Source organism: Heterodontus francisci, unplaced genomic scaffold (assembly GCF_036365525.1).
Source record: "Heterodontus francisci isolate sHetFra1 unplaced genomic scaffold, sHetFra1.hap1 HAP1_SCAFFOLD_267, whole genome shotgun sequence".
NCBI lineage: Eukaryota > Metazoa > Chordata > Chondrichthyes > Heterodontiformes > Heterodontidae > Heterodontus > Heterodontus francisci.
This window is the reverse complement of record NW_027140560.1, coordinates 962,782-1,034,870: the sequence shown is the minus strand read 5'-3', so window position 1 is coordinate 1,034,870 and position 72,089 is coordinate 962,782.

The window sequence follows — 72,089 nt, the reverse complement described above, 5'->3', positions numbered from 1 at the left end:
TTGCACACAAACACCCCAGAACAAGGAACAAAAAACAGGACAGCATAGGAACAGGCAATTAGGCCCTCCAAACCTTCACCGATCTTGACACCTGCCTAAACTAAAACCTTCTGCACTTCCGAGGACTGTATCCCTCTATTAACATCCTATTAATGTATTTGTCAAGATGCCTCTGAAACGTCACTATCGTATCTGCTTCCACCACCTCCCCCGGCAGCAATATCAAGGCACTCACCACCCTCTGTGTAAATAACACGCCTCGCACATCCCCTCTAAACCTTGCTCCCAGCCCCCTCACCTGAAACCAATGTACCCGAGTAACTGACTCTTCCACGCTGGGAAAAAGCTGCTGCCTATCCACTCTGTCCATGCCATTTATAAATTTGTAAAGCTCTATCATGTCGCCCCTCCACCTCCGTCATCCCAGTGAAAACAATCCGAGATTGTCCAACCTCTCCTCATAGATAATGCCCTCCAGACCAGGCAAAATCCGGGTAGACCTCTTCTGTACCCTCGCCAAAGCCTCCACGTCCTTCTGGTACAGTGGCGACCAGAATTGCACGCAATATTCTATGTATGGCCTAACTAAAGTTCTGTACAGCTGCAGCATGACTTCCCAATTTTTATACTCTATGCTCCGACCAATGAAGGCAAGCATGCCGTATGCCTTCTTGACTACCTTATCCACCTGCGTTGTCACTTTCAGTGAACTGTGGACCTGTACGCCCAGCTCTTTCTGCCTGTCAATACTCCGAAGGGTTCTGCCATTTGCTGGATACTTCCCACCTTCATTAGACCTTCTAAAATGCATTACCTCACATTTGTCCGGATTAAAATCCATCTGCCATTTCACCACCCAAATCGCCAACCGATATATATCCTGCTGTATCCTCTGACAATCCTCATCACAATCCACAGCTCCACCAACCTTTGTGTCATCCACAAACTTACTAATCAGACCAGCTACATTTTCCTCCAAATCATTTATATATACTACAAACAGCAAAGATCCCAGCACTGATCCTTTCGGCACACCACTAGTTGCATCCCTCCATTCAGAAAAGCACCCTTCCACTGCTATCGTCTGTCTTCTGTGACTCAGCCAGTTGTGTATCCATCTTGCCAGCTCACCTCTGATCCCGTGTGACTTCACCTTTTGTACCAGTCTGCCATGCGGGACCTTGTCAAAGGCTTTACTGAAGTCCACATAGATAACATCCACTGCCCTTTCTTCATCAATCAACTTCGTCACTTCCTCAAAGTCCTCAATCAAGTTCGTGAGACACGACCTCCCCTTCACAGAACCATGCTGCCTCTCGCTAAAATGATAGTTTGTTTCCAAATGGGAGTAAATCCTGTCCCGAATAATCCTCTCCAATAATTTCCCTGCCACTGAGGTAAGGCTCACCGGCCTATAATTTCCTGGATTATCCTTGCTACACTTCTTAAACAAAGGAACAACATTGTCTATTCTCAAGACCACTGCGACCTCACCTGTAGCCAATGAGGATGCAAAGATTTCTGTCAAGTCCCCAGAAATTTCTTCCCTTGCCTCCCTCAGTATTCTGGGGTAGATCCCATCAGCTCCTGGGGTCTTATTTACCTTAATGCTTTTAAGGACACCCAACATCTCCTCTTTTTTGATAATGAGATGACTGAGACTATTTACACTCCCTTCCCTAGGCTCGTCATCCACCAAGTCCTTCTCTTTGGTGAATACTGATGCAAAGTACTCATTTAGTACCTCGCCCATTTCATCTGGCTCCACACATAGATTCCCTTCTCTGTCCTTGAGTGGGCCAACCCTTTCCCTAGTTACCCTCTTGCTCTTTATATACGTATAAAAATGTCTTGGGATTTTCCTTAATGCTGTTTGCCAATGACTTTTGATGACCCCTTTTAGCCCTCCTGACTCCTTGCTTAAGTTCCTTCCAACTGTCTTTATATTCCTCAAGGGATTCATCTGTTCCTAGCCTTCTAGCCTTTATGAATGCTTCCTTTTTCTTTTTGACTGGGCTCACAATATCCCTCATTATGCAAGCTTCCCGAAACTTGCCAAACTCATTCTTCTTCCTCACAGGAACATGCTGGTCCTGGATTCTAATCAACTGACGTTTGAAAGACTCCCACATGTCAGATGTTGATTTACCCTCAAACAGCCACCCCCAATCTAAATTCTTCAGTTCCTGCCTAATATTGTTATAATTAGCCTTCCCCAATCTAGCACCTTCACCTGAGGACTACTCTTATCCTTATCCAAAAGTACCTTTAAACGTATGGAATTATGGTCACTGTTCCAGAAATGCTCCCCTACTGAAACGTCGACCACCTGGCCGGGCTCATTCCCCAATACCAGGTCCAGTACGGCCCCATCCCTCGTTGAACTATCTACATATTGTTTCAAGAGGCCCTCCTGGATGCTCCTTACAAATTCTGCCGCATCCAAGCCCCTCGCATTAACTGAGTCCCAATCAATATAGGGGAAGTTAAAATCACCCACCACTGCAACCCTGTTACCTTTTACATCTTTCCAAAATATGTCTACAAATCAGCTCCTCTATCTCCCGCTGGCTGTTGGGTGGCCTGTAGAAAACCCTCAACATCATGACTGCACCCTTCCTATTCCTGAGCTGCACCCATATTGCCTCGTTGTCCGACCCCTCCAGGTCTCTCTGTTATTCTCACCACCTTTAAAGTTATGCCATTGAGCTTGTATTATCTCTCCTAATTCATCTACCTGCAGCTCACTATCACCTTCTCAAGGGCAATTAGCGGTGGGCAATATCTGCTGGCCCAGCCAGCGACACCCACAACCCATGAGTAAATGATATCATCAAATCCTCCCACAATGTATCACCTCACACATCTGCCAGGCCAATTAAATATTAGGGAGACTAAAGCCAGTGTTTTCAAACCCCACATCAAACATTTCCTAGCTGCAGACTCCATCCCTCTCCTTGGCAACTGTCTGAGACTAAACCAAAGTGTTCACAACCTGGTGTCATAGTTGTCGCTGCGATGAGCTTCCTACCAAATATTCACGCTATCAGTAAAACTGCCTATTTCCACCCCCTTAAGATAGGACGACTTCATCCCTGTCTCAGCTCCTCTGCTGATGAAACCCTCCCCCTTGCCTGTGTTACCTGTAGACTTGACTATTCCAACACACTCCTGGCTGGCCTCCCACATTCTAACCTCCATAAACTTGAGGTGATCTGAAACACTGCTGCCCATGTCCTAACTCAAACCAATTCCTGCTCACCCATCACTCCCTGTACACACTGACTGACATTGGATCCTGGTCAGCAACAGCTCAATTTTAAAACTCTCAGCCTTCTTTTAAATGCCTCAATAGAGTAACTTTCTAGGCCCTTACAGAGGGCAGTTAAGAGTCAATGACATTGCTGTGAGTCTGGAGTCACACGTAGGTCAGACCAGGAAAGGATGGCAGATTTCTTTCCCGAAAGGACGTTAGTGAATCAGATGGTTTTTAACAAAAAACGATGATAGTTTAATGGCTCCATGACTGAGACTAGCTTTCTGTTCAAGATTTAAAAACACTCTTGGCCTGTCTCACACATTCTACTCTCTGTAAACTTGAGGTCATCCAAACTCTGCTGCTCTTCTGTAAACTCACAGCAAGTCCCGTTCCCCGATCACTGACATACATCGGCTGCCAGTTAAGCAATGTCTTGTTTTTAAAATTCTCAACCGTGTTTCCAACTCCCTCGATGTCCTCACCCCTCCTTATCTATGTAATCTTCACCAGCCCCACAACTCTCCAAAATATCTTCACTCCGCTAATCCTGGTCTCTTGTGTATGCTTGATTTTCACCATTGCACTACTGCCAGCCATGTCTTCAGCTGCCTGGGCCCAAAGCTCTGGAATTCCCTCCCTACACCTCTTTGTTTTATTCGTGTGTGGGATATGGGCATCGCTGGCAAGGCCTGCATTTGTTCCCATCTCAAATTGCCCTCGACAAATGAGTGACTTGCTAGAACATTTCACAGGGCAGTTAAGAGTCAACAACATTGTTGAGGGTCTGGAGTCACATGTAGGCCAGATCAGGTAATGACAGCTGATTTCCTTCCCGAAAGGACATTAGTAGATCAGATCGTTTTTTTCGCCAACAATCGATGATAGATTCATGGCAACATTACTTAGACTAACTTTCATTTCCAGATTTTTATTAATAAATTGAAATTATTAATTGATTGAATTTTAATCCCTACCAGCTGCTATGTGGGAAATGAACGCAGGGCATTAGTCTGGACCTCTGGATTACTAGTTCAGTGACACTGCCACTATACCACTGTCACTGCCTCGATGCCTCACGTTTCTCCCTTAAGAGCCTACTTAAGACCTTCTGCTTTGACCAAGAAATACAAGTTGTTGCTGTTGAGCTTTGCCAGATATGATTTGTCATTACCATATCACTGCTGCCGTCCATTTTTTGTCCCATGTTCTTTTTTCAAGCAACGAATGCTTTCGTCCTGGGTTGTGAACTCTAGAAATTTCCCACCAGCGACTTTAGACTGACTGGTCAGTAATTATAGGGTTTGCTCCATTTCTCCTTTTTTAAACAAGGTGTAACATTTACAACCCTCCCATATCTGGAATCACGCCCATATCCAAGGAGGATTGGAATATTCTGTCCAGTGCCTCCTCTATTTCCAACATTCCTTCCCGCAGCATGCCTCGCAAATCCTATTCAGTCAGGGTAAATGGTCTCCTTTATTGTGGCACATAAAGAGTTGGATTGAAAGGGATTAACTGAACCTGTTTGTTCGGTGACTGCAATTAATGTCAGTCACCATATCCCCTAATTGTGTCGCTGGAGGCTTTCCCTCTTCCATTAATACAGGACTCCTTTCAATGTGTTATCCCATAGTGTCAACAGCAGCATTAACCCGGCGCTATCAAGGATCAACAGCCCCAGCGAGAGAGAGGATAGATCAGCATCTGAGAACAATAGATTGGATTGGCTTGGCCATGTGAGCCGCATGGAAGATGGCAGGATCCCCAAAGACACATTGTACAGCGAGCTCGCCACTGGTATCAGACCCACCGGCCGTCCATGTCTCCGTTATAAAGACGTCTGCAAACGCGACATGAAATCGTGTGACATTGATCACAAGTCGTGGGAGTCAGTTGCCAGCATTCGCCAGAGCTGGCGGGCAGCCATAAAGACAGGGCTAAATTGTGGCGAGTCGAAGAGACTTAGTAGTTGGCGGGAAAAAAGACAGAGGCGCAAGGGGAGAGCCAACTGTGCAACAGCCCCAACAAACAAATTTCTCTGCAGCACCTGTGGAAGAGCCTGTCACTCCAGAATTGGCCTTTATAGCCACTCCAGGCGCTGCTTCACAAACCACTGACCACCTCCAGGCGCGTATCCATTGTCTCTCGAGATAAGGAGGCCCAAAAGAAAAAAAAAGAATTGGATTGTTACAATAATGGGTCAGAATCTGAGAACAATAGATTGGAATGTTACAATAATGGGTCAGAAATTGAGAACATTTGTTTGGAATGTTACAGCAAGGGGTCAGAATCTGAGAACAATAGATTGGAATGTTGCAACCATGGGAAGCAGGAGTTTCTCCTCTTGGTTTGGCCGAGTTACTGCAGATTATTTTTGGCGAACATTAGATGATCGGATCTATTATGCACTGAAGATGATTCAAACGATTTATTATCCCATCCCCGCTATTATTGGTGTCCCTGGTGAGTCTCTGTATCTTAATTTTAGAACTATAAACCATATTTTACTGATTTAATGTTGTTGTCATGTTAATCGTGGGAAGACGGAAGCTATTTTCTTCAGTCACTGTCACAAACTCCATTCCCTATCCACTCTTTTCATTCCCCTCGCTAGCCGATGTCTGGGGCTGAAATATACTGTTTGCAACCTCTGGCATCCTGTTGACACTGAGCGGAGTTCATCTCCATGTTCTGTCCATCACCAACCCTGCCTACTGCCACCTCTGTAATATCTCCCGTCTCCACCACTGCCTCAGTCCATAAACCCTCACCTGTGCCTTTGTTAAATCCACACTTGACTATTCAAATTCTATTCTGGTCGCCCTCCCAGTTATAAACCTCCAGAAACCACAGCCCATCAAGAAATCTGCTGCCTGTATCCTAACTCGCACCAAATCCCGATCACCCATCACCCCTGTGCTCACTGATCTAGGTTGTCTCCCGGTCTGGCAAAAGCTTAATTTTAATATTCTCATTATTTATGTTTGAATCTCTCCATGGCCTCATCACTCCAATTAGTCCCATTCCACTCTCGATTTCACATATTCTTGTAAATCTTATGCCTTTGAGTCTTTTTTCAATTCCCTTTTTAAAGTGAGTTGCTTTCCCCTCCCTGTCTCCTCCGTCTCCTCCGTCTGTGATTTTTACTCTAAGGTGCCATTGGTGCCAATGATACAGAAATATGGATCTATAAAATGATGTGCATAGAACAGCCGGCCACTTCTATTGTGGCCAGCACAGTCCCCCATGCTGTGTAGGGATCTAGCCTGGTGTACTGAGCATTTGCTGTTAGTCTGAGGAGGGGCTTGAAGTAATGTTAATGTCCCTTTCCAGCAGTTAATATGCACGTCTTTGAAACTTGGTCCACTGATCGCGTGTGTTAGTCACTCACAACTGAGCATTCATTCAGCACCACGAGGAATCCTCTCCAGTATTTTTAAAAGAACCAGGCATCCTGATCCTGAATATTGAGTAGTATTTGACATTCAAGAAGAGTAGCAAGCGATGTAAATATGGCGGGGTAGCACTGTTAATCAAGGGTGGCATTGGTGCAATAGTTCGAGATGACCTTGGTTCAGGAGATCAGAATGTAGAATCGATTTGGGCGGAGATGAGGAATACCAGGAGAAAGAAATCCCCAGCAGGAGTGGTCAACAGACCTCCTCACAGTAATCACAATGTAGGACTTAGTATACAAGAAGAAATATTGTTTACTTGTGATAGAGGTACGGCAATAATTATGGGTGATTTTAATCTACATATAAACTGGAAAAATCAGATAGGGAACAGTAGCCTGGATGAAGAGTTCATAGAATGTTTTCGAGATAGTTTCTTAGAGCATCACGTTCCGGAAACAACCACCGATAAGGTTATATTTGACTTCATATAATGTAACGTGACAGGATTAATTAATAACCTCAGCGTAAAGGCACCTCCAGGTAGCAGCGACCACATTATGACTGAATTTTACATCCAGTTTGAAAGAGAAAACAGTGGATCTAAGAATAGTATTTTAAACTTGAATAAGGGCAACTATTTGGACATGAAAGCTGAGCTCGCTGTTGTGAACCAAGTTACAAGTCTTGGAGATAGATCAATAGAGAAGAAGTGGCATACATTTAAGGGAATATTTCAGAATACTCGATGATAAGTATATTCCGACTATAAAGGGGGAGGCCCCACCAGCATTTACTAAAGACATTAAGGAAAGCATTACACTTAAGGAAACGGCAGATAATTGTGCAAAGATAAGCGGCGGTTCAGATGATTGGTCAGAATACAAAGAACAGCAGAAAATGACGAAAGGGCTGATCATGAGAAAGACATCAGAGTATGAGAGGAAGCTAGCCAGAAATGTAAAAATGGATAGCAAGAGTTTCTGCAGGTATTTATAAAGGAAAAGAGTAAGTGAAGAGAGCGTTGGTCCTCTGGACAGTGAGAATGCGGAGTTAATAGTAGATAATAAGCAAACAGCGGATGCAATGAACAAATATTTTGTTTCTGTCTTCACTATAGAGGATACAAGAAACATTCCAGTAATAGCTGGAAATCAGGAGGTGGAAGAAAGAGAGGAACTTGGTGAAAATACAATCATCAGGGGAAGCTTTACTGCGCAAACTTATGGAGTTGCGGGCTGACAAGTCCCCGGGTCCTGTTGGGCTTCATTCTAGAGTCTTAAAGTAGGTGGCTAATAAGGTAGTAGATGCGTTGGTGCGTAATTTTTCAAAGATCACTAATTTTAGAAACGTTCCATCAGACTGGAAAGTAATAAATATAACCCCTCTATTCAAGAAGAGGGCGATGCAGAAAACAGGTAACTATAGGCCAGTTAGCTTGACATCTCTCGTGGGGAAGATGTTTGAATCGATCATTAAGGAGGCTTTCGCTGGGCACTTAGAAAAACTCAAGGGAATCGCGAATAGACAGCATTGTTTTGTGAAAGGGAAGTCACCTTTAACCAACTTATTGGAGTTCTTTGAAGGAGTAACATGCGATATGGGTAAAGGGGAGCCCTTTGACAGACTGCGCTTGGATTTCCAGAATGCATCAGACAAGGTGCCACATAAAAGGTTATTGTGCACAGTAGGAGCTCATGGTGTTGTGGGTAACATAGTAGCATAGATCAAAGATTTATTGGCCGGTTGCCGAAAAGAGAGTGTATGCATGAATGTGTCCTTTTCAGATTGGGATGATGTGACAAGTGGAGTTCATCATGGGTCTGTGCTGGGGCCTCAACTTTTTACAATTTATATGAAAGAGTCAGATGAGGGGAGCGATGGCATGTTAGCTAAACTTGCAGATGACTCAAAGATAGGTGGGAAAGTATGTTGTGAAGAGGACACAAGGAGGTTGTAGGCCAATATAGATAGGTTGAGTGAGTGGGCAAAAATCTGACAGATGGAGTATAATGTGGGAAAATGTGAAGTTCTTCAATTTGGCTGGAGGACTGCAACATTCCGAGTTGCTGAGGGATCTAGGTTTTCTAGTGCACGAGTCACAAATAGTTAATAGGTAGGTATAGCAAGTAACAAAGAAGGCTAATGGAATGCTATCCTTTATTACAAGTGGAATTGAAAATAAAAGTCAGCAAGTGATGCTTCAGTTATACAAAGCATTGGTGAGACCACATCTCGAAGACTGCCTGTAGTTTTGGTCTCCTTATTTAATGCAGGATGTGACTGCTTTGGAGGCGGTTCAAATGTGGTTTACTAGATTGATACTTGGAATGAGCAGGTTGTCTTCTGAGTAAAGGTTGGACGGACCGGCTTGTTTTCACTGGAATTTAGAAGAGTGAGGGGAGACTTGAGTGAAGTTTATAAGAACCTGAAAGGTCTTGACATGGTGAATGAGGAAAGGATGTTTCCTCTTGTGGGTGAGTCCAGTACTAGGGGACACTGTTTTGAAATTAGGGGTCGCCGCTTTCGGACAGAGAGGAGGAGAACATTTTTCTCTCAGAGGGTTGTGTGACTTTGGAAGTCTCTGCCACTGAAGGTGGTGGAGACGGGGTCATTGAATATTTTTAAGGTGGAGATAGATAGATTCTTGTCAGGCCAGGGAATGAAAGGTTATTAAGGTTAGATGGGAGTGTGGATTTCGAAACACAAGGAGATCAGCTATGATCTTATTGAATGGCGGTGCAGACTCGCGGGGCCGAATGGCCAACTTCTGCTAATAGTTCATATGCGTGTATTTTTGTACTCAGCGTACATGTCAGGTGCTTTTGACTTCCATCTGTTATTGTAAAGTTAGTGGAGGTGCTGTGGATGGTTTTCTGAAGGTTGTGTTGTGAGCTTCTGCAAACATTCTTGAAGGACAGAGGATTTGGTGACCCAACTCTGGACGATGTATGGGGTCTGTAGTTACAGTGTCTTTGGGTCAAGAACATGACCTACAAATGGAGAAGAGGCTAGAGAGGGGAAACTCTGCAAAGTGGGAGGAGGAGGGGGCTCTGCTCCACATCGAGTCCGAACAACAACCTTTCATCACTTCTCTCTGTTTACTGATCCTGAGCCAAAGAACAAAGAACAAAGAACAAAGCAAATTACAGCACAGGAACAGGCCCTTCGGCCCTCCAAGCCTACGCCACTCCAAATCCTCTATCTAAACCTGTCGCCTATTTTCGAAGAGTCTGTATCTCTTTACTTCCTGCCCATTCATGTATCTGTCTAGATACATCTTAAAAGACGCTATCGTGCCCGCGTCTACCACCTACGCTGGCAATGCGTTCCATGCACCCACCACCCTCTGCGTAAAGAACTTTCCACGCATATCCCCCCTAAACATTTCCCCTTTCACTTTGAACTTGTGTCCCCTTGTAATTGAATTCCCCACTCTGGGAAAAAGCTTCTTGCTGTCCACCCTGTCTATACCTCTCATGATATTGTACACCTCAATCAGGTCCCCCCTCAACCTCCGTCTTTCGAATGAAAATAATCCTAATCTACTCAACCTCTCTTCATAGCTAGCGCCCTGCAAACCAGGCAACATCCTGGTGAACCTCCTCTGCACCCTCTCCAAAGCATCCACATCCTTTTGGTAATGTGGCGACCAGAACTGCACGCAGTATTCCAAATGTGGCCGAACCAAAGTCCTATACAACTGCAACATGACCTGCCAACCCTTGTACTCAATACCCCGTCCGATGAAGGAAAGCATGCCGTCTGCCTTCTTGACCACTCTATTGACCTGCGTTGCCACCTTCAGGGAACAATGGACCTGAACACCCAAATCTCTCTGTAAATCAATTGTCCCCAGGACATTTCCATTTACTGTATAGTTCACTCTTGAATTGGATCTTCCAAAATGCATCACCTCGCATTTGCCCTGATTGAACTCCATCTGCCATTTCTCTGCACAACTCTCCAGTCTATCGATATTCTGCTGTATTCTCTGACAGTCCCCTTCACTATCTGCGACTCCACCAATCTTTGTGTCGTCTGCAAACTTGCTAATCAGACCACCTATACTTTCCTCCTAATCATTTATGTATATCACAAACAACAGTGGTCCCAGCACGGATCCCTGTGGAACACCACTGGTCACACGTCTCCATTTTGAGAAACTCCCTTCCACTGCTACTCTCTGTCTCCTGTTGCCCAGCCAGTTCTTTATCCATCTAGCTAGTACACCTTGGACCCCATGCGCCTTCACTTTCTCCATCAGCCTACCATGGGGAATCTTATCAAACCCCTTACTGAAGTCCATGTATACGACATCTACAGCCCTTCCCTCATCAATCAACTTTGTCACTTCCTCAAAGAATTCTATTAAGTTGGTAAGACATGACCTTCCCTGCACAAAACCATGTTGCCTATCACTGATAAGCCCATTTTCTTCCAGATGGGAATAGATCCTATCCCTCAGTATCTTCTCCAGCAGCTTCCCTACCACTGACGTCAAGCTCACCGGTCTATAATTACCTGGATTATCCCTGCTACCCTTCTTAAACAAGGTGACAACATTAGCAATTCTCCAGTCCTCCGTCACCTCACCCGTGTTTAAGGATGTTGCAAAGATATCTGTTAAGGCCCCAACTATTTCCCCTCTCGCTTCCCACAGTAACCTGGGATAGATCCCATCCGGACCTGGGGACTTGTCCACCTTAATGCCTTTTAGAATACCCAACAGTTCCTCCCTCCTTATGCCGACTTGACCTAGAGTAATCAAACATCTGTCCCTAACCTCAACATCCGTCATGTCCCTCTCCTCGGTGAATACCGATGCAAAGAACTCATTTAGAATCTCACCCATTTTCTCTGACTCCACGCATAAATTTCCTCCTTTGTCCTTGAGTGGGCCAATCCTTTCTCTAGTTACCCTCTTGCTCCTTATATATGAATAAAAGGCTTTGGGATTTTCCTTAACCCTGTATGCTAATGATATTTCATGACCCCTTTTTGCCCTCTTAATTCCTCGTTTCAGATTGCGCCTACAATCCCGATATTCTTTCAAAGCATCGTCTTTCTTCAGTCACCTAGACCTTATGTATGCTTCCTTTTTCCTCTTAGCTAGTTTCAAAATTTCACCTGTCATCCATGGTTCCCTAATTTTGCCATTTCTACCCCTCATTTTCACAGGAACATGTTTCTCCTGCACGCTAATCAACCTCTCTTTAAAAGCCTCCCACATATCAAAGGTGTATTTCCCTTCAAACAGCTGCTCCCAATCTATATTCCCCTGCTCCTGCCGAATTTTTGTATAGTTGGCCTTCCCCCAATTTAGCACTCTTCCTTTAGGAGCACCTTCGTCTTTGTCCATGATAATTCTAAAATTTACGGAATTGTGATCACTATTCCCAAAGTAGTCCCCTACTGAAACGTCAACCACCTGGCCGGGCTCATTCCCCAGCGCCAGGTCCAGTATGGTCCCTTCCCGAGTTGGACTATTTACATACTGCATTGGAAAACCCTCCTGGATGCTCCCTACAAATTCTGCTCCATCTAGACCTCTAACACTAAGTGAATCCCAGTCAATGTTGGGAAAATTAAAATCTCCTATCACCACCACCCTGTTGCTCCTACAGCTTTCCTTAATCTGTTTACATATTTGTACCTCTATCTCACGCTCGCTGTTGGGAGGCCTGTAGTACAGCCCCAACATTGTTACCGCACCCTTCTTATTTCTGAGTTCTGCCCATATTGCCTCACTGCTCGAGTCCTCCATAGTGCCTTCCTTCAGCACAGCTGTGATATCCTCTTTGACCAGTAATGCAACTCCTTCACCCCTTTTACCTCCCTCTCTATCCCACCTGAAGCATCGGTATCCTGGGATATTTAGTTGCCAATCATGCCCTTCCCTTAACCAAGTCTCAGTAATAGCAATGACATCATACTCCCAGGTACTAATCCAAGCCCTAAGTTCATCTGCCTTACCTATTATACTTCTAGCATTAAAACAAATGCACCTCAGACCACCAGTCCCTTTGCATTCATCATCTGCTCCCTGCCTACTCTTTCCCTTAGTCACGCTGACTTCATTATCTAGTTCCTTACAGGCTTTAGCTATTACATCCTTACTCTCCACTGACCTCATTTTGTTCCCATCCCCCTGCCACATTAGTTTAAACCCTCCCCAACAGCGTTAGCAAAAGGATCCCCAAGGACATTGGTTCCAGTCCGGCCCAGGTGCAGACCATCCAATTTGTAATAGTCCCACCTCCCCCAGAACCGGTCCCAATGTCCCAAAAATCTGAACCCCTCCCTCCTGCACCATCTCTCAAGACACGCATTCATCCTGACTATTCTTTCATTTCTAGTCTGACTATCACGTGGCACTGGTAGCAATCCTGAGATTACTACCTCTGAGGTCCTACTTTTTAACTTGTCTCCTAACTCCCTAAATTCTGCTTGTAGTACCTCATCCCCGTTTTTTACCTATATCATTGGTGCCTATGTGCACAACGACAGCTGGCTGTTCACCCTCCCCCTTCAGAATGTTCTGCAGCCGATCTGAGACATCCCTGACCCGTGCACCTTGGAGGCAACATACCATTCGGGAGTCTCGTTTTCGACCACAGAGCCGCCTATCTACTCCCCTTCCAATCAAATCCCCCATGACTATAGCCCTTCCACTTTTTTTCCCGCCCTTCGGAACAGCAGAGCCAGCCACGGTGCCATGAACCTGGCTACTGCTGCCTTCCCCTGGTGAGCCATCTCCCCCAACAGTATCCAAAACGGTATACCTGTTGTGGAGGGAGATGACCGCAGGGGACACCTGCGCTGCCTTCCTGCTCTTTCTCTGCCTTATGGTCACCCATTCCCTTTCTCCCTCAGCAATCCTAATTTGCGGTGTGACCAATTCGATAAATTAGCTATCCACGACCTCCTCAGCATCGCGGATGCTCCAAAGTGAGTCCATCCGCAGCTCCAGAGCCGTGATACGGTCTAACAAGTGCTGCAGCTGGACACACTTCCTGCACGTGAATGTTATATCCACACTATCACTGTCCTTTCAAACCAAAGGGTTCAGTTTTCCTAACGTGTCTATTGAATGTCACTTGATCAAACACCTTTTGAAAGTCCATATACATAACTTCAGTCACACCACCCTCATCAACTATCTCCATTGCTTTATCAAAGATCTCCATCAAGTTGACCTCACCACCACCTCTCTCCACTCCTCCATCGTTGTTCAATTATCAGGCTGCTTATCCGACATGCAATACTGGATGAGCAGAAATTTCGTCCAATTAAATATTGGGAAGACTGAAGCCATTGGGATGGATTCTGTTGGTCTCCTGATGTAGCTCTCCATGGAGCCACACATCGGGATTGTTAGGCCTGATCGTCCCAGCTGTGCAGAGGCTCGTGGCTCCCCGCCCCCTCCCCCCAACCGCTCGGCAGCGGTACCCTCCTTCAAATATTTCAATAAACATTATGCATTCATTTATGTCCAATTCCCTGTGATCATAGTGACAGCCCTGGATCTTCCATGCAGCGGCTGACACTCACACACCTTCATAATAAAAGCAAAATACTGCAGATGCTGGGAATCTGAAATAAAAACAAGAAATGCTGGAACCACTCAGCAGGTCTGGCAGCATCTGTGGAAAGAGAAGCAGAGTTAACGTTTCGGGTCAGTGACCCTTCTTCTCACACATCCATCGCTTTTTCTATCCAGGGAAAGCTAGCGCCACAGAGATGGGGAAGGGGGAAAGTAGGATTTTTGGAGTAGTAGGGTGGTGATGGTGGTGGTTGTGGCGGGCGTGGTCAACTCTGAATTAATAGTGCAGGGGTAGAATGTGCAAACTCGACACTTTGGACAGTTGTTGGGTTGCGAGGGTACTCGGCAGGTTAAGACTTTGGAAGGGGGTGGGAAGGCAACTATACAATGTAAGTTTTTTGGGGGAAATGGGGAACATTTTATTTGCAGTGCAGTGGCAGGGGTGTGTGTACGGGGTTAAACTTTGCCCTTTTTGTGGCAGGTCTGGTTACCCTTTAAAAATGGCACTGGTGTCAGGACAGAGGCAGCTGACAGCACTACTGGTGTCGCTGAGGCCGTCCCTGTCACGTGATTGGGGGTGGGGCGGGCGGCCCGCTCACTGTATTAAAATGAGCCGCCGCCTGCTTCATCACTCTGCCACAGCAGACACAGACTGCACATATAGGCAAACAACGTTTTGCACACCGCTGGGGAGAATAAAATTCAGCCCATTGTTTTTGCCTCCCGCTCCAAGCTCCCTTCCCTCGCTTGCAATTAATTCCTTCTTCCTAGTAACTGTCTGTGATTACTGTAGTCTGTTCACAACCTTGGTGTCACATTGAACCACAAAATAGGCTTCTAATCTCATATTAGTGACATAATCAAAATCGCCTATTTCCATTTCGCTAACATTACCTGACGAAAGCCCTGCCTCAGCTCATCTGCTGCTGACACCCTCATTCAAGAAAAGAGGCGCTGCTGGATCTGGTACTTGGGAATGAGGTGGGCCAAGTGGATCAAGTAGCAGTCGGGAAGCACTTAAAGGATAGTGATCATCAAATCAGAAGGTTTAGGCTGACGACATAAAAGGACAAAGAACAATAAAGGGAAAGAATAATTAACGTGGGGAAGGCTGACTTCAGCTAGGTAAGAATGCAGCTGGGGAAAATAAATAGGAGTCAAAGGTTGGCAGGAAAAACAGTAGCTGAACAATGGGTTACCTTCAAAGAAGAGATAGTTTGGGCACAGTCAAGGTATATTCCTTTGAAGGGGAAAGGTAGGGTAGACAAATCCAGAGCTCACTGAATTACAAAAGAGGTGAGGTAGAGATTAAGATAATGAAGAAAACGTGTGCTTATGATAGATGCCAGCTGGAATTTTTTTTTGAGAACTAGGCAGAGCGGAAGTGTAAAAGCAAGTAAGGGAAGCAAAGATAGAATATGAGAAGAGTCTGGCAGCTAACATTAAATGGAGTTCCTATGTTTTCTATAAACATATAAAAAGGTGGCAAATGGACGAATTGCGCCGATTAGGGGCCACAAAGAGGATTTGAACATGGACGCAGTGGGCATAGTTGAGGTATTAAATGAATACTTTGCGTCTGACCTTACCAAGTGTAACAAAAGTGATTCTTTTTTTGGTAAAATAATATTTTTGAAGGCATTTATGGTTCAGCTGAATAAATGGTGGACCGTTTTTTTAATTAAAAATAAAACCACTGAGAGGGAGCTGGACTGGCAACAGAGTTGCTGGTTATCACAAGGCTCGGGTTGGAGATGAAGCTGCAACCCTGGTAGCGGGCAGAAAAGTGATAAGAGCTCCTTTGATTGGACAAGCCCAGTTGTAGCAAAGAACACCTGGGATGGGCAGATAAACTGACAAGCTTTCTGGTTGTTGGTCAGTGGGTGTGATTTTACCTTCTGGAAGGAGATAAAGTCAAGTCTGAAGAAAATGTCAAGAAAGAAGAGAAGACCACAACCCAGCTCATTTTTCAGAAATTCCAAAGCAGACCCTGTGAAGTCCACGGAGTTGAGTCATCTTGTTTCCTGTATTTGAAGAAAGCCTGCAAAAAATAATTCTAAATGCCGCCTGAAGAGAACTGTTGTCTGCTATCTTGGCTGCGTGTGCTCAGATGTTAGACAGCATCCAAGTTTGGAACAACATATCTCATCTGCTGTTTCCTTCAAAAAGGAGCAACTAATTAACCCAAATGTTTTGTCTTGGTAAGAGAGCTCTGATCGAAAAATCTTTTTTTTTAAATCTTGTTTTCCGTTAACAAGTGTAGTTGTTTGTGTGTGCGTTTGAAAGGGCTAAGGTAAAATAAGTAACTTTAAAAGGTGGTTCAGGTAAAAAAGGGACTTTGAAGTTTGGTTAAGGTGGGAAGGGGAATTAAAAAAATAATTGTTGGATTAAAAAAAAATTGATATGTAAGTTATTGTTTTACTTCATTACAAGTTGAGACTTTTTTTATTCGATCCTGGCATGTAGGCATCGCTGGCCAGGCCAGCATTTATTGCCCATCTCTCCATAGCCCTTGAGAAGGTGTTGGTGAGCTGCCTTCTTGAACCTCTGCAGTCCATGGGAGGCACCCACAGTACTGTTAGGAAGGGAGTTCCAGGACTTTGACCCAGCGACAGTGAAGGAACAGCGATATAATTCCAAGTCAGGGTGGCGTGTGACTTGGAGGGGAACTTGTAGGTGGTGATGTTCCCATGCATTTGCTCCCATTGTCCTTCTAGTTGGTAGAGGTCGCGGGTTTGGAAGGTGCTGTCTAAGGAGCCTTGGTCCGTTGCTGCAGTGCGTCTTGTAGATGGTACACATTGCTGCCACTGTGCGTCGATGGTGGAGGGAGTCAATGTTTGCAGATGGTATGCCAATCAAGTGGGCTGCTTTGTCCTGGATGGTGTCGAGCTTCTTGAATGTTGTTGGAGCTGCACCCATCCAGGCAAGTGGAGAGTATTCCATCACAGTCCTGACTTGTGCCTTGTAGATGGTGGACAGGCTTCGGGGAGTTAGGAGGTGAGTTACTCACTGCAGGATTCCTGGCCTTTCACCAGCTTCCTTTATAATACACTGTTAATTTTTTTATTCAGTAAAGTGTGTTCTATCCTGTTGGAAATAGTGTATCTGGTTGACTGTTTCAGCAAGTGGGAAAATTAGAAAAAAAAGTGTTGTGACCTGTGGAGAAGTGGGACTGAATTAAAAGTGCACTCCCCTCACAACGGTCATAACACAAGGAAGAAGGTACAACAATGGTGAAAGAGCAGGTAATTCAGAAACAAGAAGGGTTTAAAATTGATAAAGAGGACATATTAGATAGGATGCCTGGACTTAAAGTGGATAAAGCACCAGGGCCAGATGAGATGCATCCAAGGATAAAGAGGGAAGTGAGGGTGGAAATCTCAGAGGCACTGGCCTTAATTGGTCAGTCTTCCTTAAACTCGGGGGTGATGCTGGAGGACTGGATAATTGCAAATATTACAACCTTGTTCAAAAATGGGTATAAAGATAATCCCATCAACTCCGGGCCAGTCAGTTTAACTTCAGTGGTGGGGAAACATCTCGTAATAATAATTCGGGACATAACTAATAGTCACATGGACAAATTCGTGTAAATTAGGGAAAACAGCATGGATTCCATAAGGGAAAATCTTGTTTAACTGAAGTGCTGGAGATTTTGAGGAGGCAACAGAGAAGGTTGATGAGGGCAATGCTGTTGATGTGGTGTAATGGACTTTCAAAAGGCATGTGATCCTGCGCCACATAGCAGACTTGTAAGCAATTTTATACTTCATGAACGAAAAAGGACAGTAACAACATGGACACGGAATTGACTGAGTGACAGGAAAGAAAGTAGATTGTGGATGTTTTTTGGGCTGGAGGAAAGGCTGCAGGTCCTCAGGGATCAGTGTTGGAACCCTTGATTTTCCTGATATATATTAGAAGAGCGACGTCTCAACTCATTCCATCTTCACTGCCTCCAAAGAATCCTTGGCATCAGGTGGCAGTACTGTATCTCCAATGCGGAAGTCCTCGAGGCCGCCAACATCCCCAGAATGTACACCCTACTGAGCCAGCGGCGCTTGAAATGGCTTGGCCATGTGAGCCGCATGGAAGATGGCAGGATCCCCAAGGATGCATTGTACATCGTGCTCGTGATTGGTACCAGATCCACTGCCTGTCCGTGTCTCCACTTTAAAGACATCTGCAAACGCGACATGAAGTCCTGTGACATTGACCACAAGTGGTGGCAGTCAGTTGTCAGTGATAGCCAGAGCTGATGGATAGCCTTAAAGACGGGGCTAAAGAGGGGCGAGTCGAAGAGACTTAGCAGTTGGCAGGAAAAAAGACAGAGGCGCAAGGAGAGAGCCAACTGTGAAACAGTCTCGACCACCAATTTTAACTGCAATGCCTGTGGAAGAGTCTGTCACTCTAGAATTGGCCTTTATAGCCACTCCAGGCGCTGCTCCACAAACCACTGACCAGCTCTAGGTGCATACCCATTGTCTCTCGTGACAAGGGGGCCAAATAAGATTACTGATCTAGACCATGGTGTACAGGTCACAATTGCAAAGTTTGTAAATGATACGAAACTTGGAAGCATTGTGAGGAGGATGGTGCAGAATTTCAAAAGGACTTAGACAAATTGGTGTAATGGGCAGGCAGGTGGCAGGTGAAGTTCAATGCAGAGAAATGTGAAGTGATTCATTTTGGTAGCAAGAATATTAAGAGATTATGTAAAATAAAGGGCACCATTCTAAAGGATGTGCAGGAGAAGAGCGGCAGAGGTGTATACGTGTATAAGTCAGTGAAGGCGGCAGGAGAGGTTGTGAAAGCAGTTAATAAAGCAGACAGTATCCTGGGCTTTATTAATAGGGGCATAAAGTACAAGAGCAAGGAAGTTATGATGAACTTGTATAAAATACTTATTCAGCCTCAGCTGCCGTGTTGCGTCCAAGGTTGGGCAGCGGACCTTAGGAAGGCTGTGAGGGCATTGGAGAGTACAGAAAAGATTCATGAGAATGCTTCCAGGCATGAGGAATTTCAGTTATGAAGATAGACTGGAGAAGTTAGGATCATTTTCCTTGGAGAAGGGAAGATGAGAGGTGAGTTGATTTGATCGAGGTGTTCAAAATCATGAAGAGTCTGGACAGAGTAGATAGAGAGAAACAGTTCCCACTCGTGAAAGGATCGACAACGAGAGGGCACAGATTTAAAGTAATGGGTAAGAGAAGCAAAAGTGACACGAGGGAACACTTTTTTATACAGCGAATGGTTAAGGTATGGAATGCACAGCTTGAGAATGTGGTGAGGGCAGGTTCAATTGAAGCATTCAAACAGGAATTGGACTGCTATATGAAAGGGAAGAATGTGCACGGTTAGGGGAGAAGGCGGGGGAATGGCACTCGGTGAATTGCTTTTTCTGAGAGCTGATGCGGACATGATGGACTGAATGGCCTCGTGTGCTGTAACAATTCTGTGAGTCATGCCTTTGTCACTCTAGATGTGATTATTCCAACTCACTCCTGGCTGATCTCTCACATTCTACTCTCTGTAAACTTGAGGTCATCCAAACCTCTGCCACCCATGCCTTAGCTCACACCAAGTCCCGTTCATCTATCACTGACGGACATTGGCTCCCAGTCAAGCAATGCCTTGATTTAAAATTTCTCATCCTTGTTTTTAGAACCCTCCATGGCCTCACCCCTCCCTTCACGTGAAGCATCTTGGGAAATTTCATAATGTTAAAGGCGCTATATAAATATAAATTGTTGTTGAAATTTACCAAACATGATTTGTCATTACCAGATCCCTGCTGCTTGTTGTTTGTTATCCTATGTTTTTCCAAGAAACTAATATTTTTCTGCTGGTTTGTGACCATTAGAAATTTCCCCAGTAGTGATGCTTGTCTGACTGGTCAGTAATTACAGGGTTTACTCCATCTCTCAGTTTCTAAACAGGGTGTAACATTTACAGCCCTCAAGTACTCTGTCATCCCTCCCATATCCGAGGAGGATTGGAAGATTCTGGCCAGTGCCTGTGCTATTTCCACCATTCCTTCCCTCAGCAACCCTCACACATCCCATCCAGAAGGGGTATATTTTTTACTTTATTGTGGTGCAAAAGGTGTTGGAATGAAAGGTGCGAACTGAACTTGTTTGTTCAGCAACTATAATTAATGCCAGTCACGTGGACCCTAATTGTGTCACTGGAGGTCTTTCATCTTCCATTAATAAGGGACTCCATTCAAAGTGTTATCCCATAGTGTCATCGGGAACATCGCCTCCGGCACTAACAGGTATCAGCAGCGCCAGAGAGAGGGAGATGATAGATCAGAATCTGAAAACAATAGATTGGAATGTTGCAACAATGGGCAGGAGTTTATCCTGGCATCTTTGCAGTCTTTCTGCATATTATGATCTGCTACCATTAGAATCTAGGATCTATCGTGCACTGAGGATTATTCAATACATTTACTATCCCATCCTCACTATTGTTGGTGTTCCTGGTAAGTCTCTATATCCAAATCTTCATTCTATAAACCATGTTAAACTGCATTAATGTACTTTTCATTTACTCTGCCCTAGCTGCTTTTGGTATCCCTTATAAACATCTATCTCCAGTTATTACCTTTATAAACCATTGCTAACTGTATTAAGGTTTGTGTAAATTACTCTCTCATCTTTACTTCTGTTGCTGCCGCATTCAGACTCCAGTTCCAGTCATGAGATATGTAAACCCTGTTTCACTGAAATACTGATCTGGAACTTATTTTTTTTCGAAGACTGAAGTCAGTGACATTGGTCTCCATAGGAAACTCCATCCCCTATTTGTGAACCCATACCCCTCACTGGCCAATGACTGAGACTGCACCAGATGGTTTACAACCTCTGTAGTATTTTAAACCTGAGCTGGGTTCATCTCCATATTCTCTCCATCACCACACCTGCCGACTACCACCTCTGTAATATCACCCATCTCCATCTCTGCCTCTGCCAATCTGCTGCATAAACCATCATCCATGTCATTGTTAAATCCACACTTGACTATTATAATTCTATCCTGGTCAGTCTCCCATTTATAAACCTCTATAAAGCACAGCCCATCCAGTGTGATGAAGCAATGCTTCCGATGTCAGAACCGCTCGGGGGGTGTCCTCTCGTACTCACTGGAGCAGGTGTCCAAGTTCATGGTGTTTTGATGCACCCTTCATATCATCACCATCATGAGGACACAGGCATTGGCACCAGGAATCCGGAGGCAACCTCAGGAGGACGAGGAGAAGGAGGCAGGGAGGATATTTCCTGGATGCCTTTCACCCAGACAGGCTGTAGGAGAGTCCCTGCTAAGATTGCGGTTCCCATAGGTCAGCTTCAATTTCCCACCGTGGATCCCCCATTATCCACCATTACACCCATCTGAGACGCCCCATCACAGCGTCCCCTTGGTCACCATCCTGCAATAAAAAACCACCCAAAAAAAACCTTTTCCTTAACATATTTATCCAACAACAGATCCAATTATCTAAACAAAACTGAACTATTCACCCTTGTATATTCATTTGGTACCTGCCTTGTGGGTTCCCTCGACTTGCCTAGTGCTCCCACACAGTGTTTCCTCAGTGGCTGCAGCATGGCTGGTGGAAGGCTGCTCACTTTCACTGGGGAGACTGCAGTAGGCCTTGCAGGACACCCTTGAGCAGCTGTGGGCCTTGAGGACTCGGATTCGGACTGCACCACCTCGACATGGGCAGCAGCAGCCTGGGCTGGCTGATGGGTAACAGCAAGGACACTGGTGGAGTGGCAGTGAAGGGAGAATAAATGCTGTCATCCTGAGAGAGGACAGCAGGTTCATGCTCCACGGAGACATTGTCACTCCCACGGGGCGACACCTCAGTAATCCTAGTAATCTACTGGATCACAGATTGCTGGACTGCTATGAGATCCTGCAAACTCCTTTGAACACTGAGATCCACAGCCATGATGACAGCAGTCTGATCCTGCATGGCAGCAAGCATGGACCTCATGACCTCAGTCTGAGCTTCCACTGCAGCACTGAGTCATTGGGTGTCTGCCACCTATGCTGAAGTGGAAGCTGAGACAATGGTCACCAGATACTGCATCACAGCTGGGTCCACAAGTGCTGTCATGGAGTTCGTGACCACTTCCCAGGGAAAGAAGTGACTTCAAGCTCTGTGCAATGTCCTGCACCACTTTGGAGCTGGACTCCTCCATGTTCCTTGACAGTGACAACAGATTGTCTGACAGGTCTGTCAATGGACAAAGTATCTCAGTGTACATGTCCATCAGCATTCTCCTGTATTCTGCTCCAGCAATGTTCACATCTGAGTCCTGTGTATTATACCTCGTTTGTGACCACGCCCTCCGGTGAGCTGACACATTAACTATCTTTCCCCGTGGCCTGGCTGCAGCTCATTCGTGCTCCGTGACTCAGCACCTGCAGATTACAACTCTATACCAGCCTCTAAGGTACACACAGTGTAAGTATTTGATCTGGTGGCTGTGAATATCAGACCAAGTGATAGGGATTCACCATCAGTGCTGTGCTGCTGCTCTCTGTCTCTGTCGCCTGGAGCTGTTGTGACTGGGAAGCTGGCAGTTGTGGGTTGTCATCGAAAAATATAAAATCAGAAGGGGAGGGTTGAGGTGAGGGATTGGGGATGGGATGGAAAGTAGGAGGTCCATGGTCCCAAAATCTGCAGCTTGTGCAACATTTCAGACAGCAGGATGAGGGAGAAGTTGGAGTTAAGAAAGGACAGAAGGCAGGAAGATTACATCATTCTGAATGCTTTTGGTAATGCAGAATACTACAGGCTTGGTCACAGCCAGTCCCATGATGTGGAGAACCATCTCATCACTCAGGCTCAAGGGGTGAAGGTATGCATGGACGCCGTCGGTTCACTGCTGCTCCCTTTGTTTATCGGCCACCTTGCCCTCTAAAAGAGAGGGCAGAATGCCAGTGATTTTGTTGCACAGTGTTTGGGTGATGCGCCTGCCATAGCTGAACAGCTGCAGGTATGTGGAGGCAGTGAGAGGTGGGTGTGAGGCTGGTACCAGTGGGAGGTGTGTGAGGGTGAGGTGGAGTATGTGAATGTTAGGTGTGGGTCCTGAGTGTTCGGGACTGCTGCTGGGTGAGTGATCGGGGTGTGGGTCATTGAGCAGTGTGAGAGGTTGGTGGTGTTGGGGGTAGGAGATGCCATGTGGAGATGAATTCACTGACATGACCACCCGTGTGAGCTCATTAAAATTCTTCTGTCACTATTGCCAGGTGCTCGGGGCCAACCTTCTTGCATTGACCTCCTTGCCCACCTGCTCCAATTCCCTTCACAGGGCGTTCCTTGGGGGCTCCACCCCACCCCACAGAAACATGGCCTCTCTCCTCCTGTCGCCCTCCATGACTAAGGACTGCAGCACCACATCCGTGAACCGCAGAGCCCTCTCTCTGTCCTAGTATTCCATTTACCTTGTCTCCAATTGCAGCATTCACAGTCTGCAGCAGCCTCCTGTGATTCAGTGCAGCTTTCCGTTAAGGGGGACAGACTGTCTTTAAGAGCTGAATGCTGGATGAAACACGAGCGATCCTCAGAAAACGTTAGGCCGCTGCAGACGGACAGCACCGCGGGTCACCCTGGGCATTACATAGAATTCGTAGAAATGAGGAGGCAGCATGACGTTTGTTTGTTACCTGCCTCAACAGGAACGGGCAAGAGCAGATCACGAAGCACAATCCCTCCACCGAAAAAGTGAAGCAAACTCGATTTCCTCGCTCTTTCTATTTCCCTTTCCCTCTTACGCACGTGCTCACTCTCTCTCTTAACTCTCTGTCTCTTGCTAATAGAATCAGAGATTGATGCAACACAGAAGAAGGCTATTCGCCCATTGTGTCAGTTCTGTTTCTTGGAAAGAGCTATTTGATTAGTTCCTCTCCTCTCCGCTTTTCCCAGACTTCCCTTTGAATTCCCTTGTGAAAGATATCATTGAATCTGTTTCCACCATGTTTTCGGGCAGTGAATTCCAGATCCTAACAACTCGTTGTGAAAGAAAATTCGCCACATTTAATCTCTGGTTCTTTGTCAATTACGTTCAATCTTTGTCTTCCTAATACTGAACATTCTGAGACTGGAAACAATTTCATATCAATTACCCTATCAAAACCCTCCATGATTTTGAATTCTGTATTAAACCTCCTCTTTCACTTCACTGCTCTAAAGACAGCAATCACAGATTTTCCGTTCTCTCCACGTAACTGAATTCCCAGATCCCTGCTACCATTCTAGTAAATTACCTCTGTATCTTCACTAAGTCCTTGACATCCTTACCAAAGTGTAGTGATCAGAATTGGACACACTTCTCTAGCTGGGACCTAACCAAAGATCTATAAAAATCAGCATTTCCTCCTGAGTTTTGTTATTCTGTGCCTCTCTCTCTAACACCAAGGACACTACATGTTACATTCAAAGCTCTGTGTGTGTACACCCCAGGTCTCTCTAATCCTGCACCCACTTTATCATGGCACCATTTAGTTTATATTGCTTCTCCTCATACTTCCTACCCAAATGTCTCACTTCACACTGCACTCTGTTAAATTACATCTGCCATGTCCCTGCCCATTTCATCGGTCAATCTGTGTCCTCCTGAAATCTGTTACTCTCATGCTCACTATTTATTAACATTTCTCAGTGTCCTACCATCTGAAAACTTTGACATTATCCCTTCTGTACAAAAGTCCATTGGATGAATTTACAGCAACAGTGATCGCAACAGTGACCGTGGGGAATCCCACTGTGTACTTCCCTCCAGACTGAACAATAATCATTCTCCACTATTCTCTGTTTTGTGTCATTTAGGCAATGCATGCTGGCATTGAAAATAAAAAAGGGCTTCCATTTATGTAATGCCTTTCATGACCGCTGCATGTTCCAAAGCGATTTACAACCAATGAGTACTTATTAAACCCTAGTCACTCTTGTAATGTAGGAAATGTAATGCAGCTGCTGTCAGTCAATTTAAATATCTGTAAAAAAATGAAGTTCTTTTTTGTTGGAAAAAATCTCTGGTGATAAGGTGAGTACTACTAAAGTGTTTTTTAAAGGACTTTAGATTGGAGTCGTTAGATCAAGGCACCCAGTATAATTAGTTTTTTTAAATTAAGGGAGTCGCTAATTAACCTAAGGGTAAGTCATGGCAGGAGAGCTCAGCCCCATGATATGCTCTTCCTGCGCTATGTGGAAAATCAGGCATGCTTCCAGTGTCCCTGACGACCATGTGCGCAGGAAGTGTATCCATCTGCAGCTACTGGCTACCGCATTACGGAGCTGGAGCTGTGGGTGGATTCACTGTGGAGCATCTGCGATGCTGAGGACGTCGTGCATAACATGTTTAATGAGATGTTCACCCTGCAGTTAATAGCTGCACAGGCAGAAAAGGGATAGGTGACCACCAGATGGACTAGTAGGGGTAGGCAGGTAGTGCAGGAGTTCCCTGTGCCCATCAACAGCATATTGCGATGGGATATTTAACATCCACCTGAAAGGGCAGACGGGGCCTTGGTTTAAGATTTCATTCAAAAGACAGCACCTCTGACAGTGTAACACTCCCTCAGTACTGCACTGCAGTGTCAGCCTTGATGATTGTGATCAAGTCCTGCAGTGACACTTGATCCTCGAAGCTTGTGACTGCAAGGGGAGAGAGCTACAAACTGAGCCACGGCTGATTTTGGTCCTTTAATCCCATGTGTTTCTAATTTGGTAACATGGTCTAATTTGGTAACATGGTACTTCATCAAACGCCTGTAGAAAGGATAGGAATATTGGGAAAGTACAGGTAGGAACAACCATAGAATTGTAGAATAAAATTACACTGAAGGAGGCCTTTGGTCCATCAAGTCAGTGCTGGCCCTTTTGAAGAGCTTCCAGCAAGTCACACCCCCTGGGTCTTTCCCAGATCCTTCATTTTTTTCTCCTTAAGATATTTATTCAATTTCCTTTTTGAATCTACTATTGAATCTGTATCCTTCAGCCGATCAGACAATACATTGCAAATCCCAAACACCCATTGTATAGAAAAATCCTCGTGTCACCTCTGCTTTTTTTTCCAATCACCATAAATCTGTGCCCTCTGGTTCACGGCCCCTCACACATTGGAAACAGTTTCACTTTATTTAATTTATCGAAACCATTCATAATGTTAAACATCTCTATCAGATCCCTTTTTAAATTTCCCTGCTCCAAGGTGAACAATCCCAGTTACATAGCTGTAATCCCTCATCCCTGGAAATTTTCCAGTAAAACTCTTCTGTCCCCTCTCCAATGGGTTAATGTCCTTCCTAAAGTGTTGTTCCCAGTATTGGACACAATACTCCAGGTGCAGCCGGACTAGTCTTTTCTATAGGTTTAATATAACATCCTGACTATTCTACTCTGTGTCTCCATTAACAAAGCCGAGGAATCTATTTGCTTTGTTAACTGTTTGCTTACCTGTCCAGCTAACTTCAAAGAATGCAAACAGGTCTCTCTGTTATTCTTACCACCTTTACAGTTGTGCCATTTCGCTTGCTTTGTCTCTCCTCATTCATCCACATGCAGCTCACCATCACCTTCTCAAGGGCAATTAGGGATGGGCAATAAATGCTGGCCCAGCCAGCGACACCCGCATCCCATGAATGAATGATATAAATAAAATCTCCCCACAATGTCTTTTGCGAGGAGCAGCCTTGACAGAACGGGGTGCGGAGAAAACTTTCAGCTGAGCGGTCAATTTCAGTAAGTTACAAGTTAATCCCTTTTTTGTTTCGGAGGACCGGGGACTGCTGGGTAGGGGAAAACTATTTATTTGGGCAGTGGCAGTACCCGAGACACTACACGTGTAGTGTCTCCCACTCACCATCCTCCTCTAACCAAAAAAAAGGACTCTAGTGTGTTGATAAGGTAAGCTTTTTATTTAAAAAGTTCAGTCCGTCGGATTGCTAAGCGAACAAGTTTTGACTTTTTTTTTCGTTTGGTTTTTCAGTAGATTTATTGGGAATCTAGAATAGTGGGAATGGAGGTAAAGGCAGTTGTATGTTCCTCCTGCAGAATGTGGGAGGTAGGGGTCGCCAAGAGTGTCCCTGCTGACTGCATCTGCGGGAAGTGCACCCAACTCCAGCTCCTCGCAGACCGCGTTAGGGAACTGGAGCTGGAGCTGGATGAACTTCGGATCATTCGGGAGGCGGAGGGGATTATTGACAGGAGTTATAGGGAGGCAGTCACACCTCAGGTAAAAGAAGTAGGTAGATGGGTTACGGTCAGGGGAAGGAAAGGGAACCAGCAGCCAGTGCAGGGATCCCCTGTGGCCGTTTCCCTCAACAACAGGTATACCGTTTTGGATACTGTTGGGGGGGACGACTTACCAGGGGTAAGCAATGGGGTGCAGGTCTCTGGCACAGAGTCTGTCCCTGTTGCTCAGAAGGGAAAAGGGAAGAGGAGCAGAGCATTAGTCATTGGGGACTCCATAGTTAGGGGAACAGATAGGAGGTTCTGTGGGAACGAGAGAGACTCACGGTTGGTGTGTTGCCTCCCAGGTGCCAGGGTACGTGATGTCTCCGATCGTGTTTTTGGGATCCTTAAGGGGGAGGGGGAGCACCCCCAAGTAGTGGTCCACATAGGCACCAACGACATAGGTAGGAAGGGAGATGGGGATTTAAGGCAGAAATTCAGGGAGCTAGGGTGGAAGCTTAGAGCGAGAACAACCAGAGTTGTTATCTCTGGGTTGTTGCCTGTGCCACGTGCTAGCGAAGAGAGGAATAGGGAGAGAGAGGAGTTGAACACGTGGCTGCAGGGATGGTGTAGGAGGGAGGGTTTTGGTTTCCTGGATAATTGGGGCTCTTTCTGGGGTAGGTGGGACCTCTACAAACAGGATGGTCTTCACCTGAACCAGAGGGGTACCAATATCCTGGGGGGGAGATTTGTTAGTGCTCTTCGGGGGGGTTTAAACTAAATCAGCAGGGGAATGGGAACCTAAATTGTAGTTCCAGTGCACAGGCTGTTGAGAGTAGTGAGGTAGGGGATAAGGTTACAGGGACGCAAGAGGGCACTGGCAAGCAAGAACGTGGTTTAAAGTGTGTCTACTTCAACGCCAGGAGCATCCGGAATAAGGTGGGTGAGCTTGCAGCATGGGTTGGTACCTGGGATCCTGATGTTGTGGCCATTTCGGAGACATGGGTAGAGCAGGGGCAGGAATGGATGTTGCAGGTTCCGGGATTTAGATGTTTCAGAAAGAACAGAGAAGAGGGTAAAAGAGGGGGTGGGGGGGTGTAGCATTGTTAATCAAGGAAAGTATTACAGCGGCAGAAAGGACGTTTGAGGACTCGTCTACTGAGGTAGTATGGGCCGAGGTTAGAAACAGGAGAGGAGAGGTCACCCTGTTGGGAGTTTTCTATAGACCTCCGAATAGTTCCAGAGATGTAGAGGAAAGGATAGCGAAGATGATTCTCGACAGGAGCGAGAGTAACAGGGTAGTGGTTATGGGGGACTTTAACTTTCCAAATATTGACTGGAAATACTATAGTTCGAGTACTTTAGATGGGACTGTTTTTGTCCAGTGTGTGCAGGAGGGTTTTCTGACACAGTATGTGGACAGGCCAACCAGGGGCGATGCCACATTGGATTTGGTACTGGGTAATGAACCCGGCCAGGTGTTCGATTTAGATGTAGGTGAGCACTTTGGCGATAGTGATCACAATTCGGTTAGGTTTACCTTAGCGATGGGCAGGGACAGGTACATACCGCAGGGCAAGAATTATAGCTGGGGGAAAGGAAATTATGACGCGATTAGGCAAGATTTAGGATGTGTAGGATGGGGAAGGAAACTGCAGGGGATGGGCACAAACGAAATGTGGAGCTTATTCAAGGAGCAGCTAATGCGTGTCCTTGATAAGTATGTACCTGTCAGGCAGGGAGGAAGTTGTCGAGCGAGGGAGCCGTGGTTTACTCAAGAAGTTGAAGCGCTTGTCAAGAGGAAGAGGGCGGCTTATGTTAGGATGAGACGTGAAGGCTCAGTTAGGGCGCTTGAGAGTTACAAGCTAGCCAGGAAGGATCTAAAGGGAGGGCGAAGAAGAGCAAGGAGAGGACACGAGAAGTCATTGGCGGATAGGATCAAAGAAAACCCTAAGGCTTTCTATAGGTATATCAGGAATAAACGAATGATAAGAGTTAGAACAGGGCCAATCAAGGATAGTAGTGGGAAGTTGTGTGCGGAATCAGAGGAGATAGGGGAAGCGTTAAATGAATATTTTTCGTCAGTATTTACAGTAGAAAAAGAAAATGTTGCCGAGGAGATTACTGAGATACAGCTTACTAGGCTAGATGGGATTGAGATTCACAAGGAGGAGGTGTTAGCAATTTTGGAAAGAGTGAAAATAGATAAGTCCCCCGGGCCAGATGGGATTTATCCTAGGATTCTCTGGGAAGCGAGGGAGGAGATTGCAGAGCCGTTGTTGTTGATCTTTAAGTCGTCATTGTCGACAGGAGTAGTGCCGGAGGACTGGAGGATAGCAAATGTTGTCCCCTTGTTCAAGAAGGGGAGTTGAGACAGCCCTGGTAATTATAGACCTGTGAGCCTTACTTCGGTTGTGGGTAAAATGTTGGAAAAGGTTATAAGAGACAGGATTTATAATCATCTTGAAAAGAATAAGTTCATTTGCGATAGTCAGCACGGTTTTGTGAAAGGTAGGTCGTGCCTCACAAACCTTATTGAGTTTTTCGAGAAGGTGACCAAACAGGTGGATGAGGGTAAAGCCGTGGATGTGGTGTATATGGATTTTAGTAAGGCGTTTGATAAGGTTCCCCACGGTAGGCTATTGCAGAAAATACGGAAGTATGGGGTTGAAGGTGATTTAGAGCTTTGGATCAGAAATTGGCGAGCTGAAAGAAGACAGAGGGTGGTGGTTGATGGCAAATGTTCATCCTGGAGTTTAGTTACAAGTGGTGTACCGCAAGGTTCTGTTTTGGGGCCACTGCTGTTTGTCATTTTTATAAACGACCTGGATGAGGGTGTAGAAGGGTGGGTTAGTAAATTTGCGGATGACACGAAGGTCGGTGGAGTTGTGGATAGTGTCGAAGGGTGTTGTAGGGTACAGAGGGACATAGATAGGCTGCAGAGCTGGGCTGAGAGATGGCAAATGGAGTTTAATGCGGAGAAGTGTGAGGTGATTCACTTTGGAAGGAGTAACAGCAATGCAGAGTACTGGGCTAATGGGAAGATTCTTGGTAGTGTAGATGAGCAGAGAGATCTTGGTATCCAGGTACATAAATCCCTGAAAGTTGCGACCCAGGTTAATAGGGCTGTTAAGAAGGCATATGGTGTGTTAGCCTTTATTAGTAGGGGGATCGAGTTTCGGAGCCACGGGGTCATGATGCAGCTGTACAAAACTCTGGTGAGGCCGCACCTGGAGTATTGCGTGCAGTTCTGGTCACCGCATTATAGGAAGGATGTCGAAGCTTTGGAAAGGGTGCAGAGGAGATTTACTAGGATGTTGCCTGGTATGGAAGGAAGGTCTTACGAGGAAAGGCTGAGGGACTTGGGGTTGTTTTCGTTAGAGAGAAGGAGGAGGAGAGGTGACTTAATAGAGACATACAAGATAATCAGAGGGTTAGATAGGGTGGATAGTGAGAGTCTTTTTCCTCGGATGAGGATGGCAAACACGAGGGGACATAGCTTCAAATTGGGGGGTGATAGATATAGGACAGATGTGAGAGGTAGTTTCTTTACTCAGAGAGTAGTAAGGGCGTGGAACGCCCTGCCTGCAGCAGTAGTAGATTCGCCAACTTTAAGGGCATTTAAGTGGTCATTGGATAGACATATGGATGAAAATGGAATAGTGTAGGTCAGATGGTTTCACAGGTCGGCGCAACATCGAGGGCCGAAGGGCCTGTACTGCGCTGTAATGTTCTAATTCTAAAACTGGCAAAAAGGAAAATGAGCTGGTATGGCGCTAATAATAACGGATAGGACAAGTACGTTAGTAAGAGAGGATCTCAGGTCTGAAGAGCAAAATATGGAATCTGTTTGGGTGGATATAAGAAACAACAAGGGGCAGAAAACACTGGTAGGAGATCTATTTGGGCCACCAAACTGTAGTTGGAGGCTGGGGCATGGCACTAATCAGGAAATTAGAGTATCATGTAGCATGGGCAATACAGTAATCACGGGTGAGTTAAATCTTCATATAAACTGGGTAAACCTAATGAGAACAAATTATATGGATGACAAGTTTCCGGACTGTGTTCGGGATAGTTTCCAAGAGCAATATCTTGAGGAACCGACTGGAAAACAGCCTAATTTAGATCTAGTATTATGTAATGAGGTAGGGATAATTAATATTCTTATTGTAAAATAATCTTTAGGGATGAATGACCATAATATGATAGAATTTAACATTATGTTTCAAAGTGAAGTGGTTTGATCTTAAGCCAGAGTGTTAAATTTGAACAATTGAAATTATGGAAGTATGAGGGGCAAATTGGCCTCGGTGGATTGGAAAATTATATTAAAAGGCATTTCAGCACTTCGGCAATGGATAGTCTTTAAACAAATATTACATAGCTTACAGCATCTATATATTTCCTCAAGGCAAATAAACCCGAAAAGTAAAGGCAGTCAACTGTGGGCAACAAAGGAAGTTAAGGAATGTATAAGAATAAAAGAAAACGCCTATAAAATCGCAGTAAACCTGAGGATTGGGAGGATTTTATAATACAGCAAAGGAGGGTGAAGAAATTGATAAAGAAAGGGAGAATAGAATATGAATGTTTGCTGGATAAAAAACGGACTGTAAAAGCTTCTACAGGTACGTAAAAATGAAACGTTGGTCGAAGACAAATGTGGATCCATTACTGGCACAGTCATGAGAATTTATAATGCGGAATAGAGAAACGGCAGAGAACCTAAAAGATGACATTGTGTCTGTCTTCACTGAGGAATAAATAACAAATCTCCCAGAATTAGAGATCAAAGGGATTGGGAGGATGAGGAATTGAAGGAAATTTGTGTTTGTAAGAAGCACGTATTGGAGTAATTAATGGGACTGAAGGTTGATAAGTACCCAGGACCTGATATTCTACATCTCAGAGAGTTGACGAGATAGCTGTGGAGATAGTGGATGTATTGCTGATCATCTTCAAAAATTGCTTGGATTCTGGAGCGGTTTCTGCAAATTGAAAGGTAGCAAATGTCACCCCTCTATTTAAAAAGGGAGGGAGAGAACTGGATACAGAACTGGCTTGGTCATAGAACACAGAGGGTATCAGTGGATGGGTGTTTTTCTGAATGGAGGAATGTGACTAGTGGTGTTCCGCAGGGATCAGTGCTGGGTCCTTTGCTGTTTGTAGTATATATAAATGATTTGGAGGAAAATGTAGTTGGTCTGATTAGTAAGTTTGTGGACGACACAAAGGTTGGTGGAGTTGCGGATAATGATGAGGATTGTTAGCGGATACAGCAGGATATAGATCGGTTGCAGACTTCGGTGGAGAAATGGCAGATGGAGTTTAATCTGGACAAATGTGAGGTAATGCATTTTGGAAGGTCTAATGCAGGTGGGAGGTATACAGTAAATGGCAGAACCCTTAGGAGTATTGACAGGCAGACAGATCTGGGCGTACAGGTCCACAGGTCACTGAAAGTGGCAACGCAGGTGGATAAGGTAATCAAGAAGGCATACGGCATGCTTGCCTTCATTGGTCGGGGCATGGAATATAAAAATTGGCAAGTCATGTTGCGGCTGTACAGAACCTTAGTTGGGCCACACTTAGGATATTGCGTGCAATTCTGGTCGCCACACTACCAGAAGGACGTGGAGGCTTTGGAGATGGTACAGAGGAGGATAATCAGGATGTTGCCTGGTCTGGAGGGTAGTAGCTATGAGGAGAGGTTGGAAAAACTTGGATTGTTTTCACTGGAAGGACGGAGGTGGAGGGGCGACATGATAGAGGTTAACAAAGTTATGAGCGGCATGGACAGAGTGGATAGTCAGAAGCTTTTTCCCAGGGTGTAAGAGTCAGTTACTGGGGGACATAGCTTTAAGGTTCGAGGGGCAAAGTTTCGAGGGGATGTGCGAGGCAAGTTTTTTACACAGAGGGTGGTGAGTGCCTGCAACAGGCTACCGGTGGAGGTGGTGGAAGCAGATACGATAGCGACTTTTAAGAGACATCTTGACAAATACATGAATAGGAAGGGAATAGAGGGATACGGGCCCCATAAGTGCTGAAGGTGTTAGTTTCGGCAGGCATCAAGATCGGCGAAGGCTTGGAGGGCTGAATGGCCTGTTTTTGTGCTGTACTGCTCTTTGTTCTTTGAGAGAGGAAACAGGGAATTACAGATCTGTTAGCCTTACATCAGTCATTGGAAAAATGCTATAATCTATTATAAATGATATGATAATTTGGACACTTGTACAATAATGATCTGATTGGACATAGTTAACATGGATTTAAGAATGTGAAATCATGTTTGACGAACCTGTTGGAGATTTTGAGGATCTTACCAACAGAATTGATAAAGGGGAGTTGGTGGACGTGGTTACTTGTATTTTCAGAAGCTTTTTGATAAAGTCTCCCACAGAAGGTTGGTTAGCAAAATTAAAGCACATGGGATACAACGCAATATACTGGCATGGATTAACGATTGGTTAACAGGCTGGAAACAAAGAGTAGGAATGAATGGGTCATTCTTGCGTTAGCAGGCAGCGACTAGCGGGGTAGAGCAGGGATCAGTGCTTGGCCCTCGGCTGTTTACAATATATATCAATGATTTGGGTGTGGGGACCAAATGTAATATTTCCAAGTTCACTTATGACACGAAACTAGGTGAGAATGTTCATTGTGAGAAAGATACAATGCCGCTTCAAGGGGACTCGGTCAGACATAGTGAGTGGGCAAGAACATGTCAGATGGAATATAATCTGGAAAAATGTGAGGTGATCCACTTTGGTAGGAGGAATGGATGTGCAGAGTATTCCTTAAATGGTAGGAGATTAGAAAGTGTAATTATACAAAGGGGCCTGGGTGTCCTCGGCAATAAGTCACTGAAAGCGAACATGCAGGTGAAGCAAGCAATTCTGAAGGTAAATGGTATGTTAGCATTTATCACAAGATGATATGAATTCAGGAGTAGTGAAGTCTTACATCAATTGCACAGAACCTCGGTTAGACTGCACCTGGAGTACTGTGCGCAGTTTTGGTCCCCTTACTTTTGGAAGGATATTATTGCCATAGAGGGAGTGCAAAGAATGTTCACCAGACTTGCTCCGGGATAGCAGGACTGTCCTATGAAGAGAGATTGGGGAAACTGGGCTTTTATTCTCCAACGTTTCGAAGAATGTGAGCTGATCTCAAAATACTTAAAGAAATAGACAGGGCAGATGCAGCTAAGATGTTTCCTCTGGTTGTGGAGTCCAGTACCAAGGAACACAATTTCAAAATAAGTGGGAAGTCACGTGGGACTGAGATGAGGAGAAATTTCTTTACTCAGACGGTTGTGAATCTTTGGATTTCTCTACCCCAGAGGGCTGTGGAAGCTCAGTCATTGTGTATGTTTAAAGCAGAGATTGACAAATTTCTAAATATCAAAGAGATAAGAGGATATGAGGTTAGACTGGGGAAAAGGCAATGAAGTGGAAGATCAGCCACGATCATATTGAATAGCAGGTCCGGTTGGATGGGCTGAATGGCCTACTCCAGCTCTTATGGTCCTGTGTTCCTAAATCATAGATTATTTCGGCCTCCACCACCCTCATGGGCTGTGACTTACAGTTCATTACCATCCACTGTGTAAAAAAGTTCTTCCTCATATTCCCCCTACATCTATTACCCAAAACCTTCCATCTGTGTTCCCTGGTCTGTGTTTCATCAGTTAATGGGAACAGTTTATCCTTGTCTATATTTTATCTAAACCTTTCAAAATCATGATGGGTGGACAGAGTAGGTAGGGATAAACTGTTCCCACTCGTCAAAGGATCAAGAACAGATGGGCATAGATTTAATATAAAAACAATACACTGCGGATGCTGGAAATCCGAAATAAAAGCAAGAAATGCTGGAAATACTCAGCAGGTCTGGCAGCATCTGTGGAGAGTGAAGCAGAGGTAACGTTTCAGGTCAATGACCCTTCTTCAGAACTCTATATACTTGGTTTAAAAAATAGCAATGCCAACACGGGGAAAACATTTTCACACCGTGAATGGTTAGAATCTGGAATGCACTGTCAGAGAGTGCGATTGACTTGACTTGACGCATTCGAAAGTGAATTATATAGTGACCTGAAAAGGAAGAATGTTTAGGATTATGGGGAAAAGTTGGGGAAATGGCGCTAAGTGAATTACTCACTCGGAGAACCGGTGTAGATACAATGGGCTGAATGGGCTCCGGATGTGCTGCAACAGCTCTGTGATTCTCTGTGATTCTGTCATAATCTTGTGCACTTCGAGTAAATCTTCCCTCAATCTCAATTACTCCAGGGAGAACACCCCCAGCTTTTCCAACCTAGTATTGTAGCAAAAACCCCATCACTGGAACTATTCAGGTCAATCTCCTCTGCACGTTTGCAAGGACCGTCACACCCTTCCTAAAATATGATGACCGGAGCTGGACACAATAGTCCACTTGGGGCCTAACCAGAGCTGCATACATTTTCAGCATAACTTCCTGCTTTTGTACTCTGTGCCTCTATTTAAGAAGCTCAATATCTCATATGCTTTGTAGTCATTCTTTCAATATGTCCTGCCACCTTCAAAGACCTCTGCACATATACACACAGGTCCGTCTGTTCCTGCACACTCTTTAGAACTGTGCCATTCTGTCTGCATCGCCTCACACTATTGCTGTTGCCACAATGCATCACCTCACACTCCTCTGTATTAAGTTCGATCTGCCACTTCTCTTTCCATTCTGCTAGCCTATCTCTATCCTGTTGCAGGCAGTTTATCTCAAACTCACTGTTTACCACTCCTCCAAGTTTGGTATCATCGGCAAATATTGAGATTATACTCTGAATTCCAAGATTGAAGTAATGGTTCAATTGAAACTGAATAGACTGTAGGCGGTGGCGTAGTGTTAGATTTAGATTTAGATATACAGCACTGAAACAGGCCCTTCGGCCCACCGAGTCTGTGCCGACCATTAACCACCCATTTATACTAATCCTACACTAATCCCATATTCCTACCACATCCTGACCTGTCCCTATATTCCCCTACCACCTACCTATACTAGTGACAATTTATAATGGCCAATTCACCTATCAACCTGCAAGTCTTTTGGCTGTGGGAGGAAACCGGAACACCCGGAGGAAACCCACGCAGACACAGGGAGAACTTGCAAACTCCACACAGGCAGTACCCAGAATTGAACCCGGGTTGCTGGAGCTGTGAGGCTGCGGTGCTAACCACTGCGCCACTGTGCCGCCTTATTATCACTGGACAAGTAACCCAGAGACCCAGGGTATTCCTCTGGGGACAAGGGTTCGAATCCCATCACAGCAGAAGATGGAATTTGAATTTAATTAATAAATCTGAAATGAAAACTAGACTAATGATGGCCATGAAATCATTGTTGATTGTTCTAAAAACCCATCTGGTTCACTAATGTCCTTCAGGGAAGGAAATTTGCTGTCCTTACATGGTCTGGCCGACATGTGACTCCAGACCCACAGCAATGTGGTTACTCTTACATGCCCTCTGAAATGGCCTAGCAAGCCACTCAGTTGTACTTAACCGCCACAAAGTCTACAAAAAGGAATGAAACCGGACGGACCACCCGGCATCGACCTAGGCACCGGAAACGACAACGGCAAACCCAGCCCTGTCGACCCTGCAAAGTCCTCCTTACTAACATCTGGGGGCTTCTGCCAAAGTTTGGAGAGCTGTCTCAAAGACTAGTCAAGCAACAGCCTGACATAGTCACACTCACGGAATCATACCTTATAGACAATGTCCCAGAGAGTGCCATCATCATCCCCGGGTATGTCCTGTCCCACCGGCAGGGAAGACCCAGCAGAGGTGGTGGCACAGTGGTATACAGTAGGGAGGGAGTTGCCCTGGGAGTACTCAACATCGTCTCTGGACCCCATGAAGTCTCATGGCATCAGGTCGAACATGGGCAAGGTAACCTCCCACTGATTACCACCTACTGCCCTCCCTCAGCTGATGACTCAGTACTCCTCTACGTTGAACACGACTTGGAGGAAGCACTGAGGGTGGCAAGGGCACAAAATGTACTCTGGGTGGGCGAATTCAATGTCTATCACCAAGAGTGTCTCGGTAGCACCACTACTGACCGAGCTGGCCGCGTCCGAAAGGACATGGCTGCTAGACTGGGTCTGCGGCAGGTGGTGGGGGAACCAACACAAGGGAAGAATATACTCGACCTCGTCCTCACCAATCTGCCTGCCGCAGATGCATCTGTCCATGACAGTATTGGTAGGAGTGACCACCGCACAGTCCTTATGTAGACCAAGTCCCGCCTTCACATTGAGCATACCGTCGATCGTGTTGTGTGGCACTATCACCGTGCTGAATGGGTTAGATTTCGAACAGATCTAGCAGAGCAAAACTGGGCATCCATGAGGGCTGTGGGCCATCATCAGCAGCAGAATTGTACCCAACCACAATCTGTAACCCCATGGCCCGGCATATCCCCCACTCTACCATTACCATCAAGCCAGGAGACCAACCCTGGTTCAATGAAGAGTGCAGGAGGGCATGCCAGGAGCAGCACCAGGCATACCTCAAAATAAGGTGTAAACCTGGTGAAGCTACAAACCAGGACGACTTGCATACCAAACTACGTAAGCAGCATGCGATAGACAGAGCTAAGCGATTCCATAACTAACGGATCAGATCTAAGCTCTGCAGTCCTGCCACATCCAGCCGAGAATGGTGGTGGACAATTAAACAACTAACTGGAGGAGGTGGCTCCACAAATATTCCCATCCTCAATGATGGGGGAGCCCATCAAATCAGTGCGAAAGATAATGATGAAGCATTTGTAACAATCTTCAGCCAGAAGTGCCGAGTTGATGATCCACCTCGGCCTCCTCCTAAAGTCCCCAGCATCACAGATTCCAGACTTCAGCCAATTCGATTCACTCCACGTGATATTAAGAAACGACTGAAGGCACCGGATACTGCAAAAGCTATGGGCTCTGACAATATTCCGGCAATAGCACTGAAGACCTGTGCTCCAGAACTTGCTGCGCCCCTCGCCAAGCTGTTCCAGTACAGCGACAATACTGGCATCTACCCTGCAATGTGGAAAATTGCCCAGGTATGTCCTGTCCACAAAAAGCAGGAGAAATCCAACCCAGCCAACTAGCCTACTCTCAATCATCAGTAAAGTGATGGAAGTTGTCATCAACAGTGCCATCAATTGGCACTTGCATACCAACAACCTGCTCAGTGACGCTCAGTTTGGTTCCGCCAGGGCCACTCAGCTCCTGACCTCATTACAGCCTTGGTTCAAAGATGGACAAAAGAGCTGAACTCAAGAGGTGAGGAGAGAGTGACTGCGCTTGACATCAAGGCAGCATTTGACCGAGTATGGCATCAAGGAGCCCTAGCAAAACTGAGGCCAATGGGAATCAGGTGGAAAACCATCCTCTGGCTGGAGTCATACCTAGCACAAAGGAAGATAGTTGTGGTTCTCAAAAGTATTTTTTTCTCTGCATCTGTTAAAAGTTTTAATATCAGTGAATAAACTTGTCAACGTTCGTGCAACCTTCAAAGATATGTGTGAATACACAACAAGTCTCTCTATTCTTGTCTCCTCATTTAATCCTTTTGTTTACATTGCCTTCCCTTACATTTCCTGCAAAACTATATCACGTCACACTTCACTGTGTTAAATTACATCTGCCATTGCCTGCCCATTTCACCAGTCAATCTCTGTCCTCCTGAAGTCTGTTACTCTCCTCCTCGCTGTTTATTAACATTTATGAGTTTCCTGCCATCTGAAAACTTTGACATTATACAGCAACAGCATACAGCAACAGTGACTCTGGGGAACCCCACTGCGTACTTCACTCCAGATGAACAACAACCATTCTCCACTGCTCTGCTTTCTGTCACTTAGCTATTTTCCTGCATTCTGGCATTGAAAATAAAAGAAAGGATTTCCATTGATGTAGTGCCTTTCATGACCACTGCATGTATCAAAGCCATTTACGACCAGTGACTGCTTTTTAACGTGTAACTCCGTTAATGTGGGAAGCACAGCAGCCAATTTCCTTTTACGACCAGCAGAGAAATGTGGCTAGGGGTCTTTTGCTGTCATTACCTGGTGTTACTGTAAGAGTTTAATTTTAAACATGCTGTGTTTTGAGCTCCGCCTTTGTGAATCCTCGTTCACAACTTTCCGATTATGAGGCAAAGAAATGAACACAAACAGGATTGTTTTGTTTTAAAGAAGAAAGAATGACATTTATTGAACCTTGAATTTAAACTCTAATATGGTTCACACCTACGAATATAAGACGTTCCCACTCTGGCATGCGCACACAATATAAACATGCAAATAGGAACGGAAAAGATCCGAGGAAAAGATAAGTAGAACAGTTTGAGGCAATATCTTGTTACTGTTTCTCCAAATCACTGTATTCCTTGATAGAAGATATGGTCTTGCGTTTCGTTGGGGTCCAGTAGTCTTCGGAAAACCCTGTTCATGGAGGAACCCTTTCTCTCTTTGTGTTTCACGTGTTTTTATGAGATTCAGTTCCGTGGGAAAAGGTGAAGGCAGGCAGAGAGGAGAGGAGATGTTCTCGGTCAAGCAGCACACAGTGTTCTGAGTTCAAAATCTGTATTTCCAGTTTAAAACTCCTCGAGCCGGCCAGCAGGTGGTCACGTGACCGACTTGTTTTACCAGGTCTCTTTCTGTGTATTGGCACAGGTACTGGCACCCTTTGTTTCCACCTTGTCTGATACTACTCAAATGTCTTTCTAGTCAGGAACTTGCAATGTTTAACTTTTAATATTCATGTGGTGAAACAATGTGTGCCCCAATCTTCTGTGGGCTTTGGTCTTTCATATACCGGCATGCACAGGCACTGTAGTATAAAAGAGTCAGAGAGTAATAGAGTCATACAACACTGAAACAGGCCTGTCGGTCCACAGTGACTGTGCTGGCCATCAGGCACCTATCTATTCTAATCCCATTTTCCAGCACGTGGCCCGTATCTATGGCGTTTCAAGTGCTCATCTAAATACTTCCTAAATTGTTCTGTTCCAGATTCCAACCACCCTCTGACTGAAATTTGTTTTCTTCAAATTCCCTCTAAACCTCCTGCCTCTTACCTTAAATCTATACCCCCTGGTTAGCGACCCCCTCCGCTAAGGGATAAAACATTCTACCTATCTATCCTATCAATGCCCCTCATAATTTTGTATACTTCAATCAGGACCCCTCAGCCTTCTCCGCTCTAAGGAAAACAACCTTAGCCTTTTCAGTCTCTCTTCATAACTGAAATGCTCCAGCCCAGGCAACATCCTGGTGAATCTCCTCTGCACCCTCTCCAGTACAATCACATCCTTCCTATAGTGTGGCGACCAGAACTGTACATAGTACTCCAGCTGTGACCTAACTAGCGTTTTATACAGCTCCATCATTTGCTCCCTGTTCTTATATTCTATGCCTCGACTAATAAAGGCAAATATCCGAGAAGCCTTCCTAACCAAATTATCTGCCTGTGCTGCAGCCTTCAGTGATCTATGTTGAAGTACACCAAGGTCCCTCTGACCCTCTGTACTTCCTAGGTTCCTATTATCTATTGTATATTCCCTTGCCTTGTTAGTCCTCCCAAAGTGCATCATCTCACACTTCTCAGGATTAAATTCTATTTGTCACTGCTCTTCCCATCTTACCAGCCCGTCTATACCCTGTAATCTAAGGCTTTCCTCCTCACTATTTCCGACACCACCAATTTTCGTGCCATCTTCGAGCTTAAACACATTTTCACTGAAATTCAAGGTTCGGAATTTTCGTCTCCCCAGGACTCAGCATGCCAGTATTTACACTTTGAGGGGTTGTTCTTTCAAAGTCAATATGTCAGGATCACCTTGAATGTCGTGATCATGAGTGCAACCTTAGGTAATTCAGTCTCAAGAGCAAGCCATTATTTTGGGTCCAGGCTCATCAGACATATGTCTCCTGTTGCAGACGTTGGAATATGAAAAGGTGTTTCAGATGCAAATTGCAGTGGCCATCTTGGCTGCTAGTTTTTGAAAGGTTAACTGCAGGATCTTTTACAATAAAAGTTTAATGTAAGTTTCCAACCAATTCATTAAGATTCCTCATTGACATATCGTGTTTCCTTGACACAAATAACACCGACATTATATCCTACATCTCCATCTCTGCCTCAGCCCATTTGATGCATAAGCCCTCATCCGTACCTTTGTTAAACCATACTTCACTATTCCAGTTCCATCCTGGTCACCCTGGCAGTTATAAAGCTCCATAAACCACAGCCCACTCAGAACTCTGCTGCCTGTGTCCTAACTTACAGCAAATCCCGATCACCCATCACCCATTTGTGCTCACTGATCTACATTGGCTCCCGGTCTGGCAGCACGTTACTTTTAATATTCTAATACTTGTGTTTGAATCCCTTCATGGCCTCAGCCACCAATTATTCCCATTCCCCTGTCCATTTCCCATATTATTGCAGAGCTAATGCTTTTGAGTCTTTACCGTTTCCCCATTTAAGTGAGTTGCTTTCCTTCTCTATCTCCGCCGGCCCTGGTTGTCACTCTGCGGACCCATTGGTGCCATCATTAAAGAAATTTGGATCCATAAAATGATGTGAATCACACAGCCACACCAGTGTGGTCAGCACAGTGCCCCATGCTGGACAGGGCTGGAGTGTGGTCAGCACAGTGCCCCATATTGGACAAGGCACTAGTGTCATCGTCACAGTTCCCCATGCAGAACAGGTCTCTAGTGTGGTCAGCACAGTGTCCCATGCTGCACAGGGCTCTAGTGTGGTCAGCACAGTGCCCCATGCTGGACAGGGCTCTAGTGTCATTTGCACAGTGGCCCATTCCGGACAGGGCTCTAGCGTGATCAATACAGTGCCCCATACTGGACAGGGCTTTAGTGCCTTCTGCACAGTGCCCCATGCTGGACAAGATTGTAGTGTGGTCAGCACAGTGCCCCATGCTGGACAGGGCTACAGTGTAGTCTGCACAGGGCCCCATGCCGGGCAGGACTCTAGTGTGGTCAGCACAGTGCTACATACTGGACAGGTCTACAGTGTCGTCTGCACAGGGCCCTATGCTGGACAGGGCTAGAGTGTCGTCTGCACAGGGCTCAATGCTGGTCAGTAGTCTAGTATGGTTATCACAGTGCCCCATGCTGGGCAGGGCTCCAGCGTGGTCAATACAGTGCCCCATGCTGGACAGGATTGTAGTGTGGTCAGCACAGTCCCCCATGCTGGTCAGGGCTCCAGTGTGGTCAGTACAGTGCCCCATGCTGGACAGGGGTCTATTGTGGTCAGCACAGCGCCCCATGCTGGACAGGGCTCTAGTGTGGTCAGCACAGTGCCCGATGCCAGGCAGGACTATAGTGTGGCCAGCACAGTGCCCCATGCTGGACAGGGCACTAGTTTCGTCTGCACAGTGCCCCATGCTGAAAAGGGTTCCAGTGTGGTCAGCACAGTGCCCGATGCTGGGCAGGACTCTAGTGTGGTCAGCACAGTGCCAGATGCCGGGCAGGACTCTAGTGTGATCGGCACGGTGCCCCATGCTGAACAGGGCTCCAGCGTGGTCAATGCAGTGCGCCATACTGGAAAGTGCTCCAGTGTCGTCTGCACAGTGCCCCATAATGGACAGGCCTGTAGTGTGGTCAGCACAGTGCCCCATACTGGACAGGGCTTCAGTGTGGTCAGCACAGTGCCCCATGCTTGGCAGGGCTCTAGTGTGGTCAGCACAGTGCCCTATGCTGGGCAGGGCTGTAGTGTGGTCAGTACAGTGCCCCATACTGGACAGGATTATAGTGTCTTCTGCACAGTGCCCCTATATGGACAGGGCTGTAGTGTGGTAAACACAGTGCTCCATGCTGGGTAGGGCTCTGTTGTAGTCAGCACAGTGCCCCATGCTGGCTTGGGCTCTATGATGGTCAGCACAGTGCCCCATGTTGGACAGGGCACCAGTGTGGTCAGCACAATACCCCATGATGGACAGGGCTGTAGTATGGCCAGGATAGGGTCCCAATGCCGGTCAGAGCTCTAGTGTGGTCAGCACAGTGCCCCATGCTGGACAAGGCACTAGTGTAGTCTTCACAGTGTCCCATGCTGAAAAGGGCTCCAGTGTGGTTAATACAGTGCCCCATACTGGAAAGTGCGTTAGTGTAGACTGCACAGTGCCCCATACTGGACAGGGATGTAGTGTGGTCAGCACAGTGCCCCATACTGGACAGGGCTTAGTGTGGTCAGCACAGTGCCCCATGCTGGGCAGGGCTCTAGTGTGGTCAGTACAGTGCCCCATACTGGACAGGATTATAGTGTCGTCTGCACAGTGCCCCTGTATGGACAGGGCAGTAGTGTGGTAAACACAGTGCCCCATGCTGGATAGGGCTCTATTGTGGTCAGCACAGTGCCCCATGCTGGGTTGGGCTCTATTGTGGTCAGCACAGTGCCCCATGTTGGACAGGGCACCAGTGTGGTCAGTACAGTGCCCACTGCTAGACAGGGCTGTAGTGTGGCCAGAATAGGGTCCCAATGCCGGTCAGGGCACTAGTGTGGTCAGCAAAGTGCCCCATAATGGGCAGGACTCTAGTGTGGTCAGCACAGTGCCCCATGCTGGACAAGGCACTAGTGTAGTCTTCACAGTGTCCCATGCTGAAAAGGGCTCCAGTGTGGTTAATACAGTGCCCCATACTGGAAAGTGCGTTAGTGTAGACTGCACAGTGCTCCATGCTGGGTAGGGCTCTAGTATGGACAGCAAGCACAGTGCTCCATGCTGAACAGGGCTCTGTAGTGGTCAGCACAGTGCCCCATGCTGTGCAGGGCTCTAGTGTGGTCCGCACAGTGCCCCATGCTGGGCAGGAATCAAATATGGTCAGTACAGTGCCCCATGCTGGGCAGGAATCAAGTATGGTCAGTACAGTGCCCCATGCTGGGCAGAAATCAAGCGTGCTCAATACAGTACCCTATGCTGGACAGGGCTCCAGTGTGGTCAGCACAGAGCCCCATGCTGGACAGCAATCAAGCATGCTCAGTACAGTACCCTATGCTGGACAGGGCTCTATTGTGGCCAGGATAGGTCCCCATGCCGGGCAGGCCTCGAGTGTGGTCAACACAGTGCCCCATGGTGGACAGGGCTGTAGTGTGGCCAGGATAGGGCCCCATGCCGGGCAGGCCTCTGGTGTGGTCAGCACAGTGCCCCATGCTGGGCAGGGCTCTATTGTGGCCAGCACAGTGTCCCATGCTGGACAGGACACTAGTGTGGTCAGCACAGGGCCCCATGCTGGGCACGGCGGTAGCCTTGGTTTCCCTGTATGTGCTGTTGGTGTGAGGAGGGGTTTGAAGTGTCATCATTCAGCCATTTCAGCAGCTTTGATGTCCGTCTTTGAAACTTGGTCTTTGCATGTCCGTTGTCTGCCTGTGTTAGTCACTGTCAGCTGAACAGACATTCAGCAGCACGAAGAAGCCCCTCTCCTGTTATTTTAGAGGACCAGGCATCCAACTGACAGGTGAGAGGAGTTTGACTTACGTCTGCTCTTGTATAGTTAGTAGAGGTGCTGTGGATGGATTTCTGCAGGTTGTGTTGTGAGCTGCTGCAGACATGCAGAGAGGACAGCGGCATTTGGTGCTCCAACTCTGACCGAGGTATAGGGACTGCAGCTACAGTGTCTCTGGGTCTGTAACATGATCAACAAATGGAACAGAGGCTGCAGAGAGTGGAATCTCTGTAAAGAGGGAGGAGGAGGGGGCTCTGCACTACCCACACCAGGTTTTCCAAGAACAATTTTACTAGCTACACCTAACCCAGGAGCAGTGTGTGAGGTGACTCTGATTCAATAAGGAGTTGGTCACAGAACTGTGTCACCTCCTGTAACACGACAGGAAGCCTAACACCAAGGTAAGGCCGGAGTTGTCAGTGGCTGTTAAGTTCACAGTTTGAAAGAACTTCTACGTATCTGGATCTTTCCAGGCAGGAACGGGTGAAGTATGATTATCTCTCTCTGAGTTGTCCATTGATGTATATGCTAGGTGACGAAGGCCATCTATGTCAGGTGTGGTGAATTATACTGTCTGCTCCCTCAGCAGGAAGAAGCAGGAAGAGAGATCCCGTGGCTTTGTCAGGATAGCGGGATTCCTGATGGTGTAGGTGGCTCTGCGGGGCCCCCATGTCAACGGCGAGAGGTACAGGAACTGAAAGAACTCTTACTCAATGAATGCACAGTTGGTGTGTGAGCATCCCCAGTGCATCATGTTGGTGAATGCCCATTACCCTGGCAACAGCCACCATACCTTTATCCTGAAGCAGTCAGACGCTCCCTACGTCTTCAGGCCTTCATGGAACATCAGAATGTGGCTCCTCCCAGACAATCGATACCCCTGCCCCCCTCCACCCCCACCCCCCTTCCCATACATGGCTCATCATTGTACGCCCCTAACTCCACATCCTACTGACAGCCACAAGGAACATGGTGGAACAATCCATCGATGTGATGAAGCAATGCTTCTGACGTCTGAACCGCTCGGGGGAGCCCTCCAGTACACACTGAAGCAGGTGTCCAAGTTCATGGTGTTCCGCTGCACCTTACATATCATCACCATCATGAGGACACAGGCATTGGCACCAGGAGTCAGGAGACCACCTCAGGAGGAGGAGGATCGGAAGCAGGGAGGATATTTCCTGAATGACGTCGACCCAGACTTGCCTCGTGCTCCTATACAGTGCTACCCCACTGGCTGCAGCATTTTGTATCCATCTTCCGATGTGGGCGTCGCTGGCCAGGCCAGCATTCATTCCCCATCTCTAATTACCCTTGGGATGGTGTTGGTAAGCTGACTTCTGAACCACTGCAGTCCATGTGGGGGAAGTACACCCACAGTGATATTAGGAAGGGAGTTGCATGATTTTGACCCAGCAACAGTGAAGGAACGGCGATATAGTTCCCAAGTCAGAATGGTGCGTGACTTGGAGGGGAATTGCAGCTGATGGTGTTCTCGCTGCCCTTTTTCTTCGAGGGGTTTGGAAGGTGCAGTCTAAGGAGGCTTGCTGAGTTGCTGCTTGTCATCTTGCAGATGGTACACACTACTGTCACTGTGACTGGTGCTGCAATCATGGAGTCATTTATGGTACAGATTGAGACCATGCTGTCTCTCTGGAGAGGAATCTTGTCAGTCCGATTCCCCCACTCAATCCCTGTGTTCCTGCAAGTTTCTTTCCTTCAACTGTCCATCCAGTTTCTTCTGGAAATCATTGATCATCTCCACTTCCACCACCATTGTGGGTAGTGAGTTCCAGCTCATTACCACTCGCTGCCTAAAACAAAACAAAAAATATTCCTGATATTCCTCCTAAATTTCTTGCCAAAACCTGCAATCTGTGTCTCTAGTCCTTGTACTATTAGTTAATAGGGACAGTCTTACTTGTCTAACTTATTTAAGTCTGTCATAACCTAATGCACCTCGATTAAGTCATCCCTCAATCTCCTTTGTTCGAAGGGGAACAGAGGCTCATTTTCAAAACTAACCTTGTAATTAACTCCTCTCCCCCATTCCATAACCATTCTGGTAAAACTCCTCTGTACCCTCTCAAGGACACTCGCACCCTTCCCAATGTGTGGTTATCAGAACTGTACGCTATATTGCAATTGGAGCCTAAGCGCAGTTTATTTATTTAGAGATACAGCACTGAAACAGGCCCTTCGGCCCACCGAGTCTGTGCCAATCATCAACCATCCATTTATACTAATCCTACACTAATCCCATATTCCTACCACATCCTCACCTGTCCCTATATTCCCCGACCAATACTGGGGGCAATTTATAACGGCCAATTTACCTATCAACCTGCAAGACTTTGGTGGTAAGAGGAAACCGGAGTACCCGGCAAACACCCACACAGTCACAGGGAGAACTTGCAACCTCCACACAGGCAGTACCTAGAATTGAACACGGTCGCTGGAGCTGTGAGGCTGCGGTGCTAACCAGTGCGCCACTGTGCCACCTGTTTTATGAATGTTCAGCAAATCGTCCCTGCCTTTGTACCCAATGCCTCTGTTTAAAACCCAAATCCCATATGCTTTGCTGACCATTCTCAATATGTCTTGTTACCTTCACAGATTAATCCACCAAAGGTTTCTCTGCTCCTGCACACTCTTTAGAGTACGTGGTCAGTCGCAGTATCAAAGGATTATTACAGCGCTGCAGGTCATTTGCCCCTTTATGTCCGTGCTGGATCTCTGTGAAAGTCACTCAGCTCGTCCCACTCCCCTGCCTTTTCCCACAGACCTGCATTTTTTTTTTATCTTCAGATAATTATCCAATTCTCTTTTGAAAATTACGTATGAATTTGCCTCCACCACACTCTCAGGCAGTTGATTCCAGATTCTAACCATTCACTGTGGTTATCTTTATGTGGCCTTTAGCTTTTTTTACCAATCGATGTAAAATAGTGTCTTCTGGTCTTCATCCATCCGCCAATAGGAACTGTTTCTCCCTACGCATCCTGTCCAGACCCCTCATAATCTTGAACACTTTTTCAAATCTCTTCTTCACCCTTTCTTCAAGGAGAACAGCACCAGCTTTTCCAATCTATCCATATAACAGAATTCCTGATTCCTGGAACCATTCCCGTAAATCTTTGCTGCACCCTTTCTAATGCCTTCACAACCTTCCTGAACTGTGGTGCCCAGGACTGGACAAAATGCTCCAGCTTAGATTGAGGCAGTGTTTTATAAAGATCCTTTCATAACTTCCTTGCGATTGTACTCTCTGTCTCCATTTATAAAACCCAGGGTTTTGCATGCCTTACTAACTTCTTACTAACACAAATCAAAGGCAGCTGGGTAACAGTTAGAGGTGGGAAGAGGTCAGTGCAGGGATCTCCTGTGGTCGTTCCCCTCAACAACAAGTATACAGTTTTAGATACTGTTGGGGGGGACGGCCTATCGGGGGCAGGCTGCAGTGACCGGGCCTCTGGCACGGGGTCCTGCATTGTGGCTCAGAAGGGAAGGAGGGAGAATGGGAGAGCACTAGTCATCGGGGACTCGATGGTGAGGAGTACGGACAGGCGGTTCTGTGGGCGTAGGCGAGACGCACGGATGGTTTGTTGCCTCCCTGGTGCCAGGGTCCGTGATGTTTGTGATCGCGTCTTCAGGATCCTTAAAGGGGAGGGGGAGCAGCCAGAGGTCGTGGTGCACATTGGCACCAACGACGTAGGAAGGAAGGGTGGCACAGATGTTAGAAGTGAGTTTAGGGAGTTAGGCTGGAAGCTGAAAGCTCGGACGGACAGAGTTGTTATCTCTGGTTTGTTGCCGGCGCCACGTGATAGTGAGGCTAGGAATAGGGAGAGAGCACAGCTGAACACGTGGCTGCAGGAATGGTGTAGGAGGGAGGGCTTCCAGTTCTTGGATAATTGGACTGCATTCTGGGGAAGATGGGACCTGTTCAAACAGGACGGGCTGCATCTGAACCAGAGGGGCACCAATATCCTGGGAGGGAGGTTTGCTAGTACTGTTCGGGAGGGTTTAAACTAGTTTGGGAGGGGGATGGGAACCGGACTTGTAATCCAGGGACCAGTGGGTCCACTCAGAAAGACAAAGAGTGTAGTGAGGTATTGGGGAAGGTAGCACTGTCGCAGAGGACAGATGGGCACGGAGAAGGGTTAAAGTGCGTATACTTCAACGCAAGAAGCATCAGGAATAAGGTGAGTGAATTGAAGGCGTGGATGGGCACTTGGGACTACGATGTTGTGGCCATCACTGAAACGTGGATAGGTGAGGGGGAGGAATGGTTTTTGGAGGTACCTGGTTATAGATGTTTTCATAAGATTAGGAATGGTGGTAAAAGAGGTGGGGGGGGTGGCATTGTTAGTTAGAAATAGTGTAACAACTGCTGAAAGAATTTTCGAGGAGGATCTGCCGACTGAGGCACTGTGGGTTGAGGTCAGGAACAGGAAAGGAGCAGTCACCTTGATGGGAGTTTTCTATAGGCCCCCCAATAGCAGCAGGGAGGTGGAAGAGCAGATTGGGAAACAGATTTTGGAAAGGAGCAGAAGTCACAGGGTAGTAATTATGGGGGATTTCAACTTCCCAAATATTGATTGGCAACTCTTTAGATCGAATAGTTTGGATGGGGTAGTGTTTGTGCAGTATGTCCAGGAAGCTTTTCTGACTCAGTATGTAGACTGCCCGACCAGAGGGGAGGCAATATTGGATTTGGTACTAGGTAATGAACCAGGGCAAGTGATAGAGCTGTTGGTGGGCGAGCACTTTGGAGATAGTGATCACAATTCTGTAGCATTCACTGTGGTAATGGAGAGGGATAGGTATGTGCAACAGGGCAAGGTTTACAATTGGGGGAAGGGTAGATATGATGCTGTCAGGCAGGAACTGAGGAGCATAAGTTGGGAGCATATGCTGGCAGGGAAGGGCACGGTCGAAATGTGGAACTTTTTCAAGGAGCAGATAGTAGGGGCCATTGATAAGCATGTCCCTGTCAGACAGGGAAGGGATGGTCATGTGAGGGAACCATGGTTGACAAGAGAGGTTGAGAGTCTTGTTAGGAAGAAGAAGGATGCGTATATAAAGTTGAGGAAAAAGGGCACAGGCATAGCTCTGGAGGGATACAAGATGGCCAGGAAGGATCTGAAGAAAGGGATTAGGAGAGCTAAGAGAGGGCATGAAAAATGCTTGGCGGGTAGGATAAAAGAAAACCCCAAGGCCTTTTACGCGTATGTCAGAAATATGAGGATGACTAGGGGGACCGTAGGTCCGGTCAAGGACAATAGCGGGAGACTGTGTGTTGAGCCGGAAGAGATAAGTCAGGTTTTGAATGAGTACTTCTCTTCGGTATTTACGAATGAGAAGGGGTGTATTACTGAAGAGGACGGTGGGAAGCAGACTGGTAAGCTCGAGGAAGTGCTCGTTAGGAGGGAAGATGTGTTGGGGTTTTTGAATAACTTGAAGATAGACAAGTCTCCCGGGCCTGACGGGGTATATCCAAGGATGTTATGGGAAGCAAGGGATGAAATTGCAGAGCCGCTGGCAATGATCTTTTCATCTTCTCTGCTGACGGGGGTGGTACCAGGTGATTGGAGGGTGGCAAATGTTGTGCCCCTGTTCAAGAAAGGGAATAGGAACAACCCTGGGAATTACAGGCCAGTTAGTCTTACTTCGGTGGTAGGCAAGTTGATGGAAAAGGTGCTGAGGGATAGGATTTCTGAGCATCTGGAAAGACACTGCTTGATTCGGGACAGTCAGCACGGTTTTGTGAGGGGTAGGTCTTGCCTCACAAGCCTGATTGAATTCTTTGAGCAGGTGACCAAGCAAGTGGATGAGGGTAAACCAGTGGATGTGGTGTACATGGATTTTAGTAAGGCATTTGATAAGGTCCCCCATGGTAGACTTATGGAGAAAGTCAGGAGGCATGGGATAGTGGGGAATGTGGCCAGTTGGATTAAGAATTGGCTAACTGATAGAAGGCAGAGAGTGGTCTTAGATGGTAAATACTCAGCCTGGAGCCCAGTTACCAGTGGCGTGCCGCAGGGATCAGTTCTGGGTCCTCTCCTGTTTGTGATTTTTATTAACGACTTGGATGAGGAAGTCGAAGGGTGGGTCAGTAAACTTGCAGATGATACAAAGGTTGGTGGAGTTGTGGATACCGAGGAGGGCTATTGTCGTCTGCAAAGGGACTTGGATAGGTTGCAGTGCTGGGCTGAAAAGTGGCAGATGGAGTTTAACCCTGAAAAGTGTGAGGTCGTCCATTTTGGAAGGACAAACATGAATGCAAAATACTGGGTTAACGGTAGGGTTCTTGGGCATGTGGAGGAGCAGAGAGACCTTGGGGTCTATGTGCATAGATCATTGAAAGTTGCAACTCAAGTGGATAGGGCTGTGAAGAAGGCATATGGGGTGTTAGCGTTCATTAGCAGAGGGATTGAATTTAAGAGCCGTGAGGTGATGATGCAGCTGTACAGGACCTTGGTAAGGCCTCATTTGGAGTACTGTGTGCAGTTCTGGTCGCCTCATTTTAGGAAGGATGTGGAAGCCTTGGAGAGGGTGCAGAGGAGATTTACCAGGATGTTGCCTGGAATGGAGAATAAGTCTTACGAGGAAAGGCTGAACATTCTAGGCCTCTTCTCATTAGAACGGAGAAGGATGAGGGGTGACATGATAGAGGTTTATAAGATGATCAGGGGAATAGATAGGGTAGACAGTCAGAAACTTTTTCCCCGGGTGGAGCAAAGCGTTACAAGGGGTCATAAATTTAAGGTGAAGGGTGGGAGATATAAGGGGGATGTCAGGGGAAGGTTCTTTACCCAGAGAGTGGTCGAGGCATGGAATGCCTTGCCCGGGGAAGTTGTTGAGTCAGAAACTTTAGGGACTTTCAAAAGGCTTTTGGATAGGTATATGGATAAAGGAGAATGATGGGGTATAGATTAAATTGTCCTTGACAGAGGACAAAGGATCGGCACAACATTGTGGGCCGAAGGGCCTGTTCTGTGCTGTATGTTCTATGTTCTATGTTCTTTCTAAACATGCACTGCCACCTCCAACGATATGATCACATATACCCCCAAGTCTCTCTGCTCCAGCTACCCTTTTGAATTGGATCCTTTATTTTCTATTGCTTCTTCGCGGTCCTGCTACCAAATGAATTATTTCACACGTCTCCACATTCAATTTCATCTGCCACGTGTCCGCCCATTCCACCTGCCTTTCTCTGTCCTCTTGAAGTCTATCACTATCCTCCTCTCTGTTCAGAGTAATGCCAAGTGTTCTGTCTTCTGCAAAAACCCTGCAGACCAAAGTACAGGTCATTAATATAGATCAAGAAAAACAGTGGCCCAATCACCGACCCCTGGGGAACCTCACTATAAACCTTCCTCCAATCTGAGAAATAACTGTTCATCACTACTCTCTGTTCCCTATTACTCAGGCTGTTACTCTTACTTAGTTAAGTTAGACAAGGAAATACTGTTCCTGTTAAAAATGATACAAAGACTAGGGGACACAAATTGAAGGTTTTGGTCAGAAGATGAAGGGGGAGTATGAGGAAGAACTTTTTTTACACAGTTGGTGTAAATGATCTGGAACTCACTGCCCACGAGGGTGGTGGAAGAGGAGACAAAAACAAATAACTTCAAGAGGATATTGTTTGACCACCTGAGAGATATAGACTTTCAGAGCTACGGGGATCGAGCGGGGGGTGTGGAACCCACGAGACACCAACGTGAAGAGCCGGCATGGACACGATGAGCCGAATGGCCTCCTTCTGCCTCTAAATGACTCTCTGACTTTATGAATATATGACTGTCTGCAGCTTGTACATCATTCCAGACAGCTGGAGGTAGGAGTTAAGAAGGGACATAAGGCAGGAACATAGCATTATCCTGAATGCTCCCGGTGATGCGGGATTCTACGAGCTCTGTCACAGCCACTCCCATGATGTGGAGAACAATCCTCTCCCTCAGGCTCAGGGGCTGAAGGCATGATGCTCCCCGCCGGTTCACTGCTGCTCCCTGTGATGATGGGCTACAGTGTCCTAAAAGAGAGAGGACAGAATGTCAGTGATTGTGTTGCACTGTGTTTGGGTGATGTAACTGCCATAGCTGGATAGTTGGAGGTATGTCTAGGCAGTGAGATGTGGGTGTGAGGCTGGTATCAGTGGAAGGTGTGTGAGGATGAGGTGGAGTATCTGAATGTTAGGTGTGGGTCCTGAGTGTTCGGGACTGCTGATAGGTGCGTGGTGGGGGTGTATTACATTGAGCAGTGTGAGTGGTTGGTGGTGTTGGGGGTAGGAGATGCCATGTAGAGATGAATTCACTGACATTGGCCACCCTTGTGAACTCATTAAACTTCTTCTGGCTCTGCTGCCAGGTCCTCGGGGCTAGAATTCTTGCGATGACCTCCCTGGCCACTTGCTACCATTCCCTTCGGAGGGCGTTTCTCCAGCCCTTCCCACGTAAACATGGTCTCTCTCCTCCTGTCACCCTCATGGCTAAGGCCTCCAGCACCACATCTGTGAATGGCAGAACCCTCTCCCTGTCCTAGTATTCCATTTACTTTGTCTCCAATTGCAAAATTCACAGTCAGCAGCAGCGGACTCCTGTGACTCAGTGCAACTTCCCTTTAAGAGGGACAGACTGCCTTTAAGAGCTGAATCCTGGCTGAAACACGAGACAGACGCTCACACTGTTCAGCCCCTGTTAAGCGTGCAGACAGACAGCAGGGAAGTATGTAGAATTGATGGAAATGAGCAGGCAGCAGGAGGTTTGTGTCACCTACCTCAACAGGAATGGGCTCGGGCAAAACATGACCCCTCTGCCCAAAAAGCAATTAAAACAGGATTTTCTCACTCTTTCGCTGCTTCACGTCCTCTCTCTCGCTCTCTCTGTCTCTCTCTCTGTGTCTCTTTCCCTCTCTCTTCACTCTATGTCGCTTGCTCATCGAATCAGAGATTGGTGCAGCACAGAAGGAGGCTATTTGACCTATTGTATCAGTGCTTTCCCTTTCAAAGTGCTTTCTAATTTGTACCTCTCCCGTCCTCGTTCCCGAGACTCCTGCAGTTCATTTCACCCTTTCAAGTATTTGTTAAATGTCCTTTTTGAAAGATATCGTTGAATCTGCTTCCACCATGTTTTCAGGCAGTGAATTCCAGATCCCAATAACTCGCTGTGTGAGAAAATTCTCCTCATTTTACCTCTGGTTCTTTGTCAATTGCCTTCAATCTGTTTCTTCTCTATACTGAACTTTCTGACACTGGAAACAGTTTCACATTAATTACTCTATCAAAACCCTTCATGATTTTGAATTCTATATTACATTTCCCCTTCCCCTTCACTGCTCTAAAGAGAACAATCCCAGATTTTCCAATCTCTCCACGTAACTGAATTCCCATATCCCTGGTACCATTCTAGTAAATCACCTCTGTATATTCACTAAGTCCTTGACATCCTTACCAAAGTGTGGTGATCAGAATTGGACACAATTCTCCAGTTGGGACCTCACCAGTGATGTATAAAAATCAGCATTTCCTCCTGAGTTTTATTACTCTGTGTATCTCTCTCTAACACCAAGAACACTACATGCGTACTTCAAAGCTCTGTGTGTGTACACGCCAGGTCTCTCTAATCCTGCACCCACTTTATAATGGTACCATTTAGTTTATATTGTTTCTCCTCATACATCCTACCCAAATGTCTAACTTCACACTTCACTGTGTTAAATTACATCTGCCATGTTCCTTTGCATTTCACCAGTCAATCTCTGTCCTGGAGTCTGTTACTCTCCTTCTCACTGTTTGTTAACATTTCTGAGTTTCCTGCCATCTGAAAATTTTGACATAATCCCCTCTGTACACAAGCCCATTGCATTAGCATGCAGTAAGAGTGATCCCAACAGTGACCCTGCGGAAACCCACTGTGTACTTCCCTTCAGACTGAACAATAACCATTCTCCACTACTCTCTGCTTACTGTCCCATATCTCTATTGGATCTCCGTTTATATTTCCCTGCGCTAAAGAGAAGAATCCCAGCCACATAACTGTAATCTCTCATCCCTGCAGAAGTTCCTGTCAAACTCTTCTGTCCCCTATCCAATGCTTTCATGTACTTTCTTAAGTGTAGTGTTCCAGGTGGAGCCGAACTAGTCTTCTATTGGTTTAACATAACATCCTGACTATTATATTGTGTGTATCTATAACTAAAGCCTAGGAATTGAATTGCTTTGTTAAATGTGTGTTAACCTGTCCAGCTAACTTCAAAATTGCACGCAAAAAACGCAGGTCTCTCTGCTATTCTCACCATCTTTAATGTTGTGCCATTTATATTGTATTATCTCTCCTCATTAATCCACATTCAGCTCACCATAACCTTCTCAAGGGCAATTAGGTATGGGCAACATCCCATGAACGAATGATATAAATAAAATCTTCCCACCATGTATCACCTCACACATTTACCATGCCAATTAAATATTAGGAAGACTGAAGCCAGTGTTTACAAGCCCCACATCAAAAGTTTCCTAGCTACGGACTCCATCCCTCTCCTTGGCAACTGTCGGAGACTAAACCAAACTGTTCACAACCTGGTGTCACAGCTGACCCTGCAAACAGCTTTCGACTGAATATTCACGCTCTCACTAATTCAGCCTATTTCCATCTCCGTATCATTACACAACGTCATCCCTGTCTCAGCTCTTCTGCTGAAGAAACACTCCCCCTTGCCTGTGTTATCTGTAGATCGGACTAATACAACACACTCCAGGCTGGTCTCCCACATTCTACCCTTCATAAAGTTGAGGTGATCTAAAACATTGATGCCCATGTCCTAACTCACAGCAAGTCCTGTTCACCCATCACCCCCTGTACTCACTGACCTACATTGGCTCCTTGTCAGCAACACTGCAATTTTCAAACTGTCAGCCTTCTTTACAAATCCCTCATTGCCTCACCCCTCCCTACCTCTGTAATGTCCTCCAGTCCCACAACCCTCCGAGACATCTGCACTTATCTAATTCTGGCCTCTTGAGCATCTCCAAGTTTAATTACCCTACCATTGGTGGCCGTGCCTTCAGCTGCCAAGGCCCGAAGCTCCGGAAGGGAAGAGAAGAAATTCTTCAAGGCAAGCATTCCTGGAAAAGAAGTGACAGTGAATTAAACACTAAAATAAAAGCAAAATACTGCAGATGCTGGAACTCTGAAATGAGAACAGAAAGTGCCGGAAATACTCACCAGGTCTGGCAGCATCTGTGTGGAGAGAAACAGAGTTAATGTTTCAGGTCAGTGACCTTTCTTCAAAACTGGTAAACGCTAGGTATGTAACAGTCTGTCATTTAATCTCCCCCTCTCCATTCCGTCACAGTCCTTCCTTCTCGCTCTTCTTCCCCCTTCCCTCCTTTCACTTGCTCAAAGACTGTTACTTTCCGATTTTTATGGCTATGTTTGGCTCGCAGAATGGGCAGAGAAGAGGCAGATGGAATTTAATGCAGACAATCTGAGGTGATGTATGTTAGAAGAAGTAACACGGAGAGGCAATATACAATAAATGACACAGTTCGAAAGAGTGTGCAGAGACAGAGGGACATGGGGTTCATGTACATAGATCTATGAAGGTGGCAGGACTTATTGAGAGAGTCGTCAGTAAAGCATATGGGAAATTCGGCTTCGATAACAGAGGTAATGAGTACAGAAGAAGGAAAGTTATGCTGAACGTTTATAAAGCTCTGGTTAAGCCCCAACTGGAGTACTGCATCCAGTTCTGTTCACCACACTTTCGGAAGGATGTGAGGGTCCATGACAGGATGCAGAGGAGATTTACCGGAATGAATCCAGGGATGGAGGATTTTATCTACAAGGTAAGTCTGGAATAGCTGGGATTGTTTTCCTTGGAGTAATAGAGTTGAGGGGAGATTTGATAGAGATATACAAGATGAAGACATGTTTGGATAAGTTAGATGGGAAAAGATGTTCCCGTTAGTTAATGGTACAAGGACCAGAGTTAAGGTTATGGGCAAGAGATACAGGGGGATGTGAGGAACAATTTCCTTCACACAACGAGTGACAATGGTCTGGAAATCACTGCCTACGACAGTGGTGGAGGCAGAGATGGTGAATGATTTCAGAAAGCTGTTGGTTGAACACTTGAGGGAAATAAACTTGCAGGAATATGGAGACAGAGCTGGGGAATGAGACTGACTGGATTTTTCGACAAAGAACTGGCATGGACTCGATGGGCCGAATGCCCTCATTCTGTGCTGAAATGACTATGACTCTACGACTCGCTGACAGGGAAATACTATTACTACTGCTTTCCTATACTGGGAAAGTTTATAATGGAATGGGCAGTATCACCCTGTTGAGACCCGTGATGTAACTGAAATGTTTGATGTCCCATAACATGGTTTCCAAATGTCCTTCACAAACAGAGTAAATCAGTTCAGTCCCACTCACAATTCTGGAGTCATTCACAATGGGGAGTACTTTCCCCTGGTTTTCTCTACATACGACCGCAGCCATGCTTTTCACTGTGTCCGCCACCTCCATGATGAAAGTCATGTCAGGATTAGGTGAGATAAGACACGTTGCCTGGGCGACAGCTTTCTTCATTTGTATTACTGCTTCTGTGCTCTCTTCAGTCCAACCGGGTTAAACCTGGTCATCATCACCATTAGTTAGTTCATAAAAAGGAGTCACAGTCTCTGCAAATCGAGGGATGAGGGTCCACTGATACCCCACCAGCCTGAGGATAGGACACTGGGCAGTCTTTGTGGTGGACAGGGGTAGGCACTGGATGAGGGACCACGGATACCCCACCAGCCTGAGGAAATGACACAGGGCAGTCTTTGAGGTGGACAGGGGTATACACACTGGATGAGTGTCCACTAATACTCCACCAGCCAGAGGATAGGACACAGGGCAGTCTTTGAAGTGGACAGGGGTAGACACTGGGTGAGGGTTCACTGTTACCCCACCTGTCTGAGGATAGGACACAGGGCAGTCTTTGAGGTGGACCGGGGTAGACACTGGATGATGGTCCGCTGATACCCCACCAGCCGGAGGATAGGACACAGGGCAGTCTTTGAAGTGGACAGGGGTAGACACTGGATGAGGGTTCACTGTTACCCCACCAGCCTGAGGATAGGACACTGGGCGGTCTTTGAAGTGGACAGCGGTAGACACTGGATGAGTGTCCACTAGTACCCCACCAGCCTGAGGATAGGACACAGGGCAGTCCTTGAGGTGGACCGAAGTAGACTCTGGATGATGGTCCGCTGATACCCCACCAGCCTGTAGATAGGACACAGGGTTGTCTTTGAGGTGATAAGGGGTAGACACTGGATGAGTGCCCACTGATACCCCACCAGCCTGTGGATAGGACACAGGGCAGTCTTTGAGGTGGACAGGGGAACACACTGCATGAGGGTTCACTGTTACTCCACCAGCCTGAGGATAGGACACAGGGCAGTCTTTGAAGTGGACAGGTGTAGACAGTGGATAAGTGTCCACTGTTACCACAACCAGCCTGAGGATAGGACACAGGGCAGTCTTTGAAGTGGACAGGGGTAGACAGTGGATGAGTGCCCACTGTTACCCCACCAGCCTGAGGATAGGACACAGGGCAGTCTTTGAGGTGGACCGGGGTACACACACTGGATGAGGGTCCACTGATACCCCACCAGCCTGTGGATAGGGCACAGGGCGGTCTTTGAGGTGGACAGGGGTAGACACTGGATGAGTGTCTACTGATACCCCACCAGCCTGAGAATAGGACAAAGGGCAGTCTTTGAAGTGGACAGGGGTAGACACTGGATGAGTGTCCACTGATATCGAACCAGCCTGTGGATAGGACACCGGGCAGTCTTTGAGGTGGACAGGGGTAGACACTGGATGAGGGCCCACTGATACTCCACGAGCCTGAGGATAGGACACAGGGCAGTCTTTGAGGTGGACAGGGGTAGACACAGGATGGTCTCGCCTGATGTTACATAGAACATAGAACATAGAAAATACAGCACAGAACAGGCCCTTCGGCCCACGATGTTGTGCCGATTCTTTGTCCTCTGTCAAGGACAATTTAATCTATACCCCATCATTCTCCTTTATCCATATACCTATCTAAAAGCCGTTTGAAAGTCCCTAAAGTTTCTGACTCAACAACTTCCCCAGGCAAGGCATTCCATGCCCCGACCACTCTCTGGGTAAAGAACCTTCCCCTGACATCCCCCTTATATCTCCCACCCTTCACCTTAAATTTATGACCCCTTGTAACGCTTTGCTCCACCCGGGGAAAAAGTTTCTGACTGTCTACCCTATCTATTCCCCTGATCATCTTATAAACCTCTATCATGTCACCCCTCATCCTTCTCCGTTCTAATGAGAAGAGGCCTAGAATGTTCAGCCTTTCCTCGTAAGACTTATTCTCCATTCCAGGCAACATCCTGGTAAATCTCCTCTGCACCCTCTCCAAGGCTTCCACATCCTTCCTAAAATGAGGCGACCAGAACTGCACACAGTACTCCAAATGAGGCCTTACCAAGGTCCTGTACAGCTGCATCATCACCTCACGGCTCTTAAATTCAATCCCTCTGCTAATGAACGCTAACACCCCATATGCCTTCTTCACAGCCCTATCCACTTGAGTTGCAACTTTCAACGATCTATGCACATAGACCCCAAGGTCTCTCTGCTCCTCCACATGCCCAAGAACCCTACCGTTAACCCAGTATTTTGCATTCGTGTTTGTCCTTCCAAAATGGACGACCTCACACTTTTCAGGGTTAAACTCCATCTGCCACTTTTCAGCCCAGCACTGCAACCTATCCAAGTCCCTTTGCAGACGACAATAGCCCTCCTCGGTATCCACAACTCCACCAACCTTTGTATCATCTGCAAATTTACTGACCCACCCTTCGACTTCCTCATCCAAGTCGTTAATAAAAATCACAAACAGGAGAGGACCCAGAACTGATCCCTGTGGCACGCCACTGGTAACTGGGCTCCAGGCTGAGTATTTACCATCTAAGACCACTCTCTGCCTTCTATCAGTTAGCCAATTCTTAATCCAACTGGCCACATTCCCCACTATCCCATGCCTCCTGACTTTCTCCATAAGTCTACCATGGGGGACCTTATCAAATGCCTTACTAAAATCCATGTACACCACATCCACTGGTTTACCCTCATCCACTTGCTTGGTCACCTGCTCAAAGAATTCAATCAGGCTTGTGAGGCAAGACCTACCCCTCACAAAACCGTGCTGACTGTCCCGAATCAAGCAGTGTCTTTCCAGATGCTCAGAAATCCTATCCCTCAGCACCTTTTCCATCAACTTGCCTACCACCGAAGTAAGACTAACTGGCCTGTAATTCCCAGGGTTGTTCCTATTCCCTTTCTTGAACAGGGGCACAACATTTGCCACCCTCCAATCACCTGGTACCACCCCCGTCAACAGAGAAGATGAAAAGATCATTGCCAGCGGCTCTGCAATTTCATCCCTTGCTTCCCATAACATCCTTGGATATACCCCGTCAGGCCCGGGAGACTTGTCTATCTTCAAGTTATTCAAAAACCCCAACACATCTTCCCTCCTAACGAGCACTTCCTCGAGCTTACCAGTCTGTTTCACACCGTCCTCTTCAGTAATACACCCCTTCTCATTCGTAAATACCGAAGAGAAGTACTCATTCAAAACCTCACTTATCTCTTCCGGCTCAACAAACAGTCTCCCGCTATTGTCCTTGACCGGACCTACGGTCCCCCTAGTCATCCTCATATTTCTGACATACGCGTAAAAGGCCTTGGGGTTTTCTTTTATCCTACCCGCCAAGCATTTTTCATGCCCTCTCTTAGCTCTCCTAATCCCTTTCTTCAGATCCTTCCTGGCCATCTTGTATCCCTCCAGAGCTATGCCTGTGCCCTTTTTCCTCAACCTTATATAAGCATCCTTCTTCTTCCTAACAAGACTCTCAACGTCTCTTGTCAACCACGGTTCCCTCACATGACCATCCCTTCCCTGTCTGACAGGGACATGCTTATCAATGGCCCCTACTATCTGCTCCTTGAAAAAGTTCCACATTACGACCGTGCCCTTCCCTGCCAGCATATGCTCCCAACTTATGCTCCTCAGTTCCTGCCTGACAGCATCATATCTACCCTTCCCCCAATTGTAAACCTTGCCCTGTTGCACATACCTATCCCTCTCCATTACCACAGTGAATGCTACAGAATTGTGATCACTATCTCCAAAGTGCTCGCCCACCAACAGCTCTATCACTTGCCCTGGTTCATTACCTAGTACCAAATCCAATATTGCCTCCCCTCTGGTCGGGCAGTCTACAGACTGAGTCAGAAAAGCTTCCTGGACATACTGCACAAACACTACCCCATCCAAACTATTCGATCTAAAGAGTTGCCAATCAATATTTGGGAAGTTGAAATCCCCCATAATTACTACCCTGTGACTTCTGCTCCTTTCCAAAATCTGTTTCCCAATCTGCTCTTCCACCTCCCTGCTGCTATTGGGGGGCCGATAGAAAACTCCCATCAAGGTGACTGCTCCTTTCCTGTTCCTGACCTCAACCCACAGTGCCTCAGTCGGCAGATCCTCCTCGAAAATTCTTTCAGCAGTTGTTACACTATTTCTAACTAACAATGCCACCCCCCCACCTCTTTTACCACCATTCCTAATCTTATGAAAACATCTATAACCAGGTACCTCCAAGAACCATTCCTCCCCCTCACCTATCCACGTTTCAGTGATGGCCACAACATCGTAGTCCCAAGTGCCCATCCACGCCTTCAATTCACTCACCTTATTCCTGATGCTTCTTGCGTTGAAGTATACGCACTTTAACCCTTCTCCATGCCCATCTGTCCTCTGCGACAGTGCTACCTTCCCCAATACCTCACTACACTCTTTGTCTTTCTGAGTGGACCCACTGGTCCCTGGACTACAAGTCCGGTTCCCATCCCCCTCCCAAACTAGTTTAAACCCTCCCGAACAGTACTAGCAAACCTCCCTCCCAGGATATTGGTGCCCCTCTGGTTCAGATGCAGCCCGTCCTGTTTGAACAGGTCCCATCTTCCCCAGAATGCAGTCCAATTATCCAAGAACTGGAAGCCCTCCCTCCTACACCATTCCTGCAGCCACGTGTTCAGCTGTGCTCTCTCCCTATTCCTAGCCTCACTATCACGTGGCGCCGGCAACAAACCAGAGATAACAACTCTGTCCGTCCGAGCTTTCAGCTTCCAGCCTAACTCCCTAAACTCACTTCTAACATCTGTGCCACCCTTCCTTCCTACGTCGTTGGTGCCAATGTGCACCACGACCTCTGGCTGCTCCCCCTCCCCTTTAAGGATCCTGAAGACGCGATCACAAACATCACTGACCCTGGCACCAGGGAGGCAACAAACCATCCGTGCGTCTCGCTTGCTCCCACAGAACCGCCTGTCGGTACTCCTCACCATCGAGTCCCCGATGACTAGTGCTCTCCCGTTCTCCCTCCTTCCCTTCTGAGCCACAGTGCAGGACCCATGTTGGTCTGGGCTGATGCTGGATGATCCAGGCTGGACACCTAGAATGGTGACATGATCTTGCACCAGCTGGGCCTTACGTGAATGGTCTTTTAGTCCAGCTCCCAACGCAGCTGCTGCAGTTCCTATAAAAGGGTTAAATATGTGGACACGGTCTTTGGTGATGAGGAGGAGATCATCGACATCTTGCAACAAGCAGGAAGACTGTGAAAAGCTCATAAGGGCCCCGGCCATACGTTTGTGTAAAATAGTGGGGTTATTGTCGAACCCCATGTGACAGACATGTCCAGGGATATCCCTGGTCCTCAGAAGTTGAATGTGAATTTAAATTGTTTCTCTAGTTTTACTGGGATACTCCAAAAACCATGAGAGATATCCAGGTTGGAGAGGACAGCCCTGCTGCTGGGAATCCGGGAGAGTAGGATAGGTGTCTCTCATGCAACTGGGTTCACACAGCGGTGGCTGAGTTGAGTTTGTGATGGTCAATAGTCAGTCACCAGCTGCCATCCTGTTTCCAAACTGGCCAAATCGGCAGTCAGTAGTGAATGTGTCTTTGTGAACTACACCCTGGTATAACAATGACCTAATAGTGTCTGGAATATATGATATAATCTCAGCTCGGGAAGAATACTGCTTCATGGAGCATGCACTGGTCAGTCACATTCTTCGGGTCTGCTCATGATTCCACTGTCATCTTTATGAGTTGTGAATACACTGAGCACCGACTCGAGAATCGCCTGCAGCTCAGGGTCATCAGAGGTGTCTGGTTCACTGTCCTCTGATATTTTAATCATGAATATTGAGGGTGCACTAAACACCAGAGTAGGGGTATGTTTTAATTTTCTATAATACATACCCACATATAGTGATAATCAATTACGACTGAAAGCCGTTGCGCACATTACTTCCCAGTGGTCCCTGTCCATTATGCAGGATCATATAAAAGGGAGATGGGACTTTGACATGAACTCTATTCCCTCTCCTACACCAATGTAAGATCTGATCCAGGGTCACAGAATAACCAAAAGGATGTCGAAGGGTCACCAGCAGTTTATTGAGGAGTGACAGTTCCAATACAGCACATAATCAGAATAGACAAAGTAGACATACGACCTGTGACAGGTGTGAAATATTTTCTGGCTACGGATCAGATGCTCGAAGCTATTATTAAAGACACTATAGCAGGGCACGTTGAAAAATTCAAGGTGATCGCCGCAAAGTCAACCTGGTTCTGTGAAAGAGAAATCTTGTTTAACCAATTTATTGGAGTTCTTTGAAGAAGTAACATGTGCTGTGGATAAAGGGGAACCGGTGGATATATTGCACTTAGATTTCCAGAAGACATTTGATAAGGTGCCACATCAAAGGTCATTACGGAAAGTAAAAACTCATGGTGTAGGGTGTAATATATTGGCATGGATAGAAGACTGGCTCGCGAACAGGAAGCAGAGAGCAGGAATCAATGGGCCCGTTTCTGGTTGGCAAGATGTAACATGTGGTGTGCAGAGGGATCAGTGCTGGGGCCGCAACTTTTTACAATTTATATGAAGGATTTTGATGAATGGACCAAAGGAATGTTTGCTAAATTTGCTAATGACTCAAAGATACGTAATAAGGGAAGTTATGAAGAGGTCATAAGGAGGCTATTAGAACATTAGAACATTACAGCGCAGTACAGGCCCTTCGGCCTCGATGTTGCGCCGACCATCTGACCTACACTATTCCATTTTCATCCATATGTCTATCCAATGACCACTTAAATGCCCTTAAAGTTGCCGAGTCTACTACTGTTGCAGGCAGGGCGTTCCACGCCCTTACTACTCTCTGCGTAAAGAAACTACCTCTGACATCTGTCCTATATCTTTCACCCCTCAACTTAAAGCTATGTCCCCTCGTGTTTGCCATCATCATCCGAGGAAAAAGACTCTCACGATCCACCCTATCTAACCCTCTGATTATCTTGTATGTCTCCATTAAGTCACCTCTCCTCCTCCTTCTCTCTAACGAAAAGAACCCCAAGTCCCTCAGCCTTTCCTCGTAAGACCTTCCTTCCATACCAGGCAACATCCTAGTAAATCTCCTCTGCACCCTTTCCAAAGCTTCCACATCCTTCCTATAATGCGGTGACCAGAACTGCACGCAATACTCAAGGTGCGGCCTCACCAGAGTTTTGTACAGCTGCAGCATGACCTCGTGGCTCCGAAACTCGATCCCACTACTAATAAAAGCTAACACACCATATGCCTTCTTAACAGCCCTATTAACCTGGGTAGCAACTTTCAGGGATTTATGTACCTGGACACCAAGATCTCTCTGCTCATCTACACTACCAAGAATCTTCCCATTAGCCCAGTACTCTGCATTGCTGTTACTCCTTCCAAAGTGAATCACCTCACACTTCTCCGCATTAAACTCCATTTGCCATCTCACAGCCCAGCTCTGCAGCCTATCTATGTCCCTCTGTACCCTACAACACCCTTCGAAACTATCCACAACTCCACCGACCTTCGTGTCATCCGCAAATTTACTAACCCACCCTTCTACACCCTCATCCAGGTCATTTATAAAAATGACAAACAGCAGTGGCCCCAAAACAGAACCTTGCGGTACACCACTAGTAACTAAACTCCAGGATGAACATTTGCCATCAACCACCACCCTCTGTCTTTTTTCAGCGAACCAATTTCTGATCCAAAGCTCTAAATCACCTTCAACCCCATACTTCCGTATTTTCTGCAATAGCCTACCGTGGGGAACCTTATCAAACGCCTTACTGAAATCCATACACACCACATCCACGGCTTTACCCTCATCCACCTGTTTGGTCACCTTCTCGAAAAAACTCAATAAGGTTTGTGAGGCACGACCTACCTTTCACAAAACCGTGCTGACTATCGCAAATGAACTTATTCTTTTCAAGATGATTATAAATCCTATCTCTTATAACCCTTTCCAACATATTACCCACAACCGAAGTAAGGCTCACAGGTCTATAATTACCAGGGCTGTCTCTACTCCCCTTCTTGAACAAGGGGACAACATTTGCTATCCTCCAGTCCTCCGGCACTACTCCTGTCGACAATGACGACATAAAGATCAACAACAACGGCTCTGCAATCTCCTCCCTGGCTTCCCAGAGAATCCTAGGATAAATCCCATCTGGCCCAGGGGACTTATCTATTTTCACTCTTTCCAAAATTGATAACACCTCCTCCTTGTGAATCTCAATCCCATCTAGCCTAGTAGGCTGTATCTCAGTAATCTCCTCAGCAACATTTTCTTTCTCTGCTGTAAATACTGACGAAAAATATTCATTTAACGCTTCCCCTATCTCCTCTGATTCCGCACACAACTTCCCACTACTATCCTTGATTGGCCCTGTTCTAACTCTTATCATTCTTTTATTCCTGATATACCTATAGAAAGCCTTAGGGTTTTCTTTGATCCTATCCGCCAATGACTTCTCGTGTCCTCTCCTTGCTCTTCTTAGCCCTCCCTTTAGATCCTTCCTGGCTAGCTTGTCACTCTCAAGCGCCCTAACTGAGCCTTCACGTCTCATCCTAACATAAGCCGCCCTCTTCCTCTTGACAAGCGCTTCAACTTCTTGAGTAAACCACGGCTCCCTCGCTCGACAACTTCCTCCCTGCCTGACAGGTACATACTCATCAAGGACTCGCATTAGCTGCTCCTTGAATAAGCTCCACATTTCGTTTGTGCCCATCCCCTGCAGTTTCCTTCCCCATCCTACACATCCTAAATCTTGCCTAATCGCGTCATAATTTCCTTTCCCCCAGCTATAATTCTTGCCCTGCGGTATATACCTGTCCCTGCCCATCGCTAATGTAAACCTAACCGAATTGTGATCACTATCGCCAAAGTGCTCACCTACATCTAAATCGAACACCTGGCCGGGTTCATTACCCAGTACCAAATCCAATGTGGCATCGCCCCTGGTTGGCCTGTCCACATACTGTGTCAGAAAACCCTCCTGCACACACTGGACAAAAACATACCCATCTAAAGTAGTCGAACTATAGTATTTCCATTCAATATTTGGAAAGTTAAAGTCCCCCATAACCACTAACCTGTTACTCTCGCTCCTGTCGAGAATCATCTTTGCTATCCTTTCCTCTACATCTCTGGAACTATTCGGAGGTCTATAGCAAACTCCCAACAGGGTGACCTCTCCTCTCCTGTTTCTAACCTCGGCCCATACTACCTCAGTAGACGAGTCCTCAAACGTCCTTTCTGCCGCTGTAATACTTTCCTTGATTAACAATGCCACCCCCCCCCCCACCCCCTCTTTTACCCTCTTCTCTGTTCTTACTGAAACATCTAAATCCCGGAACCTGCAACATCCATTCTTGCACCTGCTCTACCCATGTCTCTGAAATAGCCACAACATCAGGATCCCAGGTACCAACCCATGCTGCAAGCTCACCCAGCTTATTCCGGATGCTCCTGGCGTTGAAATAGACACACTTTAAACCAAGTTCTTGCTTGCCAGTGCCCTCTTGCGTCCCTGTAACCTTATCCCCTACCTCACTACTCTCAACAGCCTGTACACTGGAACAACAATTTATGTTCCCATTCCCCTGCTGATTTAGTTTAAACCCCCCAGAAGAGCACTAACAAATCTCCCCCCCAGGATATTGGTACCCCTCTGGTTCAGGTGAAGACCATCCTGTTTGTAGAGGTCCCACCTACCCCAGAAAGAGCCCCAATTATCCAGGAAACCAAAACCCTCCCTCCTACACCATCCCTGCAGCCACGTGTTCAACTCCTCTCTCTCCCTGTTCCTCTCTTCGCTGGCACGTGGCACGGGCAACAACCCAGAGATAACAACTCTGGTTGTTCTCGCTCTAAGCTTCCACCCTAGCTCCCTGAATTTCTGCCTTAAATCCCCATCTCTCTTCCTACCTATGTCGTTGGTGCCTATGTGGACCACGACTTGGGGGTGCTCCCCCTCCCCCTTAAGGATCCCAAAAACACGATCAGAGACATCACGTACCCTGGCACCTGGGAGGCAACACACCAACCGTGAGTCTCTCTCGTTCCCACAGAACCTCCTATCTGTTCCCCTAACTATGGAGTCCCCAATGACTAATGCTCTGCTCCTCTTCCCCTTTCCCTTCTGAGCAACAGGGACAGACTCTGTACCAGAGACCTGCACCTCATTGCTTACCCCTGGTAAGTCCCCCCCCCCAACAGTATCCAAAACTGTCTACCTGTTGTTGAGGGAAACGGCCACAGGGGATCCCTGCACTGCCTGCTGGTTCCCTTTCCTTCCCCTGACGGTAACCCATCTACCTACTTCTTTTACCTGAGGTGTGACTGCCTCCCTATAACTCCTGTCAATAATCCCCTCCGCCTCCCGAATGATCCGAAGTTCATCCAGCTCCAGCTCCAGTTCCCTAACGCGGTCTGCGAGGAGCTGGAGTTGGGTGCACTTCCCGCAGATGCAGTCAGCAGTGACACTCTTGGCGACCCCTACCTCCCACATTCTGCAGGAGGAACATACAACTGCCTTTACCTCCATTCCCACTATTCTAGATTCCCAACAAATCTACTGGAAAACCAAACGAAACAAAAAAGTCAAAACTTGTTCGCTTAGCAATCCGATGGACTGAACTTTTTAAATAAAAAGCTTACCTTATCAACACACCAGAGTCCTTTTTTTTTGGTTAGAGGAGGAGGGTGGGTGGGAGACACTACAGGTGTAGTATCTCGGGTACTGCCACTGCCCAAATAAATAGTTTTCCCTTACCCAGCAGTCCCCTGGTCCTCCGAAACAAAAGGGGATTAACTTGTAACTTACTGAAATTGACCGCTCAGCTGTAAGTCCGCTCCGCACCTCGTTCTGTCAAAGCTGCTCCTCGCAAAAAGAGAGGGATATAGATAGGTTAAGTGACTGGGCAAAGTTCAAGCAAATGGAGTATAATGTGGGAAAAGGTGAAATTGTCGATTTTGTCTGGAACACTTCTCTGTCACCTGGAAACTTCACTATTCTGACGCACTCCTGGCTGGTTTCCCACATTCTACTCTCTGTAACCTTGTGATCATCCAAAACGCTGCAGCCATTTTCTAATTGACACCAAATTCTGTTCACCAAACATCCATGTGCTCACTGACCTACCTTGGCTCTTGGTCCAGTAACACCTCAATTGTAATATTCTCACTCATGTGATCAAATCCCTCTATGCCCTCACCCCTCTGCTTATCCCAATTCCCTGTATTCCTGAAACTTGCTAATCTTAAAGTCTTTTTCTGTTTCCCTTTTTAAAGTGAGTTTCTTTCCCTCTGTCTCTCTTCCTGGCCACACATTTCCTCTCTCCGGCTCCACTGGTGCTGTGGAAGTTTGGATCCATAAAATGGTGTGAGCTGCACTGCCGTTCACATCCAGCACACTGTGCAGGACACCCACGTCAGTTTTCCTAACCAGTCAATGAACTCCATCAAGTTTACCTCACCGCCACCTCTCTCCTCTCCTCCACTGTTGTTAAATTATCAGACTGCTTATCCAACATCCAGTACTGGATGAGCAGAAATTTACTCCAATTAAATATTGGGAAGACTGAAGACATTGTTTTCACTCCCCACTCCAACTCTGTTCCCTTGCTATTGATTCCATCCCTCTCCCTGGTAACAGTCTGAGGTTCAGACAGTCTGTTTGCAACCTTGGTGTCACATTTGACCACAAAATGAGCTTCCAAACTCATTTGCAGAATATCATTGCAACTGTCTATTTCAACCTCAGTAACAGTACCTGATTTCACCGCTGTCTCAGCTCATCTGCTGCTGAAACCTCATTCATGTATTTGTTGCCTTTAGACTTCACTATTCCTGTTATTTTCTTTCATTGAATGTGGGCGTCTGTGGGAAGGATAGCATTTGTTTCCATCCCTAATTTCCTTTGATAACTGAGTGACATGTTCGGCCATTTCAGAGGACAGTTAAGTGTCAACCACGTTGCTGTTGGTCTGGAGTCACATGTCGGCCAGATCAGATAAGGATGGCATATTTCCTTCCCTAAAAGAGATTAATGAACAACATAGAAAATGGGAGCAGGAGTAGGCCATTTGGCCCATCGATCCTGCTCCGCCATTCATTCTGATCATGGCTGATAATCCAAATCAGTAACCTGTTCCGACTTGCGCCCGTTATCCTTTGATCCCTTTAAACCCAGGAGCTTTGTCTGACTCCTAACAAGATGGTATTTTACAAAAATCGATGATAGTTTCATGGCGCCATGGCTGAGACTAACTTTCAATTCCAGACTTTTATTAATTAATTGAACTTAATAATTAATTGAATGTTAATTCACACCAGCTGCCATGGTCGGATTTGAACACAGGGCATTAGCCTGAGCCTCCGGTTTACTCGTTCAGTGACATCACCACTGTCACTGCCTCGCTGCCTCACCTCCTTCCCTTCAGACACTACTGAAAAACTTCCTATTTGACCAAGCTGATGGTCATCTCACCTCATAGCTCCTGTTGTGTCTCGTGTCATACGTTGTTTTATAATGCTCATGTGAAGCACCTTGGGATATTTTATGACATTAAAGGCACTGTATAAGTTGTTGATGTTGTTGTTGAGGTTTGCCAGTCATGATTTGTCATTAGCATATCCGTGCTGTTTGCCATTGATTGTCCCATGTTTGTTTTGCAAACAACTGGGTTGTGAACTCTGGAAATTTCCCCACCAGCGACGATAGAATGATTGGTCAGTAAATACAGGGTTTACTCAAGCTCTCCTTTTTTTAAACAGGGTGTAACATTTACAACCCTCCAGTCTCTGACACCACTCCCATATCCAATGAATACTGGAAGAATCTAGACAGTATCTCTGCTATTTCCACCATTCCTTCCCTCAGCAATGTGCAAACATCCCAGGTAGACTGGGTAAGTGTTCTACTTTATTTTGGTACAACACGTGTTGGATTGAAAGGGGTTAATTGAATCTGTTTGTTCAGTGACTGTGATTAATGTCAGTCTCCATGGACCCTAATTGTGTCACTGGACAGTTTCCCTTTTCTATTAATAAGGGATTTCTTTCAATGTGTTATCCCATGGTGTCAGTGGGAGCATTTCCGCCGGCACCAACAGGCATCAGCAGCTTCAGAAAGAAATTGAGAGAGAAAGAGAAGATAGATCAGAATCTGAGAACAATAGATTGGAATGTTACAACAATGGACAAGAGTTTATCCTATTGGTTTGACGAGCTTACTGATTGGCTAATATTAGAATTGTGTGTCCATTGTGCCCTTCAGATGATTCAGTACGTTTACTATCCTCCTCGCTGTTGTTGGTGATCGTGGTAAGTCCCTACCTCCGGCTATTAGGTCTATAAACCACTGCTAACTGTATTACTGTTCGTTTAATTTACTGTTACAGCTTTTCTGCTGTTGAAGTCCCTGGTCAGTCTCTCTATCCAACTTTACATGCATAAACCACCATACAATGCATCACTCGCCTTGTTATTAAAGTACTGGGGAGTTTGAAGCCACTGTTTTCAGTCCCCAACATAAAATCTTTTCACCATCCAATGATCTGGCACAGTGGCGCAGTGGTTAGCACCGCAGTGGTTAGCCTGTGTGGAGTTTGCAAGTTCTCCCTGTGTCTGCGTGGGTTTTCTCCGGGTGCTCCGGTTTCCTCCCACAAGCCAAAAGACTTGCAGGTTGATAGGTAAATTGGCCATTATAAATTGTCACTAGTATAGGTAGGTGGTAGGGAAATATAGGGACAGGTAGGGATGTTTGGTAGGGATATGGGATTAGTGTAGGATTAGTATAAATGGGTGGTTGATGTTTGGCACAGACTCGGTGGGCCGAAGGGCCTGTTTCAGTGCTGTATCTCTAATCTCTTCAAAGATATATATGAGGCTGAAACTGACAGTTCACTTCCTTACTGATCTCTTTGACACTAAACCGAATCCAATACCATATCCTGTCCATCATCAGGCCTGTCCACCAGCACCTTTTCCTCTCTCTTAGGACATCTGCACCTAAAACCACCATCTATCTCTTCATTAACTCCAGACTCGACTATCCTAATGCTACCATGACAAGACCCTCAGTTACAAACCTACATAAACTACAGCCTATCGCAAACACTGCTGCCTGTAACCTAACTCACACCAAATTCTGATCACCCATTAACCCTGTGCTCACGGACGTACATTGGATCTTGGTTCAGTAGCACCACAATTGTAATATTTTTATTCTTGTTTTTCGATCTCTCTATGTCCCCACCCCTCTAATTATTCCCATTCTGCTGTTCGTTTCTAATATTCCTGCATATTGTATTCTCTAGAGTATATATCCAATTCACTTTTAAAAGTGATTTTCCTCTTCCTCTGTATCTCTCCGTGGCTGCAATTCTGTGCTCTGTCGAGCCACTGTTGCTAAGGCTATGAATCCTAGCAGTCTTAAAATGGTGTGGGATGCACCGCTGACCACTTGTGGCTTCTCTCTCGTGGTGTTTCATGCTGAGCAGAGCGTTCCAGTAGCTTCGATGTAAATATTTGAAATTTGGTCTGTGCATGTCCACTGACCACCTGTGTTACTCACTCTCAGCTGAACATGCATTCTGCACCACGAGGAAACGGCTCTGTTGTTATTTAAAAGGACCAGGCATCCAACTTGCAGGTGAGCGGC